Here is a 72089-nt window from a genome sequence, read left to right on the forward strand (position 1 = left end):
ACTCACAGGTCATAATCTAAAAGTGTGTGAAACCTAAGTCTATGAGTATCTATGTGTAGCTAATCTCTCTCTCATTCCATAAAGTACTTGATTGTTGAAAGCAAACATTGTTTGTGCTACTTACAAGAAAAACAAGCTCGAGGAAGGATCACTCGCGAACAGCTCGAAAATGTGAATGCGTGGCATGGGCGCGTAGCTCTCAGAGAGGCTACCGCGATGGTGTGGTCATGTCGTGAATCCGGTGAGGGAGAAGCGCGTAGCGAAGAGGATAAGACACTCTCTCTCTCTATCTCTCTCTCAGACTCGTACGACACAGGATTAATATTCAAATGTTGTTTTTAAAAATGGTTCTAAGGTGACTTTTATACTTCAGTCACCTTAGCTCAAAAATGTACATGGGGTTCTCTTCATCATAATTACAAAGTGCAAACACATATGGGTTTTGACTGACTGATTAATCTTTATATAACCCAGACAAGTGGATCAAAATGATAAGACGTCTTTGACATAAAAATGGGAATTTGATAAGCTTTACAAGGTGGGCTCATTACAACAGTTGGACAAGTTGGGCTCCAACACAGTGCAACATAGTTTAGTCACCACAACATTAGCTGCCTAGTACTGCTCAATAAATAAATTTTTACTATAAAAATTGAAGGAAAGTAGGAGGTGTTGATCATCAAAAGCAAAATCCTTATTTTTAGCAAAGTTCCTAAAAGATTGCAACTATATCTAGCCAAAGAGGGGACACCATCTATCAGCTTGGACAACACTCCAACCCAACTGAGAACCTATAAATTGGCCTAGAGTGCTCAGTTTCAGTACCAACAATTGCGTCTACCATTACATGGCAATATGTACGTATTATATGGAGTGATGTAAGCTCTCTATCACCATCTCAATAAGATCTTCTCTCTCATTCGTGGGAAGAAGAAGACTCTTTCTCTACTTGCTTACTATCTTCTCTTATTTTTTCACGGTGTGTGTGCTCTTTAACATTTTTGTGGCAGAAATCTCTACGTAGCTCTCGCCATTGCTCTCTTTCAGCAAAGCAAGAAGCATTTTGACATCCAACAATCACTTCCAAAGCATGGTAAGAAGTTCTAAACTCCTTAGCCATCATCTCTTTCTCTCTACTTCATTTCTAAGTAACTACCCTCTCGGTGGTTGCTTTTTCATATACGAGGGCATGTATTGACTTGCTGGATGTGGATGAGGATGCTCCATTATTATTTTATCATGTTTAGCATGTTGATTTATGCACACGGTGTGTTTATGGTCATGTGGGTGCATAAAAAGTGCTTTTCGTTTCACATCATATAAATGGTAGGAACATTGTTTGGATCATATCTCTTAAGCCGCTATGAATGAGGTCAAACCCTTTAAATGAATGATTAATAGCATCATTGTGAACATCTTTTCTTTGTGCGTCGTGTGGAAATTTCACACAAGCAAAGAGTTATAGTCAAAATATAGCTTGCTACCCATCCCACTTCAATATTTTGAACCTTAGGCTCCTTGGGGAACCACCATATAGATTCATCGGATAAATGAACCCACTTAACTAAATCAAAACCTTGATTAAATTTTTTTGATAAAAGTATAAAAATCTCTGAGATCACTTCGTGAGAGTGCGAGTTATTAACCCTTCCTTGTACGGGACTGCCTATGCGTATAGGGGTGCTACAAAGGGGGTGTGCCATATGACATCATGAGTTGGATGAGTGGTTCACATATGTTTTATGGTTTATTTTGGTGAGTTTATTTCAAGTGTTTGATGTTCATAAACTTACATGGGGTATATGGTTAGTCAACCCAAAAGTGTGCGGGTAAATATGAATAAGGTGGAATTCTTTTTGTTTCACGGTTGTTTGCATAAAGTGATGTGATAGGATGTTAGTATATGTTATGGGTAATCTTGATGCATTGGTTTGAGGTGAAATACTTTCATTTGCATGCTATGCAGATTTGTTATATTGATTCAGTTTCTTAAGGTGCTGCGGGAAGCGTGTGCGAGAGAGAGAGAGAGAGAGAGAGAGATGTTGTTGGGTGGAGTGCACATCAACGTTATCCTATTGCAACTCCTTATTCTGTTTGTATTAAAGAATACGTGCATATATGGCTAAGTTAGTAGATGGGTTAGTAGTAAGTGGGATGTCCAGCCAGTTGGCTTGAATCCCAATAGTTTCTTCTCTCGATGTTTGGGCTTATGGTCATGCTTAGTTTTGGTTCCCATCTATTGTGTCTTACAAGGTCGTCCTCATACATCTCAAATACCATCTTTGCTTCTTAGCTTTATGAGGTTTGGTCATTGATTTTGAATGTTTATGCCTTCTTCTCTCTAACTCATTGGCATTTGTATGGACCTTTGCCTTACCCTTTCCAGCAGAATAGTGAGAACCATGTGACTTATAGCATCTTTCAGCTCTCTTTGAGTGTCTCCTTTGTGAATTCTTAGATTGTTCAAAAATCTGATGTCCATTAGTGTCCCCATGCTTGGATTTGGGTCCTTGAGAATGCATCTCATATTCCTATTTTGATTCTTCTACTACTATATTGATGTGATCTTGGTTCTCAAAAGCCATTTTGGTGGCTCTTGTACTACATCCTAGGTGTCTTGTAAACATTTAAATAATCTGATTGATTCCAAATTCTAACTAGGGAGACTCGTTCCTGTCAAGACATTTAGCTCACCATCATGATTACAAAAATGGAACGAGCTTGTCACTTGACAGCTATTCTAGAGTTAGGCTCAGATTCAAATGTTAGATATTCGATCAAACAAACATAATCAGACTTTAGATGACTTAGTACTGGACTCCAAAAAATACATGGACTGAAATGAAGAGACTTCAGATTACAAGATGCTACTGGAGTACAATTGGTCCATATTTAGAACCCTGCAATGATTTATTGGAAAGAACAAACACTACAAATATCAGCACTGAGTGCTCCTAAGCTCTCTTAGTCTTCTAAATTTAAGAGTCACAAGTGTGTCAAGAATAAGTGACACAACTTAGGTAGAAGTTACATGAGTCAAGTGAAAGTCCCAAATGAGATTCACAGGTTCTATTTATAACCTCTAGGGAATCACTCAATAATTATGTGACTATCACATGAGTTACTAAATTTTATTTTTTCTCACATTTTCACATACAAAAGGGTACTCTAAAATGGAATTGGGAAAAAAAAAACAATTTGATTAGAAAAAGGGTGTATTTTATATGTCAAAATTTTTCTAATAAGGAGTTTTAAAAATAGTCCTTGAATGCACATGATATACAAATTTATGCATAGTGACCCCCCCTCCCCCCCCCCCCCCCAAACTCCTCTTTATAAGTGTTGACAGTGGGTTTTGACTAGTTGGCACAGTCCAACAATTTGTAACTTCCACCTCCATGTGTCATTTGGCCATTGGTATTAGCTCCAGACGGCTTCAATCTACAGGTGCAAAGTGTCAACCTATAAGAGACTAGTCGCACCATCTATACACATTGCATGCAACAAGATCAACCCAGGAGCAAAGGCTTTAGATCTTGGCCACAAATAGTCTATCCTCTATTGGAAACTACACTTAAAGCAGCATTGGAAAAGCAAGCTAGGCATAGCAATTCCAAAATCCACATCTATCCTACCATTTTCAATACATTTTGGGTGTGCTACACGTGTGACATCCACTGGCAAGAGAAAATCAAAGTTAAAACTCCCACTCTTGACCTCACAAAATTTAGGACACAACTCACAAACAAAGCTATACATGACTGTTACAAGACTGGGCACCCTCCTGTTGTAGTGGTTAGCTGCAATTGGGATAGCTGGGCGTAATGGTTAATTATGTGCTGTCTATTTTACTAATTGAGTTGATGATGATTTTGTAGAGTGGAATGCGTGGAGTTGATGAAGAGACGACAGCAATTACTCTTGGCCATTTTATATTTGCACAGTATCTTAGAACATCATTTCAATAAGCCACTATGGCTCTGTAAATAGTTGTAGTGGGAACTCCCCTTATGGGTCATGCAAGAACTAATGAGCTTCACTCATTTGCAAAAGTAAAGTGGTTGTAAAAGAGGAGCCTCAATTTTTGGCACCTTAAACTCAAAGTAATATATTAAATACCAACTCCACAAGAGAGGTGCAGGTGGAGTTTGGGGCTAGATTTAGGCCTTTCTCTTGCAGATTCTCTTCTCTACTCTCTTAAGCTATGGTTATTTTGTTGTGTACTCTCTAATCTAGTCTCCATCTCTTACACATCTCTTACACTCTCTTACAAGCTTGTCTATGTCAATTCTATGTTTACTGTGTGTGTGTGTGTGTGTGTGTGTGTGTGTGTGTGTGTGTGTGTGTGTGTGTGTGTGTGTGCTTGGAAATTGGAAGAAGAGGTGGACAGTTTGATGGTGATGGCTTGAAAGCTTATGTTGAATATTCTAAGCGGTCCATCTCCCCCTCTTTTCCCAACAGTGGTATCAGAGCAACCAAGTTCAATTGAATCGGCATCATATTTCAATTTCAAGGAGGGAACTTCTCGATTCGACACACCCGATTTTGCAAATAATCGAATTTGCAAGTCAAATCTACTTGGTCGTAATTGGGAAGCTTAATCGGCGAATTATTCAACAAATTGTCGATCATCAGCAAAAGAATCGGTATGTGCATCTCTTAATTTCAAGCACCAGTTAAATTTTATCGGGAATTGGAAAATTATCGGCCAAGAAGATAAGAAGTAGCGGATTCGTAAGAGGCCAAGAAGGTCAATTTTGGCATCGAAAAAGCAAGGAAAGATTTCAATTGGAATTAGCAACAGCTCTTAATTGGATTAATCGACGAGATTGGATTCAAAGGCTTTGAAGTTCTGAGGAAAATTTTCAAGGCTTGTGAAGTTCGACCCTCTCCAACAACCTCATAATGGATCAGAGCTTGGCCAATACAAAGAAATAGAGCTCATTGATCTTGTCGGCAATCTACAACGGGAACCTCTACTTACACACACACTAAGCTTCATAATCGACTTGCTTCAAATTCAATATGAATTGCATCAAAGGGAGCGCCATACATTGCTGATCATTTTTGTCTACTGCTTCAAGACCAATTTCAAACTCTCCAGCTTACCATCACCTCAATTCCAATGGCACTGTGAACTCTCCGAAACTGCACGCTGCCAGTTTGTTTTTGTCATGCATAAAAGTTAGCATAAAGTAAAGTTAGCTTCTACTTCTTTTTGAGCCTTTGAATTTGGTCGTTTACATTCTTGAAGCTTAAAATACCCTTTTCCTTTTGAAGCTTAAAAGCCTACTTTTGTTAAGAGCCTACTCGCCCACTCCTTTTCTCCGTAACCTTGACCCTCGACAAACTCTGGTCACCCTCCTTCAATCGCCGACTGCAAGTCTAAGTCTCCACGAACTTAAAAAGTCATCGATCCCTATTTGAAATCGATTAACAAGCTTGAGCCGCACCTTCCAAGGATCATGTCATCGTCGTATTAATCAAAAAAAAAAATCAACGAATTGTCAATATAATTTGCGGAATTCTCTTCCGACCTCCACTGCTATCTGCTTTGGGGATACGGGAGACCGGACACTACAAAATTCAACTGGCTCGGTGACACACCGTCGGACTGTCTATTCTTCGGCAATTTCCTAGCACATCGCAATTCCGGACTGGACGCCACCGCTCTTTCTCAGCTAAGTACATTACATTTCTGTTATTTATTTGATTTTATTCCGCATATTGCATCTGCAAATATCACCAAATAGCCTTTTTAAGCATTACCATTTAATTATTTATTAAATTATATTTTTAAAAAAAGCACGCAATCATGGCACATCTTCCTCATGCACCCACGATTGCAGAGCAACTTCAAAATTTGCAGCAGTCACTCACATATGAACGCATGCGAAGGCAAGAACTTGAAGATAAATTATTGCATTCTGCACGCACCGAATCTGCACCGGCACCCAAGAAAAACAAAATTAGCAGAAAAGCCTTCACTTTCAAAGATTTTGATGGCATTAAAGAAGCTAGCACGGTTCTAGCATGGGTTAGTCAGCTAGATGACTATTTTCATGATGAAGACTTTCCCGAGCGTGAAATGGTAAAGTGTGCATCCAATCATCTCACCAACAGCGCTGCATTGTGGTGGAACGCCACCAAACAACATGGAAGAAGACCACGCACATGGAATGCATTTAAAAAAGTATTTTTGTCCCAATTTTTGCCCACACATTACAAAGCTAAAGCACGACGTCAATGGGATTTAATTCGACAGGGTAGAAATGAAGATGTACAGGGTTACACTAACCGTTTTTGGAATTGTCTAATTCAATTGCAAGCTATTGAACATGTTAGTCGCAGGAAATTGAAGCGAAAGTACATATCAGGCTTGGCACTACAAATTAGTGCTAAGGTAGATATGTTCGAACCAGATTCTCTGTCAAAGGCCATTAACTTGGCTCTCAACGCAGAAAAGAAGAAAGGTGGACATTCCTCTCACACTGATCAACCTGCTAACACTAACCGCAACAAGAGACCTCCTTTTTCTCCTAACTTTGACAGAAGTAAATACCAAAGCCGTACTTTTTTCAAAAGACGAAGATTTGACAATCCTCCTACCACTGCTCAACCTCATACGAGCAACAACCACAACAACACTCAGCAACGAGGCAACCAACATCCTTTCAACCAGCTTTCTCCTCCAAATTCTAATGGTAACAAAAAGGTGAAGTGTTTTAAATGCTTTCAATATGGTAACTATGCAGATAAGTGCCCAAATGGTCATGCTAAGGGCAATGGTCAATCCAATGGCCATTCAAATGGAGTCAACAGGAATTCAAATCAGAAACCCTCCAACAACAACCGCCCCAACGGAGCTACTCCTAACCTCATCGAAGATGCTACACCCGACGACAATGAAGTGGAAGTTAACTACGGTGAGGGATATGACCCTGATTATGATAACGATGACAACCCATCCTCAGGTACTCCTATATCTCCTCACACCTTGTTTAAAGTCCAAGGCACTGTTAAGGGTGAAAATGTCACCATTCTGCTAGATGATGGTAGTAGCCATGATTTCATTTCCACATGATTGGCACAACAACTATCATTCTCTGAAATTTCATCACCTCATAAGGTCAAAATTGTTTTTAATAATCAACGTTTTAATTGTAAAACTCAAGTCACTGTTGAAGTTTGCATTGGTGAATTCACTCAAGCACGTACATTTTTGGTAGCACCATTGCATGGTCTTGATATGATTTTGGGAATGCCATTTCGTCATGAATTTGACCCGTTGATTAATTATAAAACACGTACAATGTCTCTCACTCATAATAATAAAACTTTCTCCATCCAAGCAACACTGGCACAACAAAAATTTCCACTTCTCTCTCACACTCAAGCCAAACGAGCCATTCGAAAACATGGGAAAACACATCTAGTATTGGTAAATCAAATTTCTGCTGAAACTGAAACATCACGTAATTCCACACACGATGAATTTCTTTCACAATTTAAAGATTGTTTCATGCATGATCTGCCATCTGGAATTCCACCATCACGCCCAGAAGACCACAAAATTGACATCATACCGGGTAGTGAACCTCCTTGTAGAGCACCTTATCGCGTAAATCCTACCGCACACAGGGAAATACAAACTCAAATCACTAATTTACTTGACCGAGGCCTAATCCGACCTAGTAGTTCACCATACGGAGCTCCAGTACTTCTTGTCAAGAAGAAAAATGGAACCTTTCGTATGTGTATCGACTACAGGGCTTTAAACAAGATCACCATTAAGAATAGGTTTCCAATTCCTAGAGTGGATGACCTATTAGACAAACTAAAAGGGGCACACATCTTTAGCAAAATTGACCTTAAATCAGGATATCACCAAGTCAAAATGTTTGACCATGATGTTTACAAAACTGCTTTCAGAACACAAACTGGACACTATGAATTTCTTGTCATGCCATTTGGTTTGACAAATGCACCAGCTACATTCACACGCATGATAAATCGAATTTTCATTGACCATCAAGATTTTGTGATTGTATTTTTTGATGACATTTTGGTATTCAGTAAATCTGAAGCAGAGCATAAGCAGCATTTAACACGTGTATTTGATCTGCTTGCACAAAATCACTTGTATTTGAATCCTGAAAAGAGTTCATTTTTCCAATCTGAAATTGAATATTTGGGACATATTGTATCGGGTAAGGGAATACATGTCGATCCAAAGAAAATTGAAGCCATTCAATCCTAGCCGAGACCCAAAAACTTGCATGAGCTATGATCTTTTATTGGTCTTTGTAGCTATTACAAGAAATTTGTTCGTAATTTTGCTTACAAAGCACATTATTTGACTCTCTTATTGAAGAAAAATACGCCTTATGAATGGACTGATTTGCAAGAAAGCTCATTTAATGCACTTAAACATGCTTTGACTAATGCACCTGTATTGCAATTGCCTGATTTTGAAAGACCATTCTTTGTGGTAGTCACTGATGCTAGTGGGAAAGGTATCGGTGCAGTCCTTATGCAAGATAACCATCCAATTGCTTTCGAAAGTCGTAAATTCAAACCGTCTGAAACAAAGTTCAGTACTTATGATAAAGAGTTGACTGTTGTGGTACATGCATTAAAAATCTGGAAACATTATGTAATGGGTACTGACTTGATCATTAAAACTGATCAACAAAGTATCAAATATTTACTTTCTCAGCCCTTAATAGATGATAGACATATCAAGTGGGCCGCTTTCATTCAAAGTTTTCAGCCCAACATTCAATACCAACCTGGTAAAGAAAACGTTGTGGCTGATGCTTTGAGTAGAAGACCCTCACTTAATCATCTATCAACCATTACGGGAACTTCATTTAACACTATGCCTGACACTTATGCACATGATGATGACTTCAAAACGACATGGTTGCACATGCTTGATAATTCTGTACACACATTTCTCGAATACACTATTCAAAAAAACTTCCTTTATTTCAAACAAAAATTGTGTGTGACTAAATCTTTTCGTACATTAATTATTGAAGAATTGCACAAACCACTTTATGCTGGACATAGAGGATTTGCTGCAACTTTTCAAAATTTATGTCGTGATTTCTATTGGCCTGCTATGAGAATGGATGTTAAACAGTATGTGTCAACTTGTTTGATTTGTCGAAAAATCAAAGCAGCTATAGGTAAGAAATTGGGACTTTTACACCCTCTCCCCATTCCTGAAAGACCTTGGGAACATATTTCCATGGATTTTGTTACTGGTTTCCCACTCACAACACACAAACATGACATGATACGGACTATTATTGATCGTTTCTCTAAACAAGCATACTTTGTTCCATGTAAGAAAACACTCACAACACATCAAGCTGCACTTTTGTTTCTAAAGACTGTTTTTCCACATCATGGTTTGCCTAAAGTGATTATTTCTGATCGGGACTCAAAATTTTGTAGTGCTTTTTGGACTACTGTATTTGAAAATCTTGGCACTACACTTGACTTCACTTCTGCATTTCATCCTGAATCTAATGGTCAAACCGAAGTCACCAACCGAACTATTATTGACTTGTTAAAGGCTTATGTTTCTTCTCAACCTAAGAAATGGGATGATTACCTACATATTTTGCAATTTGCATACAACAACACCACTCACACCGCCACGGGTAAATCTCCATTTAAAATTATATATGGTCACTCACTTCCTACTCCTGCTTTACGTCTTTCTAATGTTGTGCCTGCCGCTGATGATTTCACTACTGACTTTCATGATATTTATGCAAGTGTGCATTCTGCCATTAAACACTCACAAGAACTTTACACCAAGCATGCTAACAAGCATCGCAAGGCACACCAATTCAAAGAAGGTGATCATGTTTTACTTCGCATCGAAAAACGAAGGATCAAAAGTGTTGATACTAATATCTTTGTTAAGCTTGCTCCTCGTTTTTATGGACCTTTCAAAATTTCAGCTGTCATTAATGATGTTTCTTTTCGTTTCGACCTACCTGCACATTGGCACATTCACAATGCCTTCCACATTAGTCTTTTACGCCCATTCCGAGGACCCCTACCTACACACCACATTTATGAAGACCCACCTTCACTTGTAGACCAAGAAGAGCAACTCATCCCTGACAACATAGTTGACCATGAGACCACCACTACACGCACTGGAATGGTTTATAACCGTTACCTTTTGACTTTCAAGGGCCACCCTAGAGAGGATGCCAAATGGATGCCTGAAAAGTTTTTTCGCAACTTTCCCGACCTTCTCCACACTTTCCATCACTCACGGTCCAGTTGATTTCTCTATTGAGCAACTGAGGACAGTTACTATCCCTGGTGGGAGGGATGTTACGACACTGGGCACCCTCCTGTTGTAGTGGTTATCTGCAATTGGGATAGCTGGGCGTAATGGTTAATTATGTGCTGTCTATTTTACTAATTGAGTTGATGATGATTTTGTAGAGTGGAATGCAGGGAGTTGATTAAGAGGTGACGGCAATTACTCTTGGCCATTTTATATTTGCACAGTATCTTAGAACATCATTTCAATAAGCCACTATGGCTCTATAAATAGTTGTAGTGGGAACTCCCCTTATGGGTCATGCAAGAACTAATGAGCTTCACTCATTTGCAAAAGTAAAGTGGTTGTAAAAGAGGGGCCTCAATTTTTGGCACCTTAAACTCAAAGTAATATATTAAATACCAACTCCACAAGAGAGGTGCCGTGGAGTTTGGGGCTAGATTTAGGCCTTTCTCTTGCAGATTCTCTTCTCTACTCTCTTAAGCTATGGTTATTTTGTTGTGTACTCTCCAATCTAGTCTCCATCTCTTACACATCTCTTGCACTCTCTTACAAGCTTGTCTATGTCAATTCTATGTTTACTGTGTGTGTATGTATCATACTCTAGGTGAGTGTGTGTGCTTGGAAATTGGAAGAAGAGGTGGACAGTTTGATGGTGATGGCTTGAAAGCTTATGTTGAATATTCTAAGCGGTCGATCTCCCCCTCTTCTCCCAACAATGACATTGCAACCAATTGGCAATTGAGTCATCTTTAAAGGAATATAGGGATGTATTTGCATGGTCATACAAAGATCTCAAGGGGGTGGATCTTGACATCTATTAGCATGCAATGCCCATGAGAGATGAAGCCAAGCCAAAGACCCTACACTTACAATGAGATCTTTGCTAAGAAAATAAAAGAGAAAATTAAAAGGTCAACAAAGCCAAGAGCTCATCTACCACGACTATGAGATTGAACACATAGATTGAATTGTGGTAGTACCTAAGAAAATGGGAAGTTAAGGGTGTGCGTCAACGTGAATGCAACAACCATTAGAGACTATTATCCTCTTCTTACCAGTGATCATATTCTCTATACAGGAAGCCTATGGCTTCTTAGATAAATTCAAAAGCTATAAACGGCTCACTATTGATCCAAATTACCAACATAAAATAGCTTTTTCTCTGGAGTGGGACATATTTTCATATATAGTCATGACTTTTAGGTTGACAAATGATCCAGCAACATTCAAATGGCTCATGAGTCACACTTTCAAGGAGTATCTATGGAATTTATTTGAAGTTTACATAGATGACCTGTGTGTACACTCAAGCAAACGACGGACCACTTTGAGCACCTCAAGAAAGTCGTTGAGGAATTATGCCTATATAGAATTTGTTCAAATCCCAAAAAATGTGTATCATGGTTAGGCAAGGAAAATCTTTTGGACATATAGTCTCTAAACATGGGATTGCTATGGATATGGAAAAAGTGGAGGTCATTGTGCAAAAATGTATAGACCTACTAATGTCAAGGAAGTTCAAGCTTTCATGGGACACTGTATTTCTTAGAAGTTTACATGGACAGCCTGTGCATACACCCATGCAAAAAAGTAGACCACTTTGAGCACCTCAAGAAAGACTTTTAGAAATGCTGCCTATCTAGGATTTGTTAAAATGCTAAAAAATATGTATCATGGTTAGGCAAGGCAAAATTCTTGGACATAGTCCCCGACAATGGTGAGAACTTCTCAAAACATGTTGCAGCAACTACTCATCAAGGACAAGACAAAGTGGTCAATGTGCTATTGTGCTAGGTAAAAAGCGAGTCTTAGGGTTTGCAAACACCCTCAAATGCCGTTAATACACTGCAAAAGGCACAAGTTCCGATTGGTCTCTTTCAACTCGTTTTGGATTTTCTGGCAGTGTTCTTCAGTTGTTCTTCAATCTATTTTTCCTAGCCAAAAGTCATGTTTTGTCATTCCTTTATGTTGTCATAGGTTTGTTATGGTTTTATCTATTGTCAATTATTATCATGCCAAAATTTTGTACGGGTTATAGACACTGCCACAAAGAAAAGTGGTAACAACTCCCAATTCTATTTGGTCGAGTTCTTGTTGTCTCACCATATGATTGTTGTCTGCAGGAAGTGCACACACACACCTATGTGGTTGTCGGGGGGGGGCAACTCCAGGCAACCTTTGACAGGATGATGGAAGAAAATCATGACCTCAAAGCACATCTCAATGCGTTAGTGGCATTTTGACACCATGGTCCGGCTTGCCACTAACAAACTGAAGGAAGTTGAAGCCAAGGTTACCCAAGCTCACACAGTTGCACTGACCAAGGTGGAAACTTGTGTGAGGCAGAGTTCCGAGAATGACACCTTCAAGTAGAAAACACACTCAAGGTCTACATCGGGGGCCTACCCCAAGCATGGGACAAGTATAAAGACGACTTCTCTGAACGCATCAACTCCCTTAATGAAACTTTCAAGCCGATCCATGTGGACTCGACATGGTCAAAAGCATCACCAACAAGCTCAACCACAAAATACACCAAGCGGACATGCCATCCTTGAGTTCGTGAACAAAGAAGGATGAGTCTGGCTAATCCAACAATCGTGCCTCCTCAAAGGCACTAGCTTTTGGATTGTGGAGGAGCTCACCACGACACAACTAAAACACAAAGGTAGTGAACTCAAGAAAGTGCACGCGGCAAGAGCCCATGGGAAGTGGGCAGTATACCACGAAGGAAGGTCCTCATATAGGAGTTTTGATCTCCCAAGCGTCCTACCACACCACTGGATACCACCCCCTAGCCCCATAGTTCCCATCTACTCTACTTTATTTTGTATTTTGTATTGCATCCTAAGCTTGTTCCACCTATCCACTAGATCTTACCCTAGCCTTACGGACCCTTTTTTTGGTTACACATGCTAATGTACCAACCATTACCCTCTCCTTGATGAGAGGAGACATCCTTTGTATGCATGTTCTGGTTCCATGGGTTGTATTTGACCTCCAAGGACAATAATGACATCTCTCTCTCTCTCTCTCTCTCTCTCTCTCTCTCTCTCTCTCTCTCTCTCTCTCTCTCTCTCTCTCTCTCTCTCTCTCTCTCTCTCTCTCTCTCTCTCTCTCTCTCTCTCTCTCTCTCTCTCTCTCTCTCGTTCGTTTGTTTTTCAACTGCCGCTCTCTCCCTTGCCAATGGCATCCACCATAACCCGTGACCTATCACATCTGAGCACCCCATCAAGAAGTAAAGGCTTTCTATGGAATTATGGGACCCACTTGCATAGAAGAAAATGAAGGCAATTGGAGTATCCAATCAGAGAAATAGCTAATTTGGAAAGAGCATCTTCAATAAACTGGGCTATATACCCCCCAAAATGGCCATTGATCTACATAAAAAACCACACAATTCTAGTGAAATGAAGGATACATAAACATCTGAAGCAACAATAACCACCGTCTCAAACTACAAGCCACTTACAACAATGGTTCAACAACTCCCTGACAAGATACAGGCATTGCAAACACAACAATGAGTGGGTGACCTGCTCATCTCAATACTACACAAGAATTGCCGTTACCATACGCTGCACCTATGATGAGGTATGAGACTGATATGACAGATGTGGACACCGTCACAGATGGTTGTATTGCCACAATTTAGGCTTGATAGGATACAATAGTAAATAATTTAGCCCACATCCCGAAGCGCTAGGCCAATCGGGACATTACTAAAATCGCCCACTTAAGGCAACAATTGGAACAACAAAAAAGGAACGCCGGGCAAGTGTACCGTATGAAGTGTTGAAGCTCAAAAGTAATTTCATGCACGAACAAGTGGACAACAAATAGTACAGGAAAACGATCAAAGCAATGGAGTAGGAGCCTAAAGAATTGAAATTCATCATTTCTAATTAGAATGCTAAAAAAATGGAATCTATTGAAAGCACTTTTAGGCAATCGACTTGCTTCCTAATGCATGAAGGAAGTAAAGGGAACACTACAAAAGTTGCAAGTTGCCATAAGGGTCTTAGATCATAGGGTAGTTGCTATGCTAGACAATAATGCATCTAGCAACAAAGGCAGGCTAACTAGAATGACAATTAGTGAATAAGAATAGGCCTTGAAACGGCTTTTGAGAATGAAATTGTGATGAATTACATCAAAGAAGTGCTCAATTCTCTTGTATTGATGTACATGAGCTCCCAAGGTTCTACCCAGTATATGATGAGCCTGCAAATAAGATTAGATATGTTCAGATGATTAACATGCTAAGTGATTGGTATGAGCAAATAATTTTGTATGGGTAGCATGAAAGTTAGTCCTCGATGACACTAAGCAGAAAGATACAGTCTCTGAACAGAAAGACGATCTAGTCAACTTCAGAGAGATGATGACACAATGGAAAGACCGGGTCAAAAACTGATAAATTATATGAATGATCTCCTTCAATTGTTTGTAGTAGCCTCCAATTTCCCAAAGAAGAAACTGGCTAGCAAGGACACTCATGAGCCCTAGTTTAAGGAAATGTCTAAAATGACACAATGGAAAGACCATGTCAGAAACTAATAAAATATATGAATGATCTTCCTCAGTTGTCGGCAAAAGCCTCCAATGTCCCACAGAAGGAATTGGCTAGCAAGGCCACTCATGAGCCCCAGTTTAAGGAAATTTCAAAAGTCCTATTCAAAGCCAGAGTTAAAGTTAATCAACAAGCGCTAGCTGGGTGGATAATACCTGCATCCATCTACCACAAGCTAGCCATGTGTAACGAGACACGGGAGAGAACCAGATTGCAAAATAAGGAAATATAGAGCAGACAGATGAAATTGGAAATCTGTATTGATATAAGTTAATGATTACAAGAAGAGCGTAGCTTGTGTCAAACCTCCCGACCACCTCCGAGCTATCTCACTCTCGATCTCGATCTCGATCATGTGCACAATTCTCACTCTCAATCACACTTTCACTCTCACTCTCATTCACAACTGCAATCTCAGTCCACCATCATAGTCATACAGCCTCTCTCTGATTATGGAGACCGTCTTGATCGAAGTAGCCGAAAAGTGGCTATTTTTGTCCTCCATCTCTTGTCTTTAGCAATGCCGCTCAAAATAGATGTCCTTCACGCGAACACATAAACGACTCAAAAAAAAATCCCACATGCAGATACGTAAATTAAAAAACTCTTCTTTTTTTTTAAGTCCTAGATGCATGGTCATTTTCAACGGCCCGTAGCTCCTAAATGGTTCTGAATTTGATCAAGGCCATCTCATATGAATTTGTCAATCTCGTCAAGCTCTTTGATTGTTGTTTTTTTGAAAAATCCATATCATGCTCGGTTTGGCCAAAATTTTTCCTTCAAGTTGGCAATTTTTACAAAACAACGTAAAAACAACATTTTCTCACTTTTTCCTTAATCTAGGGGCTGAAACAGGTATCAAATCTAAGGGATTTGAAAAAAATCAAAAAGACAATATCTTTCCTCATATTTAGGACTATATTTCTTACATACAAAATTTTTATAAATTCTGACCTGAGCACCCTCAAAATTGGATTCCAATAGGTGTCCCGAGTCAAATTTAAAAACTTAACAAAAACAATTAGAATAAAACCTTAGACTGTGGAAAAACTCCAATGAACGAACTTTGCTTCAAACAAAAGATATGATCTTTACATAATAAGTCCTATTACACCATGGCAAGACTGACTAAGGGAAAGAAGACTATATATATTATCATGAATGAGAATGCAACCTCCAACACTCCCCAAAACCAAATGGTAATTTGAAGCACTAGACCACTAGCTCAAATTGTTCAGAGTTCTAAAGTGATGAAGCTCTCTAGAGCAAAAGGCAAAGAGAAAAAGATATGGGAAATTTTTGTATATGAAAAGATTCAAGAAAGGGGAGAAGGAATGTAGATGGGCCAATCTCCTACAAGTGAGACTTTCCACCTGCAGGGTTGAGGCTTTTCAGAGCCACTGCCATAGGTAAGATGATACGTGGAGGTCTCATTGTAGATTGGTTAAAAATCAATTTGGATCCCAATAGTAGGGTTGCCAAGTAGATGCATTTGTTTCCACCTAAAACATTGCCACTAGATATGCTTTTGATGCCCTGTCAATGAGCGTCTATTGAGAGTTCATAGCAAATACATGTTGAAAATGCAAAACGGTGTGCGTTTTCTTTACCAACATCCTCAATTCATCCCTCTGCCAACATCTTGAATACATCAAGAGATACGAGCAAGGCAGGGTTGCCATATATTGTGCCTCCGTGCGGGGCCTCGCCAGTGAGCACACAAGGTGATGTGCCATTCATGGCTGCTCTGTAACCAGCATCGAGCCAGCACAATCCAAAAAAAATCTCTCCCCAATCCCCCCCCTTCTCTCTCTCCACCAACGTGCCCAAAATGCCCTTCCAATTTTTCAAAATTCCCAAAACACCCCAAAAATTTTGTAGTTTTTTCTATATCATACAAGATGCTGAAACTAGAATTTGAGTTGGATGTTGTGGATATGAATTGCTTCATTATTTATAGGCATAATTGCCTTCTTTTGCTTGGTATTCTGTAAACAGATCTCAATTGTCAAAAAGAAATAAAGAGTTGCATCGCGTGGTACACTTGCAACGCATTTACACTACTTGCGCTACAAAAGTTGAAAAGAAAAGCAAACTCTGAAGTGCATATAGCGAGACTAGGTTTAATGAATCTTGTGCACTACATGCGCCACATGCATCGAGTGGGACACAACTTAAAGATTAGAAAATCTTCAACAATCCAAGGGCATTTTGGAAATTTTTGAATTTCGAGGGATATTTTGGGAATTTCCACAAAATAGAGAGGTATTTTGCCCTTTAAAATAACAGGTCCTCCCTTAGTAAAAAACACTTTCCTATTTTAGAACTAAGACATTCCTTGAACTAAAGCAAGGGTATCCATTCCTAGAACTAAAACAAGGGTATCTCCCTACATTCTACCTAAACAATTGCTTTCAAAAATTGTGGCGTCCGCCTGCTGAGAATTCATGGCAAAGATATGTTAAAAATAACCACTTAAGAACTTAAATCTAAGACTATGAGAGATAATAGTTCAATAAAGGATCATACTAAGAAAATGTAATGGAGAGATTGATGTGTCTAATGCAAAATGAAAACTTAATGTCTTCCAATCACAAGCTACCTAATGAACGAGGATAGTGGCTTCAAGAACTTGCCAAAACTTGACTTAGTTAATTAATAAGTGATTACTGAGTGTAGCGTTCATGGTGTGTGTGCTTCTCAAAGGAAGTAACCACGTGTTATCACATGAGGTGAACCCTCATTCTATGCACCATCTCAAAGTCATGCCACATTGGCATTCTAATAGACCAAAAAAAAAAGAAAACCTACATACAAGATGGTGTCTAGTATAAAATTTTGGTTAGATTTTGGGCTTGCCTTGAAAAACCCGGCAAATCTACACAAGTTTTAGTGTAATTACCAAACACCAAACCACCACCATAACCAAAAGTTTCAGTTTACCTATAGTCTACAAACTAGTTAAGTGTAGATTCAATTTTGAAGGATGAGAGTGAAGTTTTAGCAAGAAAACCCTTTAAGCATAATTTTACCACCACAACGCTAGAGGAAACAGAAGCATAAATTAATATAAGTTCGATGATTTACATAGGCGACCTAACCTTTGCTGCAAGAAGCAGCTCAGTTCATAACAAGTTATGTTTTAAGCCAAACTCTGTATGCGCTGCGCTAAGCGCTAAGCCAGAGTGTGCATGCAAAACTCTTAAGCTTCTTCATAATCCTCTTCATACTCGCCGTCAGGTTCTGCTGTAGCATCTTGGTACTGCTGATATTCAGAAACCAGATCATTCATGTTACTCTCGGCTTCAGTGAACTCCATCTCATCCATGCCCTCTCCTGTGTACCAGTGCAAGAAAGCTTTCCTTCTAAACATAGCAGTGAATTGGTCACTCACTCTCCTAAACATTTCTTGAATAGAGGTAGAATTGCCTATGAAGGTGCATGCCATCTTCAATCCAACTGGTGGAATGTCGCAAACACTTGACTTCACATTGTTGGGAATCCATTCAACAAAGTAGGATGAATTCTTGTTCTGCACGTTGATTAACTGCTCATCTACTTCCTTGGTGGACATCTTGCCTCTAAACATAGCAGATGCAGTAAGATAGCGTCCATGGCGGGGATCTGCAGCACACATCATATTTTTGGCATCCCACATTTGCTGGGTGAGCTCAGGCACAGTAAGAGCTCTATACTGCTGGGAGCCACGAGATGTCAATGGAGCAAATCCCACCATGAAAAAATGCAGACGAGGGAATGGAATCAGATTGACTGCAAGCTTGCGTAAATCTGAGTTCAGCTGCCCGGGAAATCTCAGACAGCAAGTCACTCCACTCATGGTAGCAGAAATGAGATGGTTGAGATCACCAACTGCAGACAAGATCAAGATAGACGTTACATACAAAAGACAGGTGCATACAAAGGTGACCAAAATCTCAACTTGATTACTTACAAGTTGGGGTAACAAGCTTCAGTGTGCGAAAGCAGATATCATAGAGGGCCTCGTTGTCAAGAACCATGCACTCATCTGCGTTCTCCACCAACTGATGAACGGATAATGTGGCGTTGTATGGCTCCACAACAGTGTCAGACACCTTGGGAGATGGGAAGACAGAAAAGGTCATCATCATTCTGTCAGGGTATTCCTCTCTGATTTTTGAAATGAGAAGCGTTCCCATTCCAGAGCCGGTGCCACCACCAAGGGAGTGACAAACTTGAAACCCTGCAGATGACGAGTTGACAAAAACAATTCATTAGAGTATTTTGATGGCGCCATCAACAATTTTTGAAACATGAAGAAGGCACTGCGAAACTGACAATCAAGAAACACAGACATGGCAGATCTAAGACGGTAGCAGTAATTCGAAGGGCAAAAGTAAATGGCTCTGCGAATGCAACAGCTTTCTACAAAGAATGAAGAAAGATAGCACATTGTACCTTGGAGGCAATCACAGTTCTCAGCCTCTTTACGGACGACATCCAGAACCGAGTCAATGAGCTCAGCACCTTCGGTGTAGTGGCCCTTGGCCCAATTGTTACCAGCGCCGGACTGGCCGAATACAAAGTTGTCAGGGCGGAAGATTTGGCCGTACGTACCGCTACGCACACTATCCATGGTTCCAGGCTCAAGATCCATAAGAACGGCCCGGGGAACATAGCGGCCGCAGCTAGCTTCGTTGTAGTAGACATTGACGCGCTCAAGCTGAATGTCGGTGTCACCGCTGTAGTTACCAGTGGGGTCGATGCCGTGCTCTGTGCAGACAACCTCCCAAAATTTAGCTCCAATCTGGTTGCCGCATTGGCCTCCCTGGATGTGCAGAATCTCACGCATGGTGATAGGCGGAGGAGCAAGGAGAGCCTAACCTACGGCAATGCAGAGTAGAAGCTTCTGGCTATGGCGAGCTCGCAGAATGAGGTATGTAGAAATTATGGCTTTCGTGGGGTTAATAAAGGCCCTCGATCTGCACTCATCCAACGGTCGCTCTTGACCGTTTGTGTGTCCGTTGGGTGGAGTGACAGTCGTCGATCTTTATTGGGTACAGACGGCTGAGATTGAGTCCTTTACCAACGGGCAGACCTTTTTGAAAACCCACAAAATTGTTGCCGGGCTTTTTCAGAGGCTTCTGCAGTTCAAATTTCACATTCCGAACAAACGGTCCGTTTTTTCCACTTGCCAGCTGTACCGCCCTCCTGCAGCCCCATCGTGCAACGTAGTGGTGGCTCGTAAAATTTCCCACTTTCTTGAGGACGGTTCTCAAAGGGTGCAAATGAGAACGTGTGCAAGGTAAAAGTTTTGCAGCTTGAAGAAAGGGAGGCTACCGCCATGGTAGCTTCACGCAAATGATATCTCTCATCTCCCTCAAAATCGGTCTCTACCCTCTTGCTCCAAACTTGATTGTCGGGTCGCAGCGGCAAAAGATGTACAAAGTCCTACTTTTATACGTTTTGACGATGCGATGAATCTTTATTGCCACGTTTGCATTTCTTGCCGATGCGGTGAGTTTGAGCTGCATGTGCGCACCCTTTCAGATGCTAAGCATTTTGTAGTGGAGGTGTGATTGCTCTCTCGCTGGTTGCACTGTTTCACTTCTTGTAAGGCCGGGTTTAGACGAGCGCGACGGCAAACTTCTCTTGTGTGAGGCTGCCTCTGGCCGCCTGTCCACACAAGTTGGAGGCACAGAAAAAAAAGATTTTAGTGAGAAGCTACCTCAGTCAGTGATGGTACCCAGTGTGTACGTGTTCGACTCTGGACGCCCTTATCAGGGTTCAAAGCTCACTGTCCGGGTTTTGCACTGCCGCTAGTCTTGCTCTTGGGGGGGGGGGGTCCAAAGGAAAGCACGACTTTTTTTGCCCAATCCACACGTGCCATGAAAGATGTACGCACCTTCCCCTCTCTCTTCCACCGGCCCGTCTGAACCCAGCCTAAGGCTTGAGCACTATGTCCACGAGTTAGGGTTGTGTCACACACTAGACTGGAGCGAGGTTTAAAAGGGTTTTTTGTGGAAGCATTTAGCCATGCACGATCTAGCGTAGTATACTAGAATAGTAAGTGGGGCCTCCTAAAATGGCCCACGTGACACTATAAAATTTTCAAAAAAAACCTAAGTGCCCCCCTATGGTTTATTATTTTACTCGTATTAAGGGTGGTTTAAGTTTATAAACTCACATAAAATCGTGAAGGGCAAATGAAAAGATTACTCACTTAACGTATGGGGGAAGTGATCATGTACGTTCAGCTATAAGAGTGGGGATAATTATCGTTAGGTCCCCCTATTGCAGTAAGGGTGTTAGCAATCTATATCTATATCTATATATCTATATCTATATAGTATATAAAAAGGTAGGAGTGAGGCTCCAGGTCGCTGCAAATCCATGCCGCCACAGCCTCACTCCTCCTTTTCTCCTCCATCATGTCCAAGTTGGCTGCCACGACTTCCTCCTTTGTCTATATAGTATATTTAAAAAGGTAGGAACCAGGTGGCTGCAAATCCATGCCGCCACAACCTCACTCCTCCTTTTCTCCTCCATCATGTCCAAGTTGGCTGCCACGACTTCCTCCCTTGGGTTGCGATTGTAGAGGAGTACTCCTTGAATTGGGCATTGAATTCGAGTTTCCATGAATGGTGGCCTTGATTTGTGAGAATCGATCCCTCAGCCTCCATCTCTATGCCTTGAAGCGTAGCCGTCAACCTCCCTGCACTGCTCACAGCATTGCCTAGCTCTTAGCTATAGCCAACTTCGCCTGCACTTCTCACGGAATTGTCTGCACTCTCAGCCATGTCCAACTTCACTACACGCAATCTCCTTGCTATGATGTCCTTGATGAGGCGCCAAAGAGGCAATAGGGCCCATAGGGTGAGTCAATAGTTATCGGGCATGAGGATGGCTCTCGAGCGTAATCAAGGGCGTGATGCGAGCGCAGCACCACATTCAAGCAAGGCCTCCCAAGCCTCCTTGGCACCAGATATGGCTATGGAAGGAACCCTCTCCAGTCGGCCACAATGTCCTTCTCTCTACCCTTGCCTCAACCTCCCATGCATGCTCACTTATATGACATGCAGCTCTTGCAGCTGAAACAAGTACGAATTGTAGTTCTCCGGGTCACATGAGAGAGAAAGACAAAGAAGAAGAAGAAGTTGAAGAGTTGCCGGATGATTTGCCTAGAGAGAGAGAAAGAGAGAGAGAGACTATGGCCAAAAGTTCGGTGAAGGAAACAAAGGTGGATTGTGGAGGACATAGTGGAGGACGCCAATGTCCATTAAGTGGCATTGTGCAGAAAAGGATTGCTCGCCTTGGACCAAGAAGCGCCTTGGAGAGCTGCTTCAAAATGTGCTCATCCTGGAAAGCTTTGGCGGGCTATGGATCTCCACCACCAAGCTCAACAGTGTGACTAGAGAAGCTTATGTGAACATCAAAAAGGTTAAGATCATTCATGGCTATGAGCTTACTGTTAGCCTTTCTTGGCCGAAAGGTGAAGCGATGTCTTAATAACTAATATCTAATTCTCCTAAATGATTTTCTCATGTTAAACTGATCATTTAATATGGGGAAGTGCCACGGGAGAAAAAGCTAGAATATTGGTTAAGCTGGCAGACCGGCCACAGTAGGGATCCAAAGGAGAGAAAATAGGGATCCAAAAGGGGGGGGCCATCTGCAAAAGAGCAATGTGCACCAATGGGCTTCAAAGACCCTAAGGTTTAGCCCATTAAGATTTCCAAAATGCTAAGGTTCCAAAAATCAAAGGTTGTGTCCAATGGTCAAGCTTATTTAAATTGGATGCTTTGTGTGTGTACAAAAAAAGTCAATGCAAGCTCCTACATAGGAGGGGGCGAGCCCTTTTGGTAGGGGATGAGAGAGGAACACACGCACACACTCAGAAGCTTCCTTTACACAAAGGGAATGAGGGACACATGTCAGCTCCCTAACCCAGATGCCCACAAGGTGCACTCAAATCCTATTGGATGGCCATGGAGGTGGACCAATGAGAATTAGGCTAGAGTAAATCTAGTTTAATTCATTTAGAAAAAAAACTTAATAAAAGAACCAATAAGAATTAAGCTCTCTAGAAGATTATTGGACAGTCTCCCAAGGGATCCAATGAGCATTCAGTAGCCCAATGGCTTGCCTGATTCCTATTGGCCAGAAGACAAAGGGGTCCATTGAGAGTTTAGTTGCATTAATTAATTACCTAAAGCTCTCACAAAAGGGGAAAAGGGGACACATGTCAGAAGGCTATCACTTATGCTACTTAATTTTCATTGGCTAAGCTGGGAGAGGTCCAATGGGATGTGAGCATGAGTAAATAGCATGAGGGGTCGACCAAGAGAGAGAGGGGGTTGAATTTCTAAAGGCATTATTGCATACACACTCACACAATCTCATGTGTGGAGCAAGAAGACTCTCTCTCTCCTTCTCAAGCTTTAATGGAAAGCTTATCACCTACTCCAAGGTTGTGAGAAGGGAGGCCTACACCAACAACTCTTGGCTTTGTGATGCAAATCCAACCAAGAGCCAAGCTTCAATGCATGCTCATCTCCTCTACCATGCTAATTACTAAGCTATGCTATGCTAATATGAGTGATTATGTGAGGAGATGTACATATTTCTCGTAAGATTACTCCTACTTCCTCTCAATCTACTCTCATACCCCGCTAGCTCTCACCATCTTTGAAGGTGTGTGAGGTCTTGGGTCTGATACCGTGAGGGAAATGATGTTGCGTTTTATAAGTGTTTTTCTTAGTGCTTGAAACTTCCATCTTCATTGCACTAGCTAGTTATTGAAGGAACACAAAGAATAGTATTGTAAAATGTCTCTCTTGATGGGGGAAACCTATAATACAAGCCTTTTGGAGGGGGGGGCGGCTCCATATAAATCCGGTCCTCAACTGTTGTCAATAGCTTAATTTCTCTCTCTTTTGAAGTATTGTTCATGCCTATCTAACTAGGTGTTATGCTTTTTGTTGCTCTCTCCACCCAAGCACTCTTCTATGCTCATTAGGAATCTATTCTAATAAAATGCTCACTATGTTTATGCTATTTTCCGCTACACACAAGCTACTAGGCCATTAAATGTTACATTGGTATTAGAGCACAAGGTTTCTCTTTTCTTGCTCAAGAAGGGAGGTCCTCAAGCTAGCTATAAATGGTTGTTGTTATTAATTGCAATTGAGTAAGTAGAATAGGGATTTTTCAGCCTTGCAGTGTGCCCGCCTTCGTGCAGATAACGGGGCATCACCATCAAGAGATATGGTCCTAATAGTGGATTCCTACGGGGCTTACCTACGACTTAACCACTATTGAGCTATTAGAAGCTTGACAAGAGCCGGTGTTGTTTTGGTGTTGAACGACCCTCTCTTCTATTCCTTGCAATTAATGATATTCAAGCCGCAGGTACAGTAGCTTGAGTGCTTTTCTAAAGGGGTAAAGAGGAGTAGCAACTAGGGCTTGAAGTGCCAAAGTACACCTAAAAGAATTTACACCTAAAGTTGTTAGAATGGTTGAAAATAGTAAAGAGAGTGAAATTAATGTTGATAGCTTTGATTTTGCTAATGAGCAGGCTACTAATGATGCCCCTATGCTTGTTAACTACCTTGTTTCTAGGCTTCAATAAGCCATGGGATATCCATTCCTCCAAAGTGAAGTGCCACGGCAGCTTCGTGCTCCTGGGATTCTCCAAACTCCCCACCATGACGAGAGAGCACCTAGGAAGCCTCCTTGCGAGACTCCCAAAAGAGGCCTCTCTCCGATTTGGGAAGAAGAAGAGGATCCATACGAAGGGCTCAAAAATTTGCTTCTTGAAGACGCATCTCCTTACTCAAGAGCCCCCACCGAAGGAATGAGAAAGCAGTGAGTCTCCTACCACCTCGGCGGAGATGGCTCCACGAAGACGGCAGGCAAAACGCTCTCCATCACCTCTTAAACAGAGAAGACCATCACACACTTCTCCACACCATAATTCAAAGAGAGATGACAAAAAGCAAGAGAAGAAAAAGCGAGAAAGAGGACACCATCTTCTTCATCCTCTTCCTCTTATGAAGAAAGTGATGGTGCGGACAAAGACGATCAAGGCAAGAAAAAGGTGAGAAAGAGGTCACCCTCTTCTCCATCTTCCTCAAATTCTTCATCTTTTGAAGAAAGCGATGGTGCAACTTTTGAACCATCAAAAAGAAGAGGCCATAGGAAATCCTATGCCACGTGGAAGAGGTCATCCAAGCTCAACAAGTTCAAAGAGGGAGGAAAGAGCATCTCTTTCCTTACCTACAATGGCACCTTTGGTGCTGCGGACAAAGTCTTTGATTTCATTCAACAATTCGATACGGCGTTTGGAGATGAGGGCTTCATGGAGTCCTCTAAGTTACGCCATGTAGCTATGCACTTTCAAAAGTCCGTCAGGCAATGGTGGTCTAGTCTACAGGCCAACGGTGAAGCTCCACGAACATGGAAAGCTTTAAGGGCTTCCATTATGAAGCAGTTTTTGGCCACCAATGCCAAAGACAAAGTACTCACCAAATGGAAAAACTTGAAGCTCTCTTCCTACGAATCCATTCACAAATATGTAGACAAGTTTTGGGACTTACATCTCAAAGCCACTGTCTTCAAAGAGATGGATATTGGAGAGCAAAACCAACAATTTTGTGCGGGCTTAACTGAAGAAATGGTGGAGTATGTCAACTCCCAAAGGCCACACACTATATCTGTGGTTATACACCATACTATGGTGGCTTCTCGAATCAATTTCCAAACAGGGGCTAAGAGAAATTCTAAGCCCACGGAAAACAAGGGTTCCAATGAGCCTTAGGGGAAGGACAATGTCCAAAAGTCTCCTAAGGGCAACTCCAATAACAAAAAAGATAAGGAGAAGGGAGTTTACAAAAGCAAAAACAAACTCCCTCCTGAAGAGCTTGAGCGTTATCGCAAGGATAATCGATGTTTCAAGTGCGGCGAGCAAGGGCATGCGTATCACACTTGACCCCAAAAGAACATCCACCATGAGCCTCTAGAGCTACCTTGGTCGAAATCCAAGGAGAGGAAGCTCACCACAAAGGATCTCCTCTATGCCATGCTTGGGGAAAGGTAAGAGAACATGATGCTTTTATTCTTTGACCCTGGTTCTACTCATAATTTCATATCCATAGAGTTGGCCACCAAGCTAGGCATCCAAGCCTCTGAGATGGGAGATGTCCTACCCGTAGATGGTGCTTTCAAGGGGCAAGAATCTTCAGTCACTCCCTTGATCGAGAAATTGAGGCTCCATGTCCAAAGCTATGTGGACAAAGAGGACTTCTTTATTTCTCCTCTCAAGCACGAGGATGTAATCCTAGGGGCACCATGGTTTGATCACATGGCTGTCAATGTTAAATTCCCTGAAAGAAAAATTTACTTTAGGTTCAGGGAAAAAGATATGGACATAAATGCTAAGGAAATGGGTAACACCACACCCATTGTACATACGCAAGCTTTCAACAAGTCAATAAAGAGCTCTATTTCCGTGTACATGACTTTTGTTACAGATTCTCAAAATGAACCTAATGCTTTAGCAAAAGAAAATATAAATGATCACAAGGAATTAGAGTTATCCAACTTTCTCAAGGGGTTTCAAGATGTTTTTATTGACGACATCCCTTGTGAACTACCTCCTAAACGAGGCAATGATGCTCATGCAATTGAACTTCTTCCAGGAAGTTCACCTCCCAATAAAACTCCTTATAGAGTTTCTCAAGCTCAACAAGAGGAGATTATGCGGCAAGTGCATGAGTTACTTGAGAAGTGCATGGTTAGGCCTACCTCATCTCCATTTTGTTCACCCATGCTATTAGTGCAAAAGAAAGACGGCACATATTGTATGTGTGTCGACTATAGAGCACTAAATAGGATCACTATCAAGAATAGGTTTCCCATTCCAGGGGTAGAAGACCTATTGATAAGCTACAAGGGTCAACCTACTTTAGTAGAATTGACCTAAAAAGTGGCTAAGGATAGTTGATCAAGACATTGTAAAGACCGCATTTCACACTACGTTTGGTCTTTATGAACACATTGTCATGCCTTTTGGCTTGACCAATGCACCAGCCACATTCAATCGCTTGATGGAGAAGCTATTCAGGCCTCACCAAACCTTTACTGGAGTGTTCTTTGATGATATTATCATCTACTCTAATTCACTAGACGAACACAAGCAACACCTCCAAGTAATATTTCAAGTCTTAAGAGAGAATAAACTTTATGTTAATCGAAAGAAAAGTGAGTTTTCTTACAAGAGATTCAGTATTTAGGTCACAATATCTCTCAAGATGGCATCCAAAGGGATCCATCAAAGTTAGAGGTAATAAAAGGATGGCCTAATCCAAGGAATCTTCATGACCTAAGAAGCTTTATAGGTATGTGTGTTGAGATGTCGAGCTCTACACCTTGAGCTGGCATCCACTACGGGTCTTGGCCGCTTACGGCATTTACTCACTGGCGCGTTAGGTGACCGACACGGAGGATCTCTGCCAGTGATTCTATAGCTGGACTACACTTATAGTGCCAGCCTAGTACGCTTCTAGCGAGTTCACACTTAGCGACCGCATGTACATATGTGCTACTTTTTAGCTTTAGCACTTAGTCATTTTGTACTCTCTTTTCTGTGAAGAAGAAGAAGAAGCTTTCCATCTCTGTGTGCTTTGTGCTTGTCTTGTGTAGCTCTCTTGCATCCTCATTCTTTACATGGTATCAGAGCCTGGTGCAGTCAAGAGAGGCTAAGAGAGCAAGAGCATCACAATCCCTTCGTTCACAATCCATGACCAGATCTCCAAAGTGCAGTATACAGAGATTTACTGTACAAGTACAGTGGTTGTATGTACGCTTGATTGTGGACACTCGTTGAGTGTAGAAAGCGTTACAGGAACCACGATACCAGGTTCAGCAGATTTGCAGGTTTTTGCTGATTGCAGCTATTTTGTCTTAGTGCTTCAAGATGTCTGACGGTTTCAGTCAGATTGTTACTGAGAAGCTTGAGAAAAATAACTACCCTGCATGGAAGTTCAGAATAACAAATTTCCTAAAAGGAAAAGGTTATTGGGACTATGTAGAAGGAGACAATGAAAAGGAACCAGAGATTCCGGAGGCAAATGCTACAGCAGAACAAAGGAAAGCTTTGAGGGACTGGCAACAAGGCCAGAGCAAAGTGATGTATTGGCTTTCTATGAGCATCACAGATAGCATGATGGGCTATCTACAGGATGCTGAAACCCCCGCCATTGCATGGAAAAACTTAGGCAGAGTGTTCGAGGTGAACACCAAGGCCAGGAAGCTTCAACTAAAGTCGGAGCTAAATCAGGTTAAGAGGAACAACCTCTCCATCAATGATTATGCTTTGAAGATCAAGAGCATCATTGAGGCTCTTGGATCTATTAAAGTCTCAGTGGAAGACGATGACATTGTCCGTGCATGCTTGGATGGTCTAGGAGATGAGTATGTACATTTTAGGTCTTCCATGAATACAAGAGACGACATCCCCGTGTTCCAAGATTTGATTTCTATGCTTATTCTTGAGGAGAAGAACCTTGACACATCTTCTTCTCATGGTAGAAATAATTCTGAACAGGCCTTCTATTCTAACTCCAGCAGAGGTAGAGGTAGAGGTCGTGGTCGAGGCCCAAGGGGTTGCAGGGGCCAATTTCTGGAAGGTCAATCAAATCAAAACAATACAGGTGGCAGGGGAAACCAGTCTCAAGGCAGGGGGAGTCAAAGAGGTCGTGGTGCAGGATCAAGCAGGCAGCAACATACTCCAAATAGTAGAGAATGTTGGACTTGTGGTGAAAGAGGTCACATGTCACGTGACTGTCCAAAGGGAAAAGCAAGTAGAAAGAGAGAACAGGGCAACTATGCATCTACTAGCAGAGATGCAGATGACAGCAAAAACGAGCGCATGTTTGTTATGCGACATGTAATGAATACAATGACTGCAGAGAATTCCACCCAAGATGATGTTTGGTATGTGGATTCAGGTGCCTCTAATCACATGACGTCTCGTGGAGAGTGGTTTAGAGATATGCGCAAACCAGATGTGTCAGGCTATGTGCAGACAGGAGATGACACAGCTCACCCCATTGCTCATGTAGGGGACATACCTCTAAATACGAAGAGTGGGAAATCAAAGTACTTAGCAGATGTACTTCATGTCCCAAACATTACAAAGAATCTTGTTTCTGTTGGACAAATGGTTGAGCAGGGTTTGCAGGTTCGCTTCAATCCAGAATGGCTGTAAGCTGATCACAGAGGGCAAATGTGTGGGCAGAATGTTTACGCTAAATGTAGACATGCCTGAGGTGTGGGCAGAATGTTTACGCTAAATGTAGACATGCCTGAGGTAAAAGCTGCATTATTTGCACAGGGCACAGGTGTTGTGGCTGATGTTGACATTTGGCACAAACGCATTGGCCATGTCAATGAGCAGAGATTGCGCATCATGCAATCAAAACAGATTGTAAAAGGTTTGCCCAAATTCAAGGTGGATGGTATGCATAAAGTGTGTGCAGCATGCCAGTTTGGAAAACAGTCAAAGGGCTCATTTCCACATGAGCGCAATGTATGTAAAAAGCCACTTGAGGTGGTGCACACAGATGTTTGGGGTCCAACCGATACTGCAAGTATACATGGTTGTAGGTATTATGTCTCTTTCATTGATGACCATACAAGGAAAGTATGGGTCTACTTCATGAGTAACAAAAGTGAAGTGTTTGGTCACTTTCAAGACTTCAAAGTCATGATTGAGAAGGAGACAGATATGCAAATCAAGACATTGAGGTCAGATGGAGGGGGAGAGTACTTCTCCAATGATTTTTCAGATTTTCTGCGAATGCATGGTATACACAGGCAATTTACATGCAGATATACTCCACAGCAGAATGGGGTCACAGAAAGGAAAAACAGGCACATTGCAGAGGTTGCACGTGCATTGATGAATGAGAAGAACATGCCTCATCATTTCTGGGCTGAATCTGTAAATACAGCTGTGTACATTATGAACAGGACACCTACAGCTGCGGTGCATGATGTAACAACTGAGGAAAAGTTTACAGATACAAAGCCTGATTTGGCACACTTGAAAGTGTTTGGCTGCATAGCTTATGTGCATGTACCAGATGAGTTGCGTAGGAAATTGGATCCTAAAGCAGAGAAATGTATTCTTGTGGGATATTCCCTAGAACAAAAGGGGTACAGGTGCTACAATCCTACTACACGAGAATTACGAGTGAGCAGAGATGTAGTCTTTGATGAGATGAGCAGCTGGTACAGTAATGCACATGGCACTATTGGGGCTGATGTAAAAGATGATGTGGTTGTACAAAATGTGAGGCCACAGTCACAGGTTTTGAGTGGACCACAAGAGTCCTCTTCTCGTGGCTCTGTTGAGAAACCATGGAATGGTAGACTACGTACGCACGTTACTCCACCAACAGGTACAAGGAATGTATCAGGAAAAGGAAAGGAAAAGGTTGATGAACCTCCCTTTATGGTTGATGCATCATCAGGTTTTTCACATGTAGACATGGATTCAGATGGTTCTGAACAAAGTCTTGATGAGGAATTTGGAATTCCGGCTGTCAGGACAACTGGTGTAAGGAAAGTACAAGAAGATGCTAGAGGGCAAAGGAGTGACCCAGGACCGCGCAGATCTAATAGAGTCAGAAATCCAGTTCAGAAATTGACTTATGATGGGTATCTAGTGCATCACCGAGCCTACATGGCTAAGGTGATACAGGATGTGGAGCCCACATGTTTTGAGGATGTAGTTGGAAATTTGCATTGGGATGATGCAATGAATGAAGAGATGGCTGCATTAGAAGCAAATGACACATGGGATTTGGTGCCATTGCCAAGTGGCAAGAAAGCTATTGGCTGTAAATGGGTGTATAAAACCAAGCATAAGGCTGATGGTAACATTGAGCGTCACAAGGCAAGGCTGGTCGCAAAGGGTTATGCACAGACGTATGGCATAGACTATGAGGAGACCTTTGCTCCAGTGGCAAAGATGACGACAGTGAGAGCTGTCATAGCAGTGGCTGCATCTAGAGGATGGATTATGCATCAAATGGATGTAAAGAATGCCTTCTTGAATGGTGAGTTGCAAGAGGAAGTGAATATGGATCAGCCACCTGGTTATGTCGATCCAGGTTACCCAGATTATGTATGCAGACTTCTCAAAGCTTTGTATGGTTTGAAGCAGGGCTCTAGAGCATGGTATGACAGGATTGCCAAGTATCTTGTCAGTATTGGTTTTAGGAGAGCTCATGCTGATCATTCACTCTATGTACGTGAGAGTGATGTGGGGATTGTGGTCATTACCATATATGTAGATGACCTTATTATTGTTGGTGACAATGCTATGGAGATTGACCATGTGAAGGGTCTTCTCAAACAGGAGTTTGAAATGAAAGATTTAGGCGAGTTGCGCTACTTTCTTGGCATTGAAGTGATCAGGACTCCAGAGGGTGTATGGCTATCACAGAGACAGTATGCTTTGGACATGTTGTCAAAGTATGGTATGGCTAATTGTAAGCCAATTTCTATTCCCTTGGATGTGAATGCAAAGCTGAGTGCAGAGAAGGGTGATGTTGTTGAGGATGTCAACATGTACAGGAAGATTGTGGGTAGTCTAATCTACTTGACTATCACGAGGCCAGACTTGAGCTACACAGTAGGCTTGGAGAGTCAGTTCATGCAACTTCCGAGGAAGCCACATTTGGATGGAGTACGACGCACACTTAGGTATGTGCAAGGTACTCTTGACTACGCATTGTTCTATGCAGCAGATGCACCATTAGCATTGTATGGGTATACAGATGCAGATTGGGCAGGTAGCATTGTTGATAGGAGATCTACGAGTGGCTTCATGTTCTCTTTTTGGAGTGCTGCTGTTACTTGGAGCAGCAAAAAGCAGCCTACGGTTGCTTTATCGAGCACAGAGGCCGAGTACAGAGGTGCAGCAGTTGCGGCGTGCGAGGTAGCTTGGCTACGCACATTACTTGAGGACTTGGGAGTGCAGGTGGACCAGCAGATTTTCATCCATTGTGACAACCTCAGCAGCATGCAGTTGGCTAGGAACCCAGTGTTCCATGCCAGGACCAAACACATAGAGGTCCATTACCACTACGTTCGAGAGCGAGTGTTGGCGGGCGACATCGACTTGGTCTACGTCAGCACAGAGGACCAGATAGCGGATATCTTTACCAAGGCCCTCGGAGCTGAGAAGCTTCGACGTTTCCGAACTATGCTTGGACTCTGCGACATGCAGAGCTCGAGGGGGAGTGTTGAGATGTCGAGCTCTACACCTTGAGCTGGCATCCACTACGGGTCTTGGCCGCTTACGGCATTTACTCACTGGCGCGTTAGGTGACCGACACGGAGGATCTCTGCCAGTGATTCTACAGCTGGACTACACTTATAGTGCCAGCCTAGTACGCTTCTAGCGAGTTCACACTTAGCGACCGCATGTACATATGTGCTACTTTTCAGCTTTAGCACTTAGTCATTTTGTACTCTCTTTTCTGTGAAGAAGAAGAAGAAGCTTTCCATCTCTGTGTGCTTTGTGCTTGTCTTGTGTAGCTCTCTTGCATCCTCATTCTTTACAATGTGTGCATCCTATACACGCTTCATAGAAAAGTTCTCACTAATAGCAGGACCATTACATGTGTGAGGTCCCCACCCCGTCGTATCAAACAACGGATCTGATGGTAAACCTGGTGGCCACTAGATCTATAGTGGAAGCAAACAAAATGGTTCAGGGTTCAACTAGCGGACGATCTCTTATCACAAGGTGAGTCGAGTTCGAGCCTGCTAGCAACGAGATCTAGCTCCACCTCGCAGGGGAAGCGTACTTAACTATTTAGCGATCCTAAGACCCACCTTCCAAGAGGAGAGAAACCCCGAGTGCCTTTTTTCCCATGTTTCAGAGGCACGTACTCTCGAGGATTCGCCGCTCTAGGGGCAATGATTATTACTAATATCGAAGTAAGCACAATGGGGACAGAGAGTTCCTGACCAATCGGGACCACCCATCTCGTAGGCATTGGCAACGCGAGCCAAGCCCCCACTTTCCACCCCCACACTCACACTTCCTCGTGTGACCTAATTACTACCACAAGGTTGTTCAACATAGATATTCCTTGTTTAATTCCGAATCACATGGTTCGTTAAAACAGCCCTTCAACCAGTATTGCAAACAACACCAAGACAGAATTCTAGTAAAAATTCTACTCAAACTTATTCATAAAAATTCCGATGTTCTGGAGGTACAACATCCCCCCTCCAGCGAGAGTTCACTCCTCCCGTTGTCGCCTAGCTGCCCATACAACTAGGTATGTCCACCGCATAGAAAGCACGTCATGGACACTCCCACCTCATAGAAAGCAAGACGTGGGTTCCCACCGCATAGAAAGCAAGTCGTGGGTATCCACCGCATAGAAAGCAAGACGTGGATTCAAGAGCCCTAACGAAGAACTCTGCCCCCTGTGATCAGTAGGGGGGTCAGGACTGATTTAACATTGGAAATAAAATGAACATGTCGAGCTAAATTTTCCCTAGCAAACATTCTTTCCTCTTGCAAACAGCATACCCATCAATCATTTCTTTCCTACTTCATACTTAAATGTACTATGCTTTCAATGCCGAGGTTTCTGTCGGATTTCTCCAACATGTTCGGGGATATGTTCATTTCTAGCTAATCGTATGCAATGTTAATTAAACAACTTGAATAGAAATTGGGACCTACCTCTTCCATTTCTTCGTCAATAGCCCGTGAGATGGCCGGTATTTGCTCGTCCATGGGAGCCTTCCCCTTCCCGTTGACATTGCTCGTTCCTGCTTCGCGATCATGGGCACCACCGAAGCGCGTCCTCTTAACCGGGGCCATTTCTCACTACTTTAAATGATTAGCTTGGAGAAAGAGCTAAGGTTCACAAGCATCATAACAGTCCAATGGGTAGAATAGTGACATCAATTAATCCCTCCTATATGAGAGTCTAGATTTCTTTCATAAGCAATCATTAAGGATGGCACATAATCCTATGGGAACCGGCTCTAAGATAACTATTCGGCTTACATGATCAAGAATAATTAGGATTTCACTATTGGAATTACCAGAGAATTGGATTAAGTATGATTAAACTATTTCCTAGCAATTAGATGATGCAGATTTACCCTATGCATATGTGTGAGGAAAAACCAATTCTTAGAGACTTATTGACGGATTAATTTCTCCTTAATTACGTCTTAATGCATAAGAGAAATGAATTCAATTAAGCTATAATGTTAATGAGTGATTACAATAGTGATTCTCTTCAATCTGCACAAATACTAGCTTACCGATTAATTACTATGCTATCTAGAGAGAGAAGATTCTGATAATTATGCTCTAATCATTAATCGAGATGAAGAATGGCTGATAATTCAGCTATGAAATGATGATTACATAATAGAGTATGAATAAGGAGAATTTAGAAAGTAGTCATAGAGATTTTCGACTAGGAATAAGCATAATAGACAAGGAATTTAGATGGTAGAGAAAAAGATTTACATATGGCATTAATTGAACTGTCGTTACCATGATTAAGAGCTGGTAATCTTCTCAATTTTCTCATCTAATCGAGCTTCTTGAGATGAAAATTCTGCAGCACCTCCCTTCTTGCTTCTTCTTCAATAGGTGTGTGATCCGGCAGCACCTTCCCAATGTGTGTGGGTGTGTGTGTATGCACTGTGTGTGTGTGTGATCATAAGTGTGTATGTGTGTGTGTATGCAGGTCTTTAAATAGGCTCCTACAGGCTGAAAATCGATCTGGGTTGCTAAATGCATCTGGGAGCTTCTCCAGTTAAGCATGGCAAGTCCAGTTCTCTGCCCACCAAGTGTCAGGTTGGCTTGGTTAACTGGTTGTGAGACTGAGTTGCAGGCTTGGCAGCTTTCCCAAGACTCCCACAAAGCAAGAGGGCGTCCCCTAGCTGCTAAAGCTGATCTGGAGTGGCCTGGGACCTGTTCCCACACAGTCCCGGGCCCCTGGTGTCTCCCCGAACAATTTTTAGGAAATTTGGTTCTAGGCTAAAACGGGTCATACGAATTGGATTTTGATGTCGTAAATTGCCATACGAAGCTCTAACTAAGGCGTACTGGCCCGAGTACCTGCCATATTTAGCAGCCCCCCGGGTCCGAAAATGCATTTTTTTCAAATTTGGGGTACGGGTGCAATTTTTCGAGACGATCAAAACTGGACGGGTCGGGTGACCAAAAACTTACTATTTTTGGAAATTTTTTACAAAAATTATTTTAATTCACATTTTGAAGCTTTATAACATTCTAAACATCATGGCACTAACAGAATCTGGAAAACTGCTAAAAATAGTAACTTATTCCATTGTATTCATTTCGTGGTACAAGGGTGCTCTTGTGATCGGGTCAGAGACCTTACAACCTCCCCAACGTGAAAAATTTGAGATGTCCTCATCTCAAGAATGAGTTTGGGTAATCTTTTAAGAGCGTCGATTCGTCCTCCCAAGTTGCATCTTCTTCAGGGTAATCCTTCCATTTTACTAGATGCTCCGTGATAGTTTTGTTGCGTAACTTTCTTTCCGTTGTTTCAAGTACATAGTCAGGTTGGAGCTCGAGAACTCCTTGTGCTGGCATGACTATCTGATCTGAGTCCAAGAATTGATCAGGATTGGGAATATAGGGTTTGAGTAAGCTGACATGGAATACATCATGAACCTTCAAGTTTGCAGGTAACTTTAGCTTGTAGGCCTGGTCACTTACAACCTTAACGATCTCAAATGGTCCACAATACCTTGGGCTTAGCTTCTTGTATCTGCCTAGCGATAAATTGCTTTTCTTAGGTCGGACTCGGAGAAAAACCTTATCTCCTTCCTTGAAAGTTCTATCTGAGCGGTTCTTATCTGCATAGTGCTTCTGCCTATCTTGAGCTGCCTGAATGTCCTGGCGAATGGCTCTAGTATGGGCTTCCATATCTTCTAACATCTTTCTAGAGGCTTCTACTCTGATGGTTGGATCTGAAAAGTTCAGTGGTGCTAAACAGTCCTGTCCATAAAGGGCTTTGAAAGGTGACATTCCAATGCTTCTGTGTTCGGAAGAGTTATAAGCATATTCTACCAAAGGTAGATATTGTAACCACTTCTTTGGCTCTTGTGAACAATAGGCTCTGAGAATGTCCTTGATGACTTGATTAACTCTTTCGGTTTTGCCCGTTAGGCATCTCTATCGTTGACGATACGCTTGGGTAGACCATGTAACCTAAAAATCTCCTTGATGAATACCCGACTAACATCTGAAGCAGTAAAGGTCGTCTTTACGGGTATTAGATGAGCCACTTTTGTGAGCATGTCAACAACCACGAAAACAGAATCATTACCTCCTGTAGAAGGTAACCCTGTAACAAAATCCATACTGATGCATTCCCACTTCATCTGGGGTATGTCAAGAGGTTGACGTTGCCCTGGTAATTTGATCCTTTCGGCCTTTATCCGTTGACAAGAAAGACATTGCCTCACATAGCGAAGTATGTCTCCTTTCATTCCAGACCAGAAATAACTCCTTCTGACGGCGTGAAGAGTTTTAGCATAGCCTGGGTGTCCGGATGTAGGGCTATCGTGTGCTTCATATAGAATGGCCTTCTTTAAAGCTGGGTCTCGGGGTACACAGAGTCTATGTCTGTAGTAAAGACATCCTCCCATAAGAGAGTAATCTTTAGCTTCAGGCATCTTATTCTGCTGGACTAATGAAGCCATACGTTGGTACTCTAGATCTTCGAGGGATGCTTCTTTGATTCTATCCCAGATAGGGTTATTTGGAATAGAGATAGCTCCGAGAAACGATTTTCGGCTAAGACCATCTGCAACTGCGTTTTCCTTCCCTGGTCTATACTTTATGTCAAGGTCATATTCCTGTAATAGCTCTATCCATCGCCGTTGTCGCATATTGAGAATGGGTTGAGTAAAAATCCACTTTAAACTCTTGTGGTCTGTAGCTAGCTGAAACTTGCGTCCAGGAAGATAATGTCTCCATAAACTGCTAAAAGTTCCAGATCATGAGTGGGATAATTCTTCTCATGATCCCTCAGCTTTCGCGAAGTATACGCCACCGGTCTTCCTTCTTGAGTAAGAACTCCGCCTAGAGCAGACTTACTAGCATCCGTTGCTACTTCAAATTCTTTACTGAAGTCTGGACGCTTTAAAATAGGAGCTGAGACCAAGAATTCTTTTAGCTTAGCAAAACTAGACTCGTGCTCGGTCTTCCAATTGATCCTCATTCCTTTCTTCAGGAGTTCCGTCAAAGGTGCGGCAATACGTGCATAATCCTTGACAAAAATCCTGTACCATCCCGTTATTCCAAGAAATCCCCTTACTTCGCTGACAGTGGATGGTTGAGGCCAGTCAACGATGTCCTTGACTTTGTCTGGGTCCACTGAAATCCCTTCAGCCGAAATGACAAATCCAAGATAGTTGACCTTTGGTGAGCAAAAAGTGCACTTGCTCTCTTTAGCGTAAAGCTGGTGTTCTCGAAGGAGATCAAGTACTTTGCGAACATGTTCTTCGTGATCTGCCTCGTCTTTGGAATAGATCAGAATGTCATCAAAGAAAACCAAGACAAAATCATCGAGGTAAGGTCTAAAAATATCCTGCATGAGTCGATTGAAGCTTGCAGGAGCATTTGTTAGACCAAAAGACATTACTGTGAATTCGTAGTGTCCATACCTAGTATTGAAAGCTGTCTTCGGAATATCTGATTCCTTGATCCTGATTTGGTAATATCCTAACCTTAGATCTATCTTTGTAAATATTTTGGCGCCGTGGAGTCTGTCCAAAAGTTCGTCAATCCTTGGAACTGGATACTTGTTCTTGACAGTTACCTTATTCAGCCCACGGTAGTCTATGCATAGCCTTAAGGTCCCATCCTTCTTCTTCTGGAAAAGAACGTAACTAGAGCACCCCAAGGAGAAGTACTGGGTCGAATGAATCCTTGCTCAATGAGCTGCCTAAGTTGTTCTTTGAGTTCGATGGCCTCCGGAAGTGACATTTTATAAGGTCTTTTTGAGATAGGTTCACACCCAGGGATAGTCTCAATCTCATGATCTACCTCTTTGTGTGGTGGAAGATTCGTAAGGTCCTCGGGGAATACATCATCATACTCTCTCAACCAGTTTGGTCGAAGTGAGGTATCTGATTGGTCCACCTTATTGAGTTTAACTGCATATATTTGCTGACCCTTCCTTAGTCCCTTCAAAAGTCTGCTGGCCTTAACTAGAGTAGCCCTAGGTCTCCCATTTTCCCCCTGGATTAAGGCTTCATTACCCAAGTTATCTGTAAAGGTAAAATTCCCTTGTGCACAATGGATATGGGCCTTATTTTGCTTTAACCAATCCATCCCTAGTATCCCATCAAAGAATCCTAAGGGTAGGGTTCGAAATTGGGCAGAAGTTGGGTGTCCCCCTAAATCGAAGTCAATTTTGCCTGCAGAGTGTTGAGATACTACCTCCTTGCCGTTTGCTAACTCGACAACTAGCTTGCTTGACGGATACTTATCTAGCTTAAGCTTTCTCATGCATCTGGGTGAAAGAAATGAAAGAGTACTGCCACAATCTATAAGGAAGTTAACTTGTTCACCTCTGAGAGATCCTGGCGTATGAATGACTGCGTATTGCTCGCAACCATTGGATTGTCAATTGCAGCATGTAGGGTTGCTCTCTCCACTGCTTCATCTCCCACAGTTGGTTGAACTACTGCGGCATTCACTCTGGCGGTAGCTCCACGCCCTCGCCCTCTGTTCATTCTTCCGCGTCCTCCTCTTACATTAGCTTGGCCACGCCCACGGGTATTCAAGGGTATGGCATTGGCATTGGTTACATGAATGTTCCTGGGGCAATTGGATCTGTAGTGTCCATGCTCGCCGCAACCATAGCATCGAACATCAGGGAACTCCATGGTTGTAGTGGTAGCCACAATAGGGCGCTGGTTATAGGTTTGGTTGGATGGTCTGTTGTCCCAAGCAGTGTTCCTTGCCCTCTTTGCCCAATTATTCCTCCTATTCTGATTAGCCTTTTGTACTTCAAGAGCTAAAGGTTTAGCCCTCAACAAGGCATCCTGTAGTGTTGACGGCCTGAGAGCCTCCAGCCGAGCGTTCAAGGGATCGATTAGTCCTTGACAGAACCTTGCCACCTGTTGTTCCAAGGTCATCTTAGGAGCATATCTCCGAAGAGTGACAAACTTTGCATAGTATTCTTCGACCGTTGAATTCAGCTGCCGCATTCTCAAGGTCGTATAGGCAGGTGGTAAATAACGTCCCATTATCGCAGCTTTGATGTCTTCCCAAGATTGGGAAGATCCTTTAATGTCCAGGTCTCTACAATGTTGCTTCCACCATATTTTGGCATCGCCAGTCAAGCTGAACATCGCAAGCATGGTCTGATTTACGGGTTGGGTTCCCGCAGCTTCAAAGTAATCGTCCATGGCTTCCATCCATACTTCCACATCTCTCTCCACATTTTCCCCCTTGCCCTTAAAGATCGGAGGTTGGGCTTGCTTAAGGAGGAGCTTCTTCTCTTGCGCTGCCGAGTACAGAGCAACAGGCGGTACCTACATGGGTTATACGAAATTCTTGATACCATTACTTGAATTTTAAGATAGACACGAGACTTTAATAAGATTCAAAATTCCACTTTATCAAGAGACAGAGATTCAGAGACAAAAAGCACTTTATTGGTGGAAATTTATTACAATCGAAACTCCTCAAGGTTTAGAATGACTGATGATCGCTTATTACATGGCTTTATGGATTGCGTATAACACACGCCTAGGAAATGGTATTGACATGATGCACTACTTCATTCGTGTAATAGTTCTTATACACATTCTTGAGGGGATAATAAACTAAGATATCGGGCCGGAGTTCCGCTTTCAGTAATCCAAAGGTTTTGACTCGGTTTGCTGGAATCACATTGTTGACCTTCTCCAAGAGCCAGACGTTGATGGTTTGGTTGGAGTTGCCCGAAACAGTCTGGTCCAATCGTGTGGGCACCAAGTAGAATATCTCTATCACTCTCAACTCTTCTCCCCAACGTATCTTCTTCAAGTCGGTAGTCAGGCATCCTAGCTTCTGAGCGTTGATATAGTAAACCCCTCCTGGAAATGTCCAATCAAGTTCCCATCCTTTGTCAATGCGAGTGGAGTGTGGCGTATAAGCTTTCAACAGTATCTCCATGACATCTCGCCTGAACTGGTAAACAGGGGATCTTCGAGCTTGCTCATAAATAAGCTCAAATACTTGGAACTTCCGATATTCGAGCACGGGGTCTTCCTGCAACACCAATGCAAGGAATTCGAATCAACTACCTATATACTTTCAGTTCCTTTTTAAATGTTCAAACAATACGACTTTATTTTCCCAGCCTAACCTAGGCTCTGATACCAGGTGTGAGGTCCCCACCCCGTCGTATCAAACAACGGATCTGATGGTAAACCTGGTGGCCACTAGATCTATAGCGGAAGTAAACAAAATGGTTCAGGGTTCAACTAGCGGACGATCTCTTATCACAAGGTGAGTCGAGTTCGAGCCTGCTAGCAACGAGATCTAGCTCCACCTCGCAGGGGAAGCGTACTTAACTATTTAGCGATCCTAAGACCCACCTTCCAAGAGGAGAGAAACCCCGAGTGCCTTTTTTCCCATGTTTCAGAGGCACGTACTCTCGAGGATTCGCCACTCTAGGGGCAATGAGTATTACTAATATCGAAGTAAGCACAATGGGGACAGAGAGTTCCCGACCAATCGGGACCACCCATCTCGTAGGCATTGGCAACCCGAGCCAAGCCCTGCTTGTCACTGTCTCTTCATGATTCAAAAGGTCATCATCTTGCTCCCGCATGATCTGTTAGACTGTCATTGAAGCCGAGCAATTCCATAGTTATCTAAGCCTGTTGTTTTATTGTTCTCTTTAGGTTCCCCTCTCCCATCCTGACCCAATAGATTAATCCTGTTAGAAGCTTGGGAGGAATTTAGGCTGTTTGACATCTGATTCATCCTAGAATGAAGACTCAGAAATCTGTCTTGTTGTTTGCTTAAGTCCTTTTCATTCAAAGATTTTGTGAGGGAAGGATTTCTCAAGAGGGATTGAAGATTGTCAAGGTGGGTACCAAGCATGGTGATATTCCGTCTGCAGTCAAGACACAACAAGCAATCATATACGATCAGAGTGCCATTGAGCACATGGACAACTTTAAGGGATCCATTAGTAAGTGAGGCAATTTTGGATTCACAGACAACCACAACACAAAGTTTCAAAAGAACAAACATGCAATATCACTAAGAGATGACTGAGTGAGCATAGGAGGTCAAAGAGAGAGCAATGTATTACTAGCTTGTGGCAAAAACGAGGCGGGAATTGTTAGCAGCACGGGACCCACTGCCAACGGGGGCTTCAGAGTTGCTCTCTACAATGCAGGCTGCTATATCCTCTGCAAGCTAGATTGCATCTTCAAACTCTTGGATCCATGAATCATTCTGTGCCATCATATATGACCCTACAATGACGTGCAAAGGAAGAGCAGTCCCAAGTTCATGCGGGAACGAAGGGCGGGAGCACCTTCAAAACGCGTTCACAGTCCCTCACATCACGCCAATGTCAAGCAGAAAAAACAATATGCGCTCTCTCTCTCTCTCTCTCTCTCTCTCTCTCTCTCTCTCTCTCTCTCTCTCTCTCTCTCTCTCTCTCTCTCTCTCTCCTTCCTCTACAGCCCGCCACCTCTAGCGGCCTCCTTCAGGCGTCCCTTTTCACCTTTCCATGCGAGGCTCGGCCCTCTCAATTCTGCAGACCCGCCCCGTCTAGGCAACCTCTGTAGGCAGCCCCTGCTCGGCCAACTCTGGCTCCGCGACTTGGTCCTGCTCAGGATAATTAAACGAAGAGAGAGAGAGAGTTTTACAGCAGAGAGGGTCGGAGAGAATATGGGGGTTTGGTCTCTCAGTTTAAAAAAAAAAACTCTTTGAAAGAGCGCGCACCGGCGCGCTCTCTTTCAGAGAGTTTTTTTTTTAAAAACTGAGAGAGAGAGAGAGAGAGAGAGAGAGAGAGAGAGAGAGAGAGAGAGAGAGAGAGAGAGAGAGAGAGAGAGAGAGAGAGAGAGAGAGAGAGAGAGAGAGAGAGAGAGAGAGAGAGAGAGAGAGTCATTGTGCGAGAGCTAGCAACTGAGAGCGAGGCGTTTCTGCTGTGTGAGGGGGTTATCATTGTTGTTGTGTACTGAGGGGTGTAGAAATGGAGCAAGGGCTACCTCGACCAGTGATCGAATGTCCAGGCTGAAAATCCTCTTTCCAGCTATAGCCTGGGAGACATCTGCACCGCAAGCGATCATCTGTGCAATGCCCTCCACAATGGCAGTCTTTCCCACGCCAGCCTCGCCCACAAGGCATGGATTGTTCTTAGTCCGCCGGCCGAGAATTTGGATTGCGCGCTCGATTTGAGATTGTCTACCAATGACAGGGTCGAGCATACCTTGTCTTGCGAGCTTTGTGAGGTCAGTAGCAAAAGCATGCAAATAAGACATGAAATTTGCGTCTTTTATTGCTGCATCGATGCTGGCGGGAGTGATGGTGATACCCTCAGGCGGGAATATAGCGATGCCTTTCTTCCGCCTAAAATATCGATTGCGAGTGTTTGCAGTGGTACCGCGATCGAGCATGTCAAGTGCTTCAATATCTTCGTATAGGGCCATCATTTGGATCACTTCACTTCTGACACGAATATAATCAACTCCAAGTGTGTCTAACACACAGACGGCAACGCTACATTCCCTTTCTCTAAGTAGTCCCAGCAGCAAGTGCTCAGGGCCAACAAACCGATAACCCAAACACCTTGCTTCAAAGCAAGAAAGCTTCTCCACGACGTGCTGTGCTTCCAGACTTAGCTTGATCTGAGGACATAACTCTTCGTCTGCACTATTAATGGAGCTGCATCCGACAGGATCGTCGACCGACGCTTGTGTTGTGCTAGTGTAGGTAATGTAGTCCTTGGTGATGGCGCGCAGGGCTTGCAAGTGAACGGAATTGGAGGTGAGAGCGATGGCGGGGATAGAGGAGGCATCGTGCAAGAGAGCGATCAAGAGATGGTGGGAGCCCATGCACCTACTTCATTGTGTGCTCGTCCACCACCAGCTGCTTACACGACGTCATTAGTAAGCCTTAAAATTCTCTATTGGTCCCCATTCTCATCCGCTTTGTACCAAATCTGCACTACCCAGTTTACTGCAAAATGTGGGATCTAAGAATGCCCCAAATCAATCCGCGGACTGATTGAAGGGGTGTTTGCTTAAATGATTATAATATAAGGCCCCCACCACACACACTGAGATGGAAATTTTTGATTCAAAGCTGTGACGTCCATGGCTCCATCGGTGGCTCGACCCCTTGCCGATTTCGGAGGTCATTGGACACAACCAAACGCAAGGGTGTAAGCGTGCTTGAGCCGAAGAATTGGGGCCTCCATGCCTACTAGCTGAATCCAAATGTTGCCAATCCTCTACCGTCAAATGCCCTACGCAAATATTGTGGATGTCCTTCAGGTCCTCAAATTCCTTGCAGATGCCATCCCTCAAATCTTCATTTGGAAAGATTCAATGGAGTTTATAAAAAATTGATTAGCTACAAAGTAGTGCTTGAATATGTGGAGATGGAAAATTATTTTGTCGACCAGACGGTACCATTTCTCAAAATTTTGGTTTACCTGGATGGAGCTTTAAGTTTTGATTGTTGTGTGTGTGTGTGTGTGTGTGTGTGTGTGTGTGAGAGAGAGAGAGAGAGAGAGAGAGAGAGAGAGAGAGAGAGAGAGAGAGAGAGAGAGAGAGAGAGAGAGAGAGAGAGAGAGAGAGAGAGAGAGAGAGAGAGAGAGAGAGATTCCTTTCTCGTTCTCAAAGGTCAGATACAGCCTCTAGGACCAAAATTTTAAAAATTATCATGTGAGTGCAGTGCATAGTATTTGTGACTCTCAATGCTTGTGAAAGAGAGAGGGAGAGGGAGGGGGAGAGAGAGATATACATGGAATGTGTACACCTATAAGAAAATTTGGTTTTTCTTGCATACATGCAGATGCCTCTAGATGTAGAGAAATATTAATAAGAAAATTTTATATTGTTTACTAACTTTATGAAATTTCACATGAAATTAAGTATTGTCATAATATATCAAGAGCTGACAATGATATGTATGCTGTCCTCTTTGATTGGCTTATTTTGCTCAATTTTTGGTTCGCTCGACAAATCTTGCTCGGTCTTTGGAATTCCTCCCTTCCCAGATGACTACAAAACTTGGTAGAATATGCCCTTAGGTATTGTAACACCTCTCCTTAAGTTTCGTTGCATTCCAAATTCGTTTGGACGTTGAAAAGGCGTGATGACCTAGAGCGGTGAGATTGGACATAGACTGATTTTTGGACTAGGAAGTGGTTGATTTGCTATTGCAGACACATGGATAGTCCTTTAGGTTCACTTTAGTGAGAGTGACGATCTCATTGAGTCTTCGTGCCCCATCCCGTGTCACTTCCTTGCATATTGACATTATGTTAGTACCAAAAAGCTATGTTGTAGATGTATGGATAGTCCTTTAGGTTCACTTTAGTGAGAGTGACGATCTCATTGAGTCTCTGTGCCCCATCCCGTGTCACTTCCTTGCATATTGACATTATGTCAGTACCAAAAATCTATGTTGCAGACGTTTGTAGCGGTGACCCGCTAACATAGGCATAAATATGGGATTAAATATTGAGGAGTCGACCTCAAAGAATCCTGTCATGAATGCCTCCTCAAAAGTTTACATGTAGTGAGAGGGCAAGAACATGACTCTTGCATACAATCCCATGATGACGTTTCTGCTAGGAATCTCTATTTCCATATTCTAGCACAACCCTCTTGTGCCTTCCACAAAGACCTTCCAAGGATGCTCCGCTGCTTTTATATTGTTGAATGCCGTTATGTAGGTGATTAGCATCTTTGCAATTTTGACAAGCATCTGGCATGCAAGATCTGGTATTTCTTTCATCATGTTGATGACTACTCTTAGCGTGTGAATCATTTTTTTTTTTGAAGGGAGGACGTTATTGCTTGGCTTGGTTATGACCGAGTAGTTTAAAAGTGTTGGTCTTTTGCTTTGCCATGAATAAAAGATTTCCCAAGATCACCGTATGTTGATAGGACAATAAGTTGGGTCAATGTGGAGATGCTGTGGAGCATTTCTATAATAGGTTTCATCTGTTGGATGGTGCTCAAACCATTTCCTTCTCTAGATTGGTTGATTGTTGATGATCTTTTGGATCAGTATGGCAGTGACAAGAACATCCCTGTAATCTCCTTTTTGGTTGGGCTCAAGGACAGGTAGCATTTTTATTTTCCATAAAAGAGCCCCCTGCCTCATTAGTGGTAGTGCGATCATCTCATGCCCAAGATTTTTCACCACTTTGTTGAGAGTGATCATGAGAAGGGCCGCTGACTCCAATACTTTAAGCTCATATTGCAGATATTCCTTGTGTGAAGGGTCTTTGATTTCTGAGATCCATCGTTGAATTTCATCTTTTGTAGTATCCAATATGGACGTCATGGTTAGATCTTCAGATTCATGCATTGCCGTTTCTGTGCTTGTACCTGGCATATCTACATGGTGAGTTGAATTGTTTCGGTCCTTCTATTTGTTTGACTTTCACATGGGCTATTTGTTCAGGCTTCATATGTGCTGCCCTTAGAGCATTCAAATCTTCCTTTGCCTTTTCCAGTTGCTTTTTTAGAGTTTCAATTTCATCATCTTTAGCTTTTTGCAAAGCTATGTGCCCTGGTGTCATAATTTGCATGTCATACTTGTCTTGAGCGAGGTCGGTTTAGCTGTTATGCTTGTAGAACTCGACATCTCTTGCAAGGCTAAATGCTAGGTCAGAGTCTTGTTGACCACTGCATAATATTCTTGTAGCTTCTCATTCTTTTCCCTCTCTTTGCTAACTAGCTCTTCCTCTAGTCTTTGTTGCTCAACCTACAAACTTGTGTTGGATTCGATAAATTGTTAGACTTCTTTGTAGTAGTACGCAACATTTTCTTGTTCTCTTTGTAATTCTGATTGGAGTTGCAGTTGGACTTTTTGCAACTCCTCGATTTTGTTTTGTAGCTTCAGTGTGCTTTCGGCCGCTTTCGTGGCCTCTTTCCTTGTGTCTTCCACCTCTAGTTCATGCAGGTTGTAGAGAGCTCTTTGGCATTGAAACTGGAGCTTGATCTGGTCTAAATGTGCGTCAATGTCAAAGGACCTCATTATTTGTGCTTCTTTCTCTACCACAGCTTGCGAACGAGGCGACCTTGGTTGTTTTTGACTTCTTTGGCCCTAGTCAAAAGTACCAATGTCATTCGTCGTTTTTTCTTCTGTTATCTGTATTCACGAGCAATCGTAACTGTAGTCATTTCTGGTAGTGATGTCTCTTTTTCTCAAACTGCCTGCTTTGGTGACAGCACTTTGCCTGTCGTTTGTTCTGGAAGGTCCATGGCAATTTCTCTTCTTTCTGTTTCAGCCTCTGAAGATAAATTTTCCTCTTTTGGTGATGGAAAGTTATCTTCTTCATTGTAAAGGTTGTCCTGATAACCTTGCTCTTCTCGGTATTTTACTTTCTCCCCTACCTTGGTAGATTTGTTGGATGATTCGGGATCATCGACGCGTGGGTGTTTTGTGTCCTCTCTTTCTCTTTGCTCCATTTTATGCTTGAGATCATTCTAAATCCATTGCCGCATTTCGTTGGCAATGTTCATATATTCCTCTTCTTCCTTTCTTTTGTGTTGTTTGATACTTTCCAAAGCTTTAGACTTTTTGTGTTGTAGAGGCACATCTTCCTCACCTTCTGTGAGGTCCCTGCCCCTTGTCGAGAGGAGCAGAGTACCTTTGATAGGTCTCCAATCCTGAGAAGGAAAAACCAACGGACATTGCCTTAGCTACTACGTAGCCACGGGCATGAACCGTTAGTGAAGGATTGGTCCTATCTCGCTATGGCGGAGCGTGACCACCATAACCCTATCTAAAAACTATCTATAATCAATTATACATAAAAGTATAAATCTTAGAGTGACCAACCTGTGCGCTTTTTTCCCCATGTTTCAGAAGCACAACCGCCAAGGTTTGTCTCTTTTAAGATTTATGACTAAAATAAAAATATAAAATAAAAAAAATTCTACCGTTGGAAAGTTACCCGACTCATTGGGTCCACCCGTCCATAGAATGATACCGTCGGGGTATCATTCTCCCACTTTCCACACCACACTCACCGTTCTTTTATTATCTAATTATTACCACACTGTTTAAACATACATGTTCCTTTACTTTATTTATGATACTGGTTCGTTAAAACAGCCCTTCAAACAGTATTACAAACAATAGTCAAACAAGAAGTCGTCCAATTTTAAACCAACAACCCTTGGATTAGGTTCACTCAAGAATGTCTACTGGCGCTATTATGTCCGATCGGTATATACATTATTTATAAAAACCCTTGTCCTCATGAGCGTCCCATACCGCTCGACAAGTACTCGTTGTGCTAATCTGGACGTACTCCCGCCACAGCAACAACGGTGCCAATCTGGGCGTCATCCTCACGTCACGGTAAAACAAAACTGCAGTATCCAGCTGGGCTAATCTGGGTGTACTCCCACCACAGCATCAGCGGTGCCATCCTGGGCATCATCTCACGCCTTGGCAACTGCGACATAATACCAGCGCTAATAAGTAGAGAGACTTGAGAGAAACCATACCGAAGGTTTTGGACAAACATTCTTTCCTATAGCAACCAGTTTAACCAGACAATCTTTCCTACTTGTCAAACATATGACGAGTTCCTTGGGGTTAAGCCCCGTGGTTTCGGTCCGTGTTTTCTTTTCATAAGGTAAATAATATATTGCTATGGTCTCGCATATGCAATGATGCATAACTTGAAACTGCAATACTAACCTGTACCATAGCTCCGATTGGTGGAGACATAGCATGTTCCGTAGGGGTTCCACCGTTACTTGTACCAGCTTCATGATCATTAGCGCCTTGGGTTCGAGCACGTTTTGGAGCCATTTTTTTGTATTACAATTATGTTATACACTTAGAACTTTAAATTAGTCAATTTCCCTAGTAATCTCTTGTTTCCAAAGAGAGTCTGTAATTTGAACCCTCGCCAACTCGGAATCACACTTATTGTTGTTGTTTTACATCTAATTTCTATACATCAAATATTTGCTAATCGTAATTAATCAAAAATTAAGTGTGTAAACTATGAGTGAAAGTTTAAGAATGCATTACTTTTATGCTTCACATTTCTAATCCAATTCTAACTTCAATTTCTATACTTCAACTAAATCATTTTGTAGTATTATTCAAAAGTCTACTTAATCTAATTGACAATAAAATTGGTGAATGAGAATTTCATCATATATAATAAGCATATGATGAGTTCTCTTATGTATTAACTTTCAATTAACTATGCATAAGTTAATAGTGAAGATGTAGTAACTAGAGGGAATAGGTATACTTAGAGAGGTTAGAGTAAGAGAAAACATATACACACATCTTTTCTAAAGTTAATTGAATCTTACTAATCCATTAGAAAGATTAGAGTAAAAGAGAACACACACACATCCTTTTCTAAAGCTAATTGAATCTTACTAATCTCTTAGAGAGATTAGAGTAAGAGAAAACATACACACACATAATTCCTAAAGTTAATTGAATCCTACTAATCTATTAAAGAGATTACAGTAAGAGATAGCACACACACACACATATCCTTCTTAAAACTAATTGAATCTTACTAATCTATTAGAGAGATTACAGTAAGAGATAGCACACACACACACACACATATCCTTCTTTAAGCTAATTGAATCTTACTAATCTATTAGAGAGATTAGAGTAAAAGATAGCGCACACACACACACACACACACATCTTTCTTAAAGCTAATTGAATCTTACTAATCTATTAGAGAGATTAGAGTAAGAGATAACACACATACACACATATCCTTCTTAAAACTAATTGAATCTTACCAATCTAGTAGAGAGATTAGAGTAAGAGATAGCACACACACACACACACACACACACATCTTTCTTAAAGCTAATTGAATCTTACTAATCTATTAGAGAGATTAGAGTAAAAGATAGCACAGATACACACATATCCTTCTTAAAACTAATTGAATCTTACTAATCTAGTAGAGAGATTAGAGTAAGAGATAGCACACACACACACACACATAGCTAATTGAATCTTACTAATCCATTAGAAAGATTAGAGTAAGAAATAGCACACATACATCATTCCTAAAGTTAATTGAATGCTTAATTAATACGTACCTTATTAGTCCACTAGAGTTTTTGCTCTCTTAGTGGTTTGTGGACGCCTTTTCTCTAAGAGAAGTGACAGCACTTCGTGAGCGCTATAGAGGCAATCTCTATGTCTAAAGTGTGAGCATAGATGCTCTATTTACAGCAGAAAAGAAAACGTCCAACTTTTTTTCCCAAAAAAAAATAAATAAAATAACAAATTTTTAAAATTTTTTTTCCCAAAAATCATACTCGTATTTTTGGTACCCTTGTGGTACCCATCAGCTTGACCACTTTGTCATTATCATCAAGAGATAAGGCCACACTGCCCCCCCTCATTATGATTAGTCAAGATTAGCCTCTCCTTTTCATGTGATAGTGTGTCCCACTTTGTCCCCTCCTATGTGAGTCCATGTGCCTTCCTTTGTCATCCCTGTGTATTCTTTTGTCTTTATAATTATTTTATTTATTTTCTTAATGATAATTTACTTTACATTTTTATGTTAAACTTTACAATCTTATATTAACTTTACAATAGTAAAAGAAAATTCTACAATCAGTAAATAAGTCTTGCAATAAGTTAGTTAGTGATTCATATGGCTAAACATGTCAGAATTTTGTAGCGTAAATTTTAAATTCTAGGTTTTCTCAACCTACGATTCATAATTTGAACTCGAATATCTTAAATAAGGAGTGATGGTTCAAAAAAATGCAAATTCGTAATAGAACTTGTGTGAAATTTGAAAGTAGAGACCTTACAATCTCCCCAACTTAGAATTTGAGATGCCCTCATCTCAAGAATAGTGAAGGGTAATCCTTAAGAAGGGATGTCTCATCTTCCCAAGTAGCATCTTCTATAGGGAAATCCTTCCATAAGATAAGATGTTCTTTGATGGATCTATTCCTAAGCTTTCTCTCGCGAGTTTCTAGGATAGTATCAGGTTGGAGTTGTAGAACATCTTGAGCAGGTAAAATGATTTGCTCATCATCAAGGACATGATCAGGGTTATATACATAAGTTTTTAACAGACTTACATGAAATACATCATGCACTTTGAGATGAGAAGGGAGTTTTAGTCTATAAGCTTGATCACTTACAACCTGGATTATTTCGTAAGGTCCACAATATCGGTAGCTAAGCTTCTTATACCTTCCGAGAGACAGATTGCTCATTTTGGGCTTTACTCGTAAGAAAACTTTGTCACCTTCTTTGAAAATCCGATCAGATCTTTTTAAGTCGGCGTACTTCTTTTGTCGATCTTGAGCCGCTTGAATATCCCTTCGAATAGCTTTGGTTTGAGCTTCCATTTCTTCAAGCATTTTCTTTGAGGCTTCTACCCTTATAGTGGGGTCAAAAAAGTTAAGAGGTGATAAACATTCTTGACCATAAAGAGCATTAAAAGGTGTCATTCCAATACTTCTATGAGTAGAGGAATTGTATGCATACTCTACCAAGGGTAGGTATTGAATCCACTTGCGAGGTTCTCTATTGCAGTAGGCTCTAAGGATGTCTTCAATGACTTGATTAACTCTTTCAGTTTGGCCATCAGTTTGAGGATGATAAGCAGTACTAAAACATAACTGGGTTCCAATAGCTTGAAACAAGGATACCCAAAACTTTGAAGTAAACTTGGCATCACGATCGCGGACAATCCTCTTGGGTAAACCATGAATTCTGAAAACCTCCTTCACAAACAGACGAGCAATATCTGAAGCTGTAAAGGTTGTCTTGACTGGGATTAAGTGAGCCACTTTAGTAAGCAAGTCAACTATGACCATGATTGAATCATACCCAGCTTGAACAGAAGGAAACCCGGTGATAAAGTCCATGCTAATACATTCCCATTTCATTTGGGGAATATCTAAAGGATGTAATTTACCTGGCATCTTTAGTCTCTCTGTCTTAATCCTTTGACAAGACAAACACTGCTTGACATAGCGAAGGACATCACTCTTTATACCTTGCCAATAGTAACTTCTGCGAATTGCATTGATGGTTTTGGCATAACCTTGATGTCCTGAAGTTGGGCCATCATGTGTTTCATATAGGATAGCATTCCTTAGGGTAGAATCCTTAGGTATGCATAGTCGATTCCTATAGTAAATTTTCCCATCTTCTAAGGAATAATGTAGAGGTTTAGGCTGATTTGATGATACCCTCTCTTCACGTAGGATACTAGCAAGCATCTGGTAATCTGCATCTCTGACAGCAGCATCCGAGACCTTGTCTAGAATAGGGTTGTTAGCCATGGAAATTGTCCCCAAAAAAGCTTTACGGCTTAGGGCATCTGCCACAACATTATCCTTACCTGGTCTAAATTTAATATCAAAATCATATTTTTGCATGAGCTCTATCCATCTCCTTTGTCTCATGTTAAGGTTAGGTTGGGTAAAAATCCACTTAAGGCTCTTGTGATCTGTTACCAACTGGAATTGTGTCCCAATAGATAATGTCTCCATAGCTTGAGAGCATGAATAACTGCTAGCAATTCTAAATCATGTGTAGCATAATTCACTTCATGAATCCTAAGCTTCCGAAGAGTATAAGCTACAGGCCTTCCTTCTTGAGTAAGGACTCCTCCTAATGCAAGGTTACTAGCATCTGTGATCACCTCGAATTCTTGGGTGAAGTCTGGAAGTTTTAAGAGAGGTTTTGAAGCAAGATACTCCTTCAGCTGTTTGAAGCAAGATTCATGTTTTTCTTCCCAAAGTATCGTAGATCCTTTCTTTAGCAAGTCGGTTAGTGGTGCAGCTTTAAGAGCATAGTCCTTTACAAAGATCCTGTACCATCCTGTGATACCTAAGAACCCTCTGACTTTGGTTTGTAAAGTGGGTTGAGGCCATTCCACAATATCTTTGACTTTGTCAGGGTCAACAGAGACTCCTTCAGGTGAAATGATAAAGCCTAAGTAACAGACCTTAGGGGTAAAGAAGGTACATTTGCTTTTCTTTGCATACAGCTTATTTCGGCGTAAAAGCTCTAACACTTTCCTAACATTTCCTTCATGCTCTTCCTCTGATTTGGAATAAATTAAGATATTGTCAAAGAATACTAGGACAAAATCGTCCAAGAATTCTCTAAAGATATCGTGCATCAGACGATTGAAAGTTGCAGGAGCATTCGTAAGTCCGAAAGCCATCACTGTAAATTCGTAATGACCATAACGAGTGTTGAAAGCTGTTTTGGAGATATCAGCCTCCTAGATTAAAATTTGATGATAGCCAGATCGAAGATCGATCTTTGTGAATATTTTGGCTCCATGTAATCTGTCCAACATCTCATCAATACGAGGAATTGGATATTTATTCTTGATGGTAACCTGATTTAAGCCCCTATAATCTATGCAAAGTCGAAGAGAGCCATCCTTTTTCTTTTGGAAGAGAACAGGTGCACCCCATCAAAATCGTCCAAGAATTCTCTAAAGATATCGTGCATCAGAAGATTGAAAGTTGCAGGAGCATTCGTAAGTCCGAAAGCCATCACTGTAAATTCGTAATGACCATAACGAGTGTTGAAAGCTGTTTTGGAGATATCAGCCTCCTGTATTCGAATTTGATGATAGCCAGATCGAAGATCGATCTTTGTGAATATTTTGGCTCCATGTAATTTGTCCAACATCTCATCAATACGAGGAATTGGATATTTATTCTTGATGGTAACCTGATTTAAGCCCCTATAATCTATGCAAAGTCGAAGAGAGCCATCCTTTTTCTTTTGGAAGAGAACAGGTGCACCCCATGGAGATGTACTAGGTCGGATAAACCCTTGCTCAATCAACTGTTTGAGCTGATCCTTGAGTTCTATAGCCTCTGGAAGTGACATCTTGTACGGCGCTCTTGAGACTAGTTCACTACCTGGAAAAATTTTGATTTCATGGTCTACCTCCCTAGGTGGTGGTAGTTCAGAAAGTTCAGTGGGGAAAACATCCGAAAATTCTTCTAGCCACATTGGTTGAGGGTTGGAAGAAGATTTTTCTAATTTGTTTAGCTTGACTACAAAAATTTGTTGACCCTTGCGCAACCCTTTCAAAAGACGATTAGCTTTGACCAAGTAAGCTTTTGGTCGTCCATTCTGGCCTTGAATAGTGACTTCTTGACCTTGGTTGTCCACAAAAGTAACACTTCCTTGGGCACAATGGATATTGGCATTATGACTAACTAACCAATCCATTCCAAGAATTCTGTCATAGATTCCTATGGGTAAGGTTCGAAAAGTAGCAGAAGTAGAGTATTCTCCCAACTTGAAATCTATTTTTCTCACAGCGTACTGAGATAACACCTCCTTTCCATTGGCTAATTCAACTCTCATCTTTCTTGCAGGGTGTTGATTAAGTCCTAACCTCCTTAAACATTTATGTGACAAGAAAGAATGAGTACTGCCACAATCAATAAGAAGCTCAAATTTTTCACCTTGGTGATTTTCAGGTGTTTGAATGACAGCATATTGTTGTCTTGCTCTTGGGTTATCAATTGCAGTATGTAGAGTTGCTCTTTCCTCTTGTTCTTCCCACAATGTTCGTTCTCCTATGATAGCATTGACACTGGCAGCCATTCCGCGCCCTCGACCTCGTCCTCCATTTCTTCCTCCACGATTTATTATTTGGCCTCGTCCTCTAGCTTGATTAGGTGTATTTGTTGCGGAGACTCGCCTAGGACATACATTCCTGAAATGTCCTAGCTTGTTGCATTCATAGCATCTAAGATCTGCATTTTGAGCTCCATTTGCTGAACCTGCAACTATTGGATGAGTTTGGTGAACTGGGTGAACTTGCTTTTGGTTCCACATCATAGGCCGTCCTCTCCTTCCAGCATTCCTTAAATTTCCATTTCGTACCCTTTGAGAGTTTGACATCTCTTTAGCTAAGGGTTTATCTCTTAAAAGAGCATCTTGCAAATTTACAGGCCTCATGGCTTCTAGATGAGTATTTAAAGGAGCATTTAGCCCTTGGCAGAAACGGGCTACTTGTTGATCTGCAGTCATTGGCGGAGTATAGCGCCTAAGAGTTACAAATTTGGAGTAGTATTCTTCCACTGTAAGATGAAACTGACGTAAGTTGAAGAATTCATTCATCTTAAGGGATTTGTGTGCAGGTGGAAGATAACGTCCTTTGACAACATACTTAATGTCTTCCCAAGTTTGAGTGTTTTGAGCTACTTGATTATCTTTGCAGTGTTGTTTCCACCAAAGCTTGGCATCCCCCGTGAGAGGAAACATAGTCAACATTGCTTGGTTATCGGGAGTAGTACCAGCAGCAGCAAAATAATCCTCCATCTCTTTGAGCCACACTTCTGCATCGCGCTCAACTAGGGCTCCTTCCCCTTTGAAAGAGGGAAGTTTAGCTTGCTTGAGAAGTAGCTTTTTCTCTTGAAGAGATGTATACACCGCACTCTGTGCAATATAGATTAAGTGAAACTTTATTGGATACTCTAACTTTAATCCACTTTAAGGCAAGACTTGATCAGAAAATAATACAAACAAAAGATAATATTAATCCAAACTTTATTCATATACACATTATTTGCTACCAAGGTTGGTAGTCTTTAGGTACAAGAATTGTAATATCTCTATATTTTGAGTTTAGTGACTACAAAAGGATAGGCTAAAGGATCAAAATAATAAGTTTCTTTTGACCCTTGAAAGCTACGAGATACACATATGGGTCGAATCCTACCACCATGGATAACTTTTGTAACTTGGTTATAGACCCATTGAGTCTGAGATATCTTTTCTCCTCCCAAGGTAATGGTAGCATCCGGATTCTTAGTACCAATGAAAAGATAGAACTTTGATGACTTTTAATTCCTCTGCCCATCGAAGTTTCTTGAGGTTGGTATCCATGCACCATATCTTGTCAGCATCGATGGTATAGATTCCTCCAGATAAACTCTAGTTGATGCCCCATCCTCTATGCACCCTTGGATAGGTGGTGCAAACACCCTATCCAAAATCATCATCACCCTTTTTCGAAACTGATAATTTGGTTATTGGCATGCATTTTCAAACATGATGGTGAACACCTGGAATTTCTGGTAGGCTGAATGAACATTTTTCTATACCAGGAAAGTTCAGTCTTCAATACCATATAAAAATTCAAATCAATTTTTCTAGGTTCTTCTATTATTTCAAACATTCGCATCCTTCAATATCCAAACATCAATCTAAAATCTCCCCAAGCTTTAACCTAGGCTCTGATACCAGTGTGAGGTCCCTGCCCCTTGTCGAGAGGAGTGGAGTACCTTTGATAGGTCTCCAATCCCGAGAAGGAAAAACCAACGGACATTGCCTTAGCTACTACGTAGCCACGGGCATGAACCGCTAGTGAAGGATTGGTCCTATCTCGCTATGGCGGAGCGTGACCACCATAACCCTATCTAAAAACTATCTATAATCAATTATACCTAAAAGTATAAATCTTAGAGTGACCAACCTGTGCACTTTTTTCCCCATGTTTCAGAAGCACAGCCGCCAAGGTTTGTCTCTTTTAAGATTTATGACTAAAATAAAAATAAAAAATAAAAAAATTCTAGCGTTGGAAAGTTACCCGACTCATCGGGTCCACCCGCCATAGAATGATACCGTCGGGGTATCATTCTCCCACGTTCCACACCACACTCACCCTTCTTTTGTTATCTAATTACTACCACACTGTTTAAACATACATGTTCCTTTACTTTATTTATGATACTGGTTCGTTAAAACAGCCCTTCAAACAGTATTACAAACAATAGTCCAACAAGAAGTCGTCCAATTTTAAACCAACAACCCTTGGATTAAGTTCACTCAAGAATCTCTACTGGCGCTATTATGTCCGATCGGTATATACATTATTTATAAAAACCCTTGTCCTCATGAGCGTCCCATACCGCTCGACAAGTACTCGTTGTGCTAATCTGGACGTACTCCCGCCACAGCAACAACGGTGCCAATCTGGGCATCATCCTCACGCCACGGCAAAACAAAACTGCAGTATCCAGCTGCGCTAATCTGGGTGTACTCCCACCACAACATCAACGGTGCCATCCTGGGCGTCATCTCACGCCTCGGCAACTGCCACATAATACTAGCGCTAATAAGTAGAGAGACTTGAGAGAAACCATACCGAAGGTTTTGGACAAACATTCTTTCCTATAGCAACCAGTTTAACCAGACAATCTTTCCTACTTGTCAAACATATGACGAGTTTCTTGGGGTTAAGCCCCGTGGTTTCGGTACGTGTTTTCTTTTCATAAGGCAAATAATATATTCCTATGGTCTCGCATATGCAATGATGCATAACTTGAAACTGCAATACTAACCTGTACCATAGCATGTTCCACAGGGGTTCCACCGTTACTTGTACCAGCTTCATGATCATTAGCGCCTTGGGTTCGAGCACGCTTTGGAGCCATTTTTCTGTACTACACTTATGTTATACACTTAGAACTTTAAATTAGTCAATTTCCCTAGTCATCTCTTGTTTCCAAAGAGAGTCTGTAATTTGAACCCTCGCCAATTCGGAATCACACTTATTGTTGTTGTTCTACATCTAATTTCTATACATCAAATATTTGCTGATCGTAATTAATCAAAAATTAAGTGTGTAAACTATGAGTGAAAGTTTAAGAATGCATTACTTTTATGCTTCACATTTCTAATCCAATTCTAACTTCAATTTCTATACTTCAACTAAATCAATTTTTAGTATTATTCAAAAGTCTACTTAATCTAATTGACAATAAAATTGGTGAATGAGAATTTCATCATATATAATAAGAATATAATGAGTTCTCTTATGTATTAACTTTCAATTAACTATGCATAAGTTAATAGTGAAGATGTACTAACTAGAGGGAGTAGGTATACTTAGAGAGATTAGAGTAAGAGAAAACATATACACACATTTTCTCTAAAGTTAATTGAATCTTACTAATCCATTAGAAAGATTAGAGTAAAAGAGAACACACACACATCCTTTTCTAAAGCTAATTGAATCTTACTAATCTCTTAGAGAGATTACAGTAAGAGAAAACATACACACACATAATTCCTAAAGTTAATTGAATCCTACTAATCTATTAAAGAGATTACAGTAAGAGATAGCACACACACACACATATCCTTCTTAAAACTAATTGAATCTTACTAATCTATTAGAGAGATTACAGTAAGAGATAGCACACACACACACACACACACACACATATCCTTCTTTAAGCTAATTGAATCTTACTAATCTATTAAAGAGATTAGAGTAAAAGATAGCGCACACACACACACACACATATCTTTCTTAAAGCTAATTGAATCTTACTAATCTATTAGAGAGATTAGAGTAAGAGATAACACACATACACACATATCCTTCTTAAAACTAATTGAATCTTACTAATCTAGTAGAGAGATTAGAGTAAGAGATAGCACACACACACACACACACACACACACACACATATCTTTCCTAAAGCTAATTGAATCGTACTAATCTATTAGAGAGATTAGAGTAAGAGATAGCACAGATACACACATATCCTTCTTAAAATTAATTGAATCTTACTAATCTAGTAGAGAGATTAGAGTAAGAGATAGCACACACACACACATAGCTAATTGAATCTTACTAATCCATTAGAAAGATTAGAGTAAGAGATAGCACACATACATCATTCCTAAAGTTAATTGAATGCTTAATTAATACGTACCTTATTAGTCCACTAGAGTTTTTGCTCTCTTAGTGGTTTGTGGACGCCTTCTCTCTAAGAGAAGTGACAACACTTCGTGAGCACTATAGAGGCAATCTCTATGTCTAAAGTGTGAGCATAGATGCTCTATTTACAGCAGAAAAGAAAACGTCCAACTTTTTTTCCCAAAAAAATATAATAATATTTTTTTTATTTTTTTATTCCAAAAATCATACCCGCATTTTTGGTACCCTTGTGGTACCCATCAACTTGACCACTTTGTCATTATCATCAAAAGATAAGGCCACACTGTCCCCCCTCATTATGATTAGTCAAGACTAGCCTCTCCTTTTCATGTGACAGTATGTCCCACTTTCTCCCCTCCTATGTGAGTCCATGTGCCTTCCTTTGTCATCCCTGTGTATTCTTTTGTCTTTATAATTATTTTATTTCTTTTCTTAATGATAATTTACTTTACATTTTTACGTTAAACTTTACAGTCTTATATTAACTTTACAACAGTAAAAGAAAATTCTACAATCAGTAAATAAGTTTTGCAATAAGTTAGTTAGTGATTCATATGGCTAAACATGTCAGAATTTTGTAGCGTAAATTTTAAATTCTAGGTTTTCTTAACCTACGATTCATAATTTGAACTCGAAAATCTTAAATAAGGAGTGATGGTTCAAAAAAATGCAAATTCGTAATAGAACTTGTGTGAAATTTAAAAGTAGAGACCTTACATCTTCTCTTTTAGCATTTGCTTGCATTCCCAGACTTCTCTTTTCTTTGCCTTTTTGTTGGCGGAGTCTTTCTCTTTGTGCCTGTGCTTCTTTCATTGTCCTTTCGGCTTGTGTGATGGGGATTGCCGTCACTACTCGAGTTAGCCTCTTCTTCAGTCTTATGTGTCTAAGTGCAAACTCACTTCCGTGTTCCTCATCTGAAGACTGATACTTTGAAGGAGTTTCTCTGTCCTTTAACCTAGCTTCCTTGCTAATCAATGCATCTAATTCTGCCTTCTCGCTATCCGTGTCATGTCTCCTTGAGCTTTGCCTCATTTGTTTGATCTCTGGTTGTGGCCTCGAGGCGTTGATGGTCTTGCTACTGGCTTTATGGCTCTTTTAGATTTGTGTGTTGGAATTAGGGTTGCAGAGAGACACACACAGCTTGGAGAAGACGAAGGAAGCTCAAGGCACACAATAGAGAGTGTATTACTTAGTGTGCAATGGAAAGATAGATAGCCCTAGAGTGATGGGCGTATATACAATGCACTGGGGAAAAAACCTCCGAAAGAGGGAAAAAATGCCCCGGCAGTCCTAGTGTGTTCACACACATCACTACCACACGTATATGGTAACAAATCCCCCCTGGAGTGATGCGGTGAACGAGAGCTGGAACATGAGTAAAGGAAAGTGCCATGCCCTGAGGACATGATCAATCCACAAAGGGGAGTAAGCCCAAAGCTTTGCGGAAAGCTTCAAGCTTCTCACGAGACAATGCCTTTGTGAAAAGATCTGCAACGTAAGCCAAGCTGATCTCTCTTGCTGAGAGCCTCTCCCTGACATAGTGGTAATGCACCTCAATGTGCTTTGTGCGAGCATGAAAAACTGGGTTCCTCGCAATTGCCAATGCGCTCTAACTGTCAGTGTAGATAGTGTTGGCAGTGTCCTGTCCAACACCCAAATCAGCCATAAGGCATCTGAGTCATACACAATCAACCGTAGCTGTGAAGACTGCCCTGTACTCAGCCTCACAACTCAAAGTGGCCATAGTAGGTTGCTTCTTGCTCAACCATGATATACATGAACTGCCAAGCATGAAACAAAAACCACTTGTGGACACTCGTGTGTCAAAACAACCAGCCCAATCTGAGTCCGAAAAAGCATGTAAGTCTGGCGGCAATGATCCCCCCTTGGGATAAAACAAGCCAAGATGTAAAGTGCCACTAAGGTAGCGGAAAATCCTCTTGACAGCCTGCCAATGCTTAGACCCTGGGCTATGCATAAATCTGATGACCTGTGTGACTGCAAATGAATATCCGGCCTCGTGTTGCATACATAAATGAGGCAGCCAACAGCAGTTTGGTAAAGAGTGACATTAGCAGGATCGCCAGCATCATGTAGACTCAACTTCAAACCTGTTTCCAGGGGAGTGGCAATAGGTTGCAATCTTCAAGTCCAAACTTACATAGCAATGTCTCTATGTAACTTTTCTGACACAAGGCAATACCACCATCACACTGCTTAAACTGTATACCAAAGTAATGATGCAACAGCCCCAAATCTTTCATCTTGAAATAGCATTCAAATCAGCCTTAAATTCAGAAATATGTCTTTCATTTGGTCTAGCGATCAACAAATCATCGACATAAAGAACCACAATGAGAAGTACATCACCCTCACGCTATACATACAATGTGCTTTCTGTTGGACTGTTACAAAAGCCATGTTTAACCAAATGAGTGTCAGCTTTCTCATACCAAGCACGAGGAGATTGCTTCAACCCATACAAAGCCTTCTTACATCTGCACACTTTGTCCTCTTGTCCTGTTATGAAAAAACTGCAAGGCTGCATTACATAAACTTCCTTAAATATGTCACCATTCAAGAAAGCAGTAACAATGTCTGATTGATGTACATCCCAACCAAAATGAGCTGCCAATGCACATAGAAAACGCACAGTAGTCATGCGACAAGTGGGAGCAAAAGTCTCTTCATAATCAATGCCTTTTTTCTGTGCATAACCCTTTGCAACAAGTCCAGCCTTATGGCGATCGATCTCACCATCCGGCTTGCGCGTCAACTTGTAAACCCACTTCGTACCAATGGCCTTTTTGCCAGGAGGCAAATCACATAAAGTCCATGTGTCATTTTCTATAAGTGCATCATATTCTAATTGCATGGCAGCCATGCAATTTTCTGAATTCTGTGCTTCATCAAAAGACAGAGGCTCCTCAACATCCTGTAAGCTAGACATAGCCAAAGCATAACAATCTGATGCATAAGATGCATGGCGAGAGCCTGAACGAGTACGACTAGACAAAGGTGCATCCAATTTACTGTCACGCAAAGTGTGCACCAGCCATTTTGGCATGCCTTTAGCCTGCTCATTTTCAGCCCTTTCCTCATCAAGTACATCATGTACATCTGCATCAGTAATAGGCTGATCTGTAACATTTTCAAAAAACCCCATAGGCTGTACATGTGCCTCATTGGAACTTACATTCCTATTTCCACCACTGAAAAGAGGCAACAAAGTGTCTAAATGTCCTGTGAGCTTACATTATTGTCTCTAGTACATGATAACAAGGGCTGAACAGAATCTTCCACAAACACTACATCCCGTGAAACCAGAATACGTTTTGTTTGCGGATGATACAACCTGTAACCTTTGCTTTTAGCACTATAATCAACAAAAATACATTTGACAGCCTTATCATCCAATTTTTTGCACTGCACTTGTGGCACCAAAGCATATGCCAAACAACCAAAAACACGCATGTGCTCAATAGAAGACTTTCTATCATGCCATGATTCATATGGAGTAATAGACTGCAAAGCTTTCATAGGACACCTGTTAAGTACATAAGTGGCACACATGATGGCCTCAAGCCAAAAAGAATGCGGCAAATCTTGCTTTTGACCATACATCGTGCCATTTTCGTAAGTGACCTGTTTTTCCTCTTAGCAACACCATTTTGCTGAGGTGTATAAGGCACTATACATTGGTGTTTTATCCCACGACTAGCCAGAAATGCATTAAATTCATGAGACATATACTCCCCCCCTCGATCGGAACGGAGGGTGTCCATAGTACATTTTGAGACATTTTCAGCCATAGCCAGAAATTGTTTGAAGCACATAAAAACTTCGGACTTCTCTTTAAGCGGAAATACCCATGCATGCCTGGAGTAATCATCAATGAAAGTCACAAAAGTACAGGTAATTGCCCACGGACGGAGTTTGCATGGGCCCAAAAACATCACTATGCACAAGCTGCAACCACCATGTGGCCCGAACTGAACCATCGTTTGGAAACTTAGAACACTGCATCTTACCCAAAATACAACCTTCACAAACATGTTTAACAGGTGCTTCAAGAGGCGGCAAAGAAGCAACCATATCAGATTTCTGCAAACGCAGCAAACTGGAAAAATTCAGATGACCAAAATGTGCATGCCAAAGTTTTGCATCTGAAATAGCCCTTGAATCTACAACAGCATTTGCAAAATTTTGTCCACACTTGTCATACAAAGTGAGCTTATACAGCCCACGGCACAAAAAGCTAGATGCAACAATTTTATCACCAAAACTGAGATCATGAACTGTACATCTGTCATCCATAGATTTGACTACAAGTCCAAGTCTAGCAAGTGCGGATACAGACAAGAGAATCTTCTTGATCCCAGGTACATAAAGTGCATCAACAAGTGTGAAGGAACTGCCATTTGTAGCAGTAAGCACAATCTTTCCAACTCCATGAACTGGATAAGAGGCATTGTTGGCACAAGTGACATAATTCCCATGAGGGACAGACTCGAGAGAGGTAAACAATTCACGATGTGAGGTAATGTGCTTTGTAGCACCACTCTCAAAATACCACACATGTGAATCTGCAGCAACTGACAAGCATGCATCATGGACAGCAGGATTGTAAGTGCAATCTGTGCTAAAAGCCCATTCTGCATCAACATCATCATCACAATCTCCTTTAACAGAAGACTCAACAATGGCTGCATTTGTAGTGGAACCAACATTTGCAGTGGAACCACCCTCTTTCTTTTTAGCCTCTTTGGCCTTCAACTTAGGACACCACTTGATCAAGTGACCATTAGCTTTACAATAATGGCAACGCATCTTCTTTTTGCCCTTATCACTAGAATTGCCAGGCAAAGTGCTGCCAGCAGAAGCATTAGGAACAGAATTTTTGCCACTCGCAGTAGAACCATAAGAAGTGGCTGCATTACTGTTACCACCCTTTCTTTGAGAAGCAATAAAATCTTGTTCAACTGCACGCTACCTAGTCCTGTTTTTTCTAGAAAGTGACTCTTGCAACAACAATGTGCATAATGCATCAACATTGACAACTTCAGGATTTCCTTGGGTCATCAGTCTCCAAGTACTAGCAAAAGTCTGGTAGGAATCTGGTAAGGCATCAAGAACAGTCTGCACAAGGGAACTGTCTGAAATGACTTCACCTATAGAAATAAGCTGCTCATTGATATCCTTGACACTAGCAAGGAATGTGTCCATATCATCTTCCTCATGCATAATCTTCGACTCCAGCTCTTTACGTAGCAAAGCAATTTTAGCCTCATTGTGACTTGCATAAAGACCAACCAAAATATCCCAAGCCTGTTTTGCAGATTTTGCTGAACGGATGTGAGGAACAATGGTGCGCTTCACAGACAACGCAATCAATGCATGAGCCTGCGCATCCTTTACATCCCAACGAGCTTGTTCTGCCGTAGGCAAAACAACTCTAACAGCAGCAATCCTTGCAGCAAGACCTACAACATCCTCAACATCGCCTACATCCTCAGAACCAGGACGTACATCAATGCCCTGCACAATGTTCCAGATGCCTTTTGACACAAGAACATGTTGCATCATATAAGCCCACATAGGGTAGTTGTCCCCATCCAACCTATCCTCAACAACAAACATCTTGAACACATCTGTGTTGTTGTTGTTGTCAGCCATGGTAAATGCTGCACCTGATGTGAAAACTACCGAAAAATAGGAGAAACGGAGCGGGAACAACATGAATTATATAGCACAAATCGTAGAAGACTATAAGGCACTTGTTATGCAAAAAATGGCACTGACAGAAATTCTGCACAAAATGATGAAATAGCCTGTGCAGTACTGCCTGTAGTGGAAACGGAGGCCGAAATGAGCCCAAATAAAAAATCTGAGCAGACCAAGCTCTATGAGCTTACTCGAAATACTTGTCGACCTACGAACGCTCGCCAAAGCTCACTGAAATCGGAGAAAGTGAGCAGGCATGTACTGGAGCAGCTGGCGACTAAGCCCGGGAGGACGCAACCTGCTCTGATACCAATTGTTGGAATTAGGGTTGCAGAGAGACACACACAACTTGGAGAAGATGAAGGAAGCTCAAGGCACACAATAGAGAGTGTATTACTTAGTGTGCAATGGAAAGATAGATAGCCCTAGAGTGATGGGTGTATATACAATGCACGGGGGAAAAAACCTCCTAAAGAGGGAAAAAATGCCCCGACAGTCCTAGTGTGTTCACACACATCACTATCACATGTATATGGTAACATTGTGGATCGATCCATTTGTGCTTCAGCAGCTGGTAGCTCATCAATCATTCCTAATGCCTGGTAAGCAATACGAGTCAACATTGGTCCAACATTCATATAAGACTTGCTCTTTTGGCTACCCGTGATATTTGCTTCCACTATATTGTCAAGGAGGTAGTTGCCAAAATCGTTGCTGATCACCCTTCTTTCTACCAATCCCATTGTCATCACCACTGCCATCATTGCAAAAGTGGTTCAGTGTAGTGTGGTGGCTTTTGTACTTTGAAATGTTGCAAGATTAGTCGTAGTGGCAGTTCTGTCTCTCAGTAGATCAAGTCTTGATAGGTCAACTTGTGTCCTCTTTGCTTTAAAAATGCTTTGTCATTATCTATTGCTTTGGTCTTCTGCAATAGATTGTGTGTTCCTTGTTGTAGGTGGAGAGCTTTGTTGAGTATCTCAGTAGTGATTTTAACCTTTACAATAGCTCCGTCTTTGTCGGTGAGGGTGGCTTCTCCATTGTACTGAATAGAGCTGATAAGTTCATGGGCTCTTCTGAATTATGTTCCCCATGGAGGTAGTTGTAAAAAATTGTCTAGTTGTACACATCTGGCCCCTTCAAGCACTTCGGGCCTTTGGTGTAGTGTCCACAATTCCCTTGGAAAAAGGGTGGCCTTTACTATTACTCCATCCGCTCCTTGGAGCTTCTCGATGAATATGTTTACAGGGATTGTTTCTAACACCTGTTCAATGACGTGAGCTTTCTCATTTTGAGGAGGCATCCGTGATCTCTTATGGAGCCACTTCCCACTCTTTCAGTGATTTTCTTCGAAGCATCTTGAGGCAAGTTTCAGATTAAAAATAGGGTATAGCACAAATGACCAAAAAATTGTCAAAAAGTTGAAAAAATGCAAACTTTGACCACAAACGAAAAATGAGCCTAACTTTGTCAAAGCTACCCCAAATTTGACCAAATTTTACTAGTGCAGCTAAGATTACTATAATCACAAAGGCATAAGGTCACATATGAAATCTGGCACTGAGGTACATGGATCGCGATCCATGTTGAGACACATTTTGAAGATCTGGTGATACTAGCTGGTAGGGCTCATGAAGGTGATGCCTTGGTCCAAATTTTTTGAGATTTGGATCATCGGTTTGGTACTTAGGTCAATTCTTGGTAATTATCTTCAAACTTAGAGAAAATTGGGCATTTTGATTTGGATTTTGGGAGCCAAATGAATTGACACTTCATGACTAGACTTTGTTTGGTGTTCTGAACGAAATGATGTAATTTTTTCTCTGATTGGGCAAAAAGGTACATGGATCGCGATCCATGTTGAGAAGGATATTGGGGTAGCCTTTTGTACACATGTTCCTAAAGGTCTTCCTAGCACACTGGTGAATATTTTTCAAATTTGGACTTGTTTTTTTCTGTGGTCATGTTTTCCCCGTCTTGACCATATTGGTTTTTTGGAACCACTTTTGGACATTGCCTTTGATAGACATCTGATAATGCATTGACTCAGGATGATTTGTGCCTAAAAACCATTGTTTTGCCTATCTCCCTTCCAAATTTCATTAGTTTCTGAATTCATCTGAAGGGGGAAATTGATCCAAGTAGTTTGCACGACTTTGTAAGTACTATTTTGCTTTGCTTTGCCCCTAATTAGACCTTTAGTTTTGCCTCTCCCTGATACTTGTTTCTCATCCACTTCCAGACTCCCTTTTGTTTTAGGCTGCTTTGGAATAAAGCCTCGCGATGTTCCAATTGATGCTCTGGCTAGTGGGTTAGCTTCATGTTCCTCTCCTAACCCTATTCCATAATGGAAAATGTCCATTTTAGCCATCAAAACTTCAAAATGACCATTTGCAGATCGAAAGTACAAAATCATTAGGTTTTAATGATTTTAAGATGCCTTTTGGGACTGTAACTCGGATACCATTTTTGGGAGCTCTCTTTGTAAAAACATTTATTATTTTGATGAATCGGGAATATTGTAACTCCTATTTTCTAGATAAACTTTGTAATTGATGAGCAAAGGCTACAAGCTTCCAGATGGTATCAACCTGTCTTTACCTATCTTTAGTTAGAGCTCCCAGATTATTAGTTTTGACCACCAAAAACCTTGGCTAAGGTATAAAAGCCAATTTTTGTAAGTTATTTTTAAGTTTTTGGATAATGAAATACACAGCGTGAGCTAACTACGCTCATTTCTCTCTTTTCCGTGCTTCCTACTCCCTCTCCGGTTGTCACATTGCAGTCGCGTCTATTGCATTGCAACCGCAGGTAAGAGCTCTGCGCATTGACGTAAGCATTTAACGGTATTTTGTAGTTATTGGTGTCGCCGACCCGCGGCCTAATTTCATCATAAGTAGGAATTTACACTTCAATAAAAAACTAAGCATATGCGGGGTATTGGGGCATCATTGCTAAGCATTTAGATGCATTTTGGGTCAAAAATGACTAGGTCAAAAATCCATTGTTGTTAATAATTGCGATTTTTGCACTTGACCTAAAGTGGGATTTGAGACCATAAGCATATATGCTTAGGTCTTATAAACATGTCATAGAAGTTTCGTTACGTTTGAATGTCATTTAATGTTGTAACGGATGTGATTTGTTTGCCGATGAGCGATTGGCTTTTGGTGATTTCAGTCACTTGAGTACATGTAGCTTGAGTTAGATGCAAGTTGTTTGTTGTTTTCCAAGAGATTGACAACCTCTTGTAGCCTCTATGCACTAGTCGAGTCAGCTTCATCCCATGGATTGACAATTTATTCGTGATTCTCGCTACATCTGCAATAAGATAGGAGTGAGGTTAGACACCCGTCCCACATTTGGTGCCGCTGCCGGGGATCGAAGAGACCTTAACTAGGGAAAAACACGAGAGTCTTGTGAAGTTATCCTTTAACTTCCTCTAGGATCTCTTACAGTAAAAAATTTCGTTTTAAAACCGCATAGCTTAAGATTGTCATCTTTTGCTGTGTAGAAGTAGCTTGGAAGTAATCGTACTTGCTGAGTACCTTTAGGATTGTAGGATTGTAGAATTAGATTACGATTTTGAGAATAACGGACGAGACAAGTCGTGAGATCAAGGCTCAGAAAACCATAAAAACAAGAAAACGAGTGTTTGTGGACACTTTTCACAACCCCATTGCTGTAAAACCTAGGAGTAGGGTAAGTAGAATCCGAGATGGGTTTCAGAATATTGCTCTCTCTGAAAGAATCTATTGTGAGTTGTTATGTGAAGTTGTAGAATTTCAAGACTATGGCTAGAAATAGTACGAAAAGACTGCCAACCACTCAATCCAATTGGAGAGTATGCTCTAAAAGTTGTATGAACTAGTGGGTAAGCTCAAGGACACATTGAGGTAAAAATTTCAAGATTTTGCAAAAACTTTAATTATTTACTTTTTCTTGACATTTTAGGCCAAATTAAGTTTTGAATTGATTCATAGGCTTAAAATAGCTCATGAAAAGACTGTCCAAGGAAAAAGTTCAAAAAAGTGTTGATTTTAGGCCTAAAGCAAGTAATCATAATTATTTACTTTCAACTCAATATTGGCCAAGGTTGATATCAGAGACTCTATGCATATGTACAAACAACTTTTGTAAAGGACCATAGAATTTGGATCACCAAATTGACCAAAAACTGGGTAAAAACTAAAGTCTGTACTGACTTTCTAGAACTTGAGTGTAAATTGGGAAAAAATTTACTCAAACTCAATGAAACTTGAATCATAGGCTTATATTGATGTGATAGACATGTGTACATCCTCAGTTGACCAAAAAGATGCAAAAATTTGCCAGTTGTAAATAATTACGATTATTTATATTTGCCTCATTTTTCAACTTTTTTGACCAAGTTAGCATACCACTAGCTTTAGCATGTTGTAATAAGCCTACAAAACAAATTTGGTAAGATTTGGATCATTGGATTGAAAATTGTGGCCAAATTTTCAAAGTCAGTCTGTGGACACAAAACTGATGACCATTTGAACAAAAAATGTCCAAATTTGATGAAACTTGGGTAGGGACCATCAGTTGAGATACTTAACAAATTTGTGTCAAGATTGGGATAAAAACTTGCAAAAAAAATAGTTGGAGTAAATAATTGCGATTATTTACATTTGCTACAAAAATTAATCATCTTGCACATTTGAGTATACCACAAGGTCAAGCAATTCTTGAAAACTGAACCTTCGGACATGAAATAATTGATAAACTTGAACAAATTTTGTTCAAAATTAGTGAAACTTGTCCAGAGACCTTAACAGGTTTTATACTTGGAAAAACAAGCCAAAAAGAACAAAAAACTGACAAAAGTAAATAATCACGATTATTTACTACTGCTACACAGAGACACCAATTTTGATTTTTGAATTTGTATAGTGTTAGACCAACATAATACAAGGCCACCATGAAATTTTGGATTCAATTGGATCCAAATTGGTACATGTTCACTCAGTTTCCAGGTTTTTAGATTAGTCCTTTGGCTTTTTGCACAAGTGATATCTGAAAGTCTCAACTGCTGACTCACTTAGCTCGATTTGAAGTGATACTCATAGTCCAGTCACAATAGTTAGCAAGAATTGTACCATCTTTGTGAAAGAATAGCTAACTTGATTAAGATTGATACATGAACTAGGTTGCAGACAAGGAATTGACAGCTTGACGGAAGTTGCAATCAAGTCAAGTGAAAGAAATTGACAACAAGTCAATCTGACGATAAGTACTCTATCCAGGGCTTCACAAGTCTTTATGAACCTTAGATCTGGTCGCATTCTAGCAAACCAAGGCATATTTAGAGAAACCTCTAGTAGAGTATCCACCGAAGAAAGTGTGAATCAAGGAAATCCCTTGCACACTATCCTTGAGGAAGTCTCATACACTTTTTCAGATTCAACATCTGAAATGTCTTCTTATTCGACTCACTTAGAAACTGGAACGACAGTATGCTATAAGCATATACTCTCTTTTTATAGGACTAATTGCCATGGAGCTCAGGTTTACGTGGATCCTAACGAAGAGTATGCTATTCGTATTGATGACCATGGTTTTGAGTTTGAAGAGGAAATCAGGGCAAACAAACAATAAAAAATATACATGGATAGAAACGAAACTAAGTATTTACAAGTTGAAAACCTTGACGTGATAGACAAATGGGAGTTAGACGTAAATACCATAATTCCAGATATGGTAGCAAAAGACGGACCACCTACTTTAGAATTCAAGGGATATGATCAAGTTGATTTGAAGCCTTTGAAACGGCTTAGTACGGATAATCCTAAGATCGGAGTCTATTGTTGGGAGGATAAAAACATTAAAGATCTTATGTGGACTTCTCATGCCAAATTGGGACAGCTAACACCCATGAAGATCATCTATATCTTCAAAATCAAGGACAAGGGATCATCAGATCTACCGACCTACCTGTTTAGGGATTGTTATAACAATAACTTTGCTATGATGACTCCTGAGGAGGTGGAACAAACCAAATACCAAGGGTACTCCATAAGGGATTGGATATTTGGCCAAGGACCAGAAACTATTTCAAGAGAAGAATACCGTGAGAGATCTTTGAGAGTAATGTTAAGAAACCAGAAACCACCTCATCACACGAAGAAAACCGGGTGACACTAAGGCCAGGTTAGGGCTACATGAGTCACTATTTCCAACACACTGGTTTGAAGGACTCGGAACAGGACCAACTGCCAGGAGATTGGGAGTTGAACCAAATAGACGTGTCAGACTAGTTGATTTTCACAAATGGGTCAAAAAATACAGTGAATCTGGAGATCCATATGACCACTTAGCAAGCTTTAAGCAAGTGCTAAGAGCAGAATGCATATTTGATTTCCATACTCAATTCCAGGGGTTTGGAATGACATTAGAAGGAAAAGCATTGACATGGTTCCAAAACATTCCACCAAGGTCAATCATGGACTTGAATACTTTAGCTCAAGGATTTGTAGCTGCTTGTTCTAAAACAGGGATCAAACACAATACGGTAGCTCAAATCTATAGCTTTAAAAAGAAACAAGGTGAGTCTGTTAGGGATTGTGCAACTCGAATGAAGCAATACCATTGCAAGAATGCCAAGAGCTAGAGATACTGGTAGAAGAACGACTAGTATCTTTGTTTCTAGAGGGACTTCTAAACAAAGAACTTCATGCTATATTGTATAGCAAGAAGCATACAACCCTAGAAGAGTGTGTGTCAAATGCTATTGACTTAGGAGACAATAGTGATATTTTCAACAAGCAAGATGTCCCTAAGGATAATCAAAGCGAGAAAACAACATCCACCAAACCAGCACAAGTAGGAACGGTTGTTGTAGCACCACTTTCAGCCATAGAAGACATGATCAAAATGATGAATGACATGATGAATAACATGCAAAAAGCACCTATGAGGGGACCAAGACAAGGGATACAAGGACAACCAATTAGGCCGTAGAAATGGTGTGCAATCGAGGGTAAATGGACCAACCATGAGACCAATGAATGCTATTACCGACCAAAGTATGATGGGAATGTTCAGTACGTGCCTATGAGGCCATAAGGACAACCCATGTATAGATATCAGCCTATATGGCCCAAGCTCAAAGACCACTGACGGGTATAGAAAGACCTTAGCTTGTGTTGGGTCAACAACCTCCATATCCTCAATATAATATAGTGCTTGTAAAGTACATGCATCCAGAGGGAGTCATAGATGAACAAGCACTAGTGCCTGTTACACCCTATGCTGAGCCTAGTCCATCTACAGTAATGGTAGAAGGAGATCGGTATAGTTCACATCCACCACCAATGGAAGAACCTGTGACTTATACTACACCAGCGCTTACACCAATGTACTATGTATCTAATCAAGGTGTTATACCTCCAATGGTAAGACCCATGATTAAGCTAAGAACTGGAAAGTGTCATAATTGTGGTGCGGATGATCATTGGAAAAAAAAATTCCCAGAGCCTGACAAGAACCTCAAACCAGTTGAAGCTTATTGCATACAATGTTGCAAAAAGGGAGGACATTTCCCTGAAGATTGTCCAAAAAATCCTTTGAACAAGGGTAAAACAGTAGTGAACGTAGTTCAAGTGATACCTAGTAGCTCATTTAGAGTGAACCACTTTGTTCCAATCATGGTAATCACCAGAGCCCAGGCTAAGAAAAAGAAACATAAATCCTCCGATGACTCAGAGAATACATAAATTTCCTCTCAAAGGACCAAGAAAAGCAGAAACAAAAGGTATGAGATGAGAAAACAGAAACAAAGGGTTGAAATCGAGAAGAAATCAAAGAAGCTATTCCAGGAAAAGGTGAAAGAAACTGGAAGCGAAGTCAAAGAAACCACCGTGAAATCTGGAGGATCAACTTTGGTTGACAAAATATTTGAGCCTATTAGTGTAGCCTTGGAAGCTTATCAAGTGGGACTTAAAGGAGGCCAAAATATGAAAAACAAATGGAAAAACTATCCTTCTCCAGACATGGAAGCAGCTAAGCTTGAAGCTTATCAAAATTTGGTAAGAATCACACAAGAGATGCTGGAAAAACAAAACCCAAGCTCGAGAGTATGGCAAAACCTGAGGAGCCTGTGGTGGTAAGAGCCAATAAAGAAAAATCCAAAGTGGTGGTAGAACCCCACCTTGAAACAAAAAAACAAAAGATCCAGAACTTATAGTTCCGAAAAGCTAAGATGCCTTAGAAGGAATTCCATTCGTAGAAGAAAATTGACCAAGACACTTATGGAAAAAAGTTAGAGAGATTAATGATGGGAGCCTAACTCTGAAGTCAACTCCTATAGAGGAAGTTTGGTTAGGCAAACTACCTCTTGATATGGACATGGATGTACAATCCTTGTACGAGGATTGCGGATCTAAAGCTTCAGGAATGTCTCAACCATCAACCTTGAAAA

The 72089-nt window shown here is 41.2% G+C and overlaps 2 protein-coding genes across 2 annotated transcripts; both read right to left on the minus strand.

Annotated features, from left to right (window-relative positions):
* Positions 1 to 17937: 17937 nt before the first annotated feature.
* Positions 17938 to 19820, minus strand: LOC147458396 (tubulin beta-1 chain-like). The gene is made up of 3 exons (XM_086513047.1): positions 19332 to 19820; positions 18847 to 19116; positions 17938 to 18764 (listed from the first exon to the last, which is right to left on the minus strand). Exons 1-3 carry the CDS (start codon positions 19723 to 19725, stop codon positions 18097 to 18099), a joined length of 1332 nt encoding a protein of 443 aa, XP_086369173.1. The 5' UTR covers positions 19726 to 19820; the 3' UTR covers positions 17938 to 18096.
* A 22281-nt stretch (positions 19821 to 42101) lies between these two features.
* On the minus strand, positions 42102 to 43037 carry LOC147458397 (chaperone protein ClpC1, chloroplastic-like). The gene has a single exon (XM_086511822.1). It carries the CDS (start codon positions 43035 to 43037, stop codon positions 42102 to 42104), a length of 936 nt encoding a protein of 311 aa, XP_086367948.1.
* Between the last annotated feature and the right edge of the window lie 29052 nt (positions 43038 to 72089).

Source organism: Adiantum capillus-veneris, chromosome 5 (genome assembly GCF_014529385.1).
Source record: "Adiantum capillus-veneris isolate H3 chromosome 5, ASM1452938v2, whole genome shotgun sequence".
NCBI classification, from domain to species: domain Eukaryota; kingdom Viridiplantae; phylum Streptophyta; class Polypodiopsida; order Polypodiales; family Pteridaceae; genus Adiantum; species Adiantum capillus-veneris.

What these genes read in the sequence shown, in the direction of transcription:
- LOC147458396 (XM_086513047.1), bottom strand. Translation starts at nt 19,725, where the DNA reads ATGCGTGAGATTCTGCACATCCAGGGAGGCCAATGCGGCAACCAGATT. An exon ending in GAACTGTGATTGCCTCCAAG is followed by an intron (nt 19,117 to 19,331) that starts GTACAATGTGCT and finishes CGTCATCTGCAG; the next exon opens with GGTTTCAAGTTTGTCACTCC. An exon ending in GAAGCTTGTTACCCCAACTT is followed by an intron (nt 18,765 to 18,846) that starts GTAAGTAATCAA and finishes TCTTGTCTGCAG; the next exon opens with TTGGTGATCTCAACCATCTC.
- LOC147458397 (XM_086511822.1), bottom strand. Translation starts at nt 43,037, where the DNA reads ATGGGCTCCCACCATCTCTTGATCGCTCTCTTGCACGATGCCTCCTCT.